The 72,089-nt window shown below is 40.6% G+C and overlaps 1 protein-coding gene across 1 annotated transcript; it reads right to left on the reverse strand.

Moving 5' to 3' along the window:
* Positions 1-11,932: 11,932 nt before the first annotated feature.
* On the reverse strand, positions 11,933-31,527 carry LOC137283784 (SPARC-like). Its single transcript, XM_067815468.1, has 10 exons — positions 30,664-31,527; positions 17,076-17,140; positions 16,833-16,883; positions 15,579-15,666; positions 14,694-14,809; positions 13,619-13,757; positions 13,344-13,426; positions 13,081-13,199; positions 12,640-12,788; positions 11,933-12,454 (listed from the first exon to the last, which is right to left on the reverse strand). Exons 2-10 carry the CDS (start codon positions 17,133-17,135, stop codon positions 12,402-12,404), a joined length of 858 nt encoding a protein of 285 aa, XP_067671569.1. The 5' UTR covers positions 17,136-17,140; positions 30,664-31,527; the 3' UTR covers positions 11,933-12,401.
* Positions 31,528-72,089: the final 40,562 nt, after the last annotated feature.

Below are 72,089 nucleotides of genomic sequence, written 5' to 3' on the forward strand. Positions count from 1 at the left end.
CAAGTGTTCAATGTACTGCAGGAATCAAGTGTCCAATGTGCTGAAGGAATCAAGTGTTCAATGTACTGAAGGAATCAAGTGTTCAGTGAACTGAAGGAATCAAGTGTTCAATGCACTGAAGGAATCAAGTATCCAATGTACTGAAGGAATCAAGTGTTCAGTGTACTGCAGGAATCAAGTGTCCAATGTGCTCAAGGAATCAAGTGTTCAATGTGCTGAAGGAATCAAGTATCCAATGCACTAAAGGAATCAAGTGTTCAATGCACTCAAGGAATGAAGTGTTCAATGTGCTGAAGGAATCAAGTGTCCAATGTACTGAAGGAATCAAGCATCCAATGCACTGAAGGAATCAAGTATCCAATGCACTGAAGGAATCAAGTGTTCAATGTACTGAAGGAATCAAGTGTTCAATGTACTGAAGGAATCAAGTGTTCAATGTACTGAAGGAATCAAGTATCCAATGCACTGAAGGAATCAAGTGTCCAATGTGCTGAAGGAATCATGTGTTCAATGTACTGAAGGAATCAAGTATCCAATGCACTGAAGGAATCAAGTGTTCAATGTACTGAAGGAATCAAGTATCCAATGCACTGAAGGAATCAAGTGTTCAATGTACTGAAGGAATCAAGTATCCAATGCACTGAAGGAATCAAGTGTTCAATGTACTGAAGGAATCAATTGTCCAATGTGCTGAAGGAATCAAGTGTTCAATGTACTGAAGGAATCAAGTATCCAATGCACTGAAGGAATCAAGTATCCAATGCACTGAAGGAATCAAGTGTTCAGTGTGCTGAAGGAATGAAGTGTTCAATGTACTGCAGGAATCAAGTATCCAATGCACTGAAGGAATCAAGTGTTCAATGTACTGAAGGAATAAAGTGTCCAATCCACTGAAGGAATCAAGTATCCAATGCACTGCAGGAATCAAGTGTTCATTGTACTGAAGGAATCAAGTGTTCAATGTACTGAAGGAATCAAGTGTTCAATGTACTGAAGGAATCAAGTATCCAATGCACTGAAGGAATCAAGTGTCCAATGTGCTGAAGGAATCAAGTGTTCAATGTACTGAAGGAATCAAGTATCCAATGCACTGAAGGAATCGAGTGTTCAATGTACTGAAGGAATCAAGTGTTCAGTGTACTGAAGGAATCAAGTGTTCAATGTACTGCAGGAATCAAGTGTCCAATGTACTGAAGGACTCAAGTATCCAATGCACTGAAGGAATCAAGTGTTCAATGTACTGCAGGAATCAAGTGTCCAATGTGCTGAAGGAATCAAGTGTTCAATGTACTGAAGGAATCAAGTGTCCAATGCACTGAAGGAATCAAGTGTTCAATGTACTGAAGGAATCAAGTGTTCAATGTACTGCAGGAATCAAGTGTCCAATGTGCTGAAAGAATCAAGTGTTCAATGTACTGAAGGAATCAAGTATCCAATGCACTGAAGGAATCAAGTATCCAATGCACTGAAGGAATCAAGTGTTCAGTGTGCTGAAGGAATCAAGTGTTCAATGTACTGAAGGAATCAAGTATCCAATGCACTGAAGGAATCAAGTGTCCAATGTACTGAAGGAATCAAGTGTTCAATGTACTGAAGGAATCAAGTGTCCAATGCACTGAAGGAATCAAGTATCCAATGCACTGAAGGAATCACGTATCCAATGTACTGAAGGAATCAAGTGTTCAATGTACTGAAGGAATCAAGTGTTCAATGTACTGAAGGAATCAAGTATCCAATGCACTGAAGGAATCAAGTGTCCAATGTGCTGAAGGAATCAAGTGTTCAATGTACTGAAGGAATCAAGTATCCAATGCACTGAAGGAATCAAGTGTTCAATGTACTGAAGGAATCAAGTGTTCAATGTAGTGCAGGAATCAAGTGTCCAATGTGCTGAAGGAATCAAATGTTCAATGTACTGAAGGAATCAAGCATCCAATGCACTGAAGGAATCAAGTATCCAATGCACTGAAGGAATCAAGTGTTCAGTGTGCTGAAGGAATCAAGTATCCAATGTACTGAAGGAATCAAGTGTCCAATGTGCTGAAGGAATCAAGTGTTCAATGTACTGAAGGAATCAAGTGTCCAATGCACTGAAGGAATCAAGTGTTCAATGTACTGAAGGAATCAAGTGTTCAATGTACTGCAGGAATCAAGTGTCCAATGTGCTGAAAGAATCAAGTGTTCAATGTACTGAAGGAATCAAGTATCCAATGCACTGAAGGAATCAAGTATCCAATGCACTGAAGGAATCAAGTGTTCAGTGTGCTGAAGGAATCAAGTGTTCAATGTACTGAAGGAATCAAGTATCCAATGCACTGAAGGAATCAAGTGTTCAATGTACTGAAGGAATCAAGTGTTCAATGTACTGAAGGAATCAAGTGTCCAATGCACTGAAGGAATCAAGTATCCAATGCACTGAAGGAATCAAGTATCCAATGTACTGAAGGAATCAAGTGTTCAATGTACTGAAGGAATCAAGTGTTCAATGTACTGAAGGAATCAAGTATCCAATGCACTGAAGGAATCAAGTGTCCAATGTGCTGAAGGAATCAAGTGTTCAATGTACTGAAGGAATCAAGTATCCAATGCACTGAAGGAATCAAGTGTTCAATGTACTGAAGGAATCAAGTGTTCAATGTAGTGCAGGAATCAAGTGTCCAATGTGCTGAAGGAATCAAATGTTCAATGTACTGAAGGAATCAAGTATCCAATGCACTGAAGGAATCAAGTGTTCAGTGTGCTGAAGGAATCAAGTGTTCAATGTACTGAAGGAATCAAGTATCCAATGCACTGAAGGAATCAAGTGTTCAATGTACTGAAGGAATCAAGTGTTCAATGTACTGAAGGAATCAAGTGTCCAATGCACTGAAGGAATCAAGTGTTCAATGTACTGAAGGAATCAAGTGTTCAGTGTACTGAAGGAATCAAGTGTTCAATGTGCTGAAGGAATCAAGTGTTCAATGTACTAAAGGAATCAAGTGTTCAATGTACTGAAGAAATCAAGTGTTCAATGTGCTGAAGGAATCAAGTATCCAATGTACTGAAGGAATCAAGCATCCAATGCACTGAAGGAATCAAGTGTTCAATGTACTGCAGGAATCAAGTGTCCAATGTGCTGAAGGAATCAAGTGTTCAATGTGCTGAAGGAATCAAGTGTTCAGTGAACTGAAGGAATCAAGTGTTCAATGCACTGAAGGAATCAAGTATCCAATGTACTGAAGGAATCAAGTGTTCAGTGTACTGCAGGAATCAAGTGTCCAATGTGCTGAAGGAATCAAGTGTTCAATGTGCTGAAGGAATCAAGTATCCAATGCACTAAAGGAATCAAGTGTTCAATGCACTGAAGGAATGAAGTGTTCAATGTGCTGAAGGAATCAAGTATCCAATGTACTGAAGGAATCAAGCATCCAATGCACTGAAGGAATCAAGTATCCAATGCACTGAAGGAATCAAGTGTTCAATGTACTGAAGGAATCAAGTGTTCAATGTACTGAAGGAATCAAGTGTTCAATGTACTGAAGGAATCAAGTATCCAATGCACTGAAGGAATCAAGTGTCCAATGTGCTGAAGGAATCATGTGTTCAATGTACTGAAGGAATCAAGTATCCAATGCACTGAAGGAATCAAGTGTTCAATGTACTGAAGGAATCAAGTCTCCAATGCACTGAAGGAATCAAGTGTTCAATGTACTGAAGGAATCAAGTATCCAATGCACTGAAGGAATCAAGTGTTCAATGTACTGAAGGAATCAATTGTCCAATGTGCTGAAGGAATCAAGTGTTCAATGTACTGAAGGAATCAAGTATCCAATGCACTGAAGGAATCAAGTATCCAATGCACTGAAGGAATCAAGTGTTCAGTGTGCTGAAGGAATCAAGTGTTCAATGTACTGAAGGAATCAAGTATCCAATGCACTGAAGGAATCAAGTGTTCAATGTACTGAAGGAATAAAGTGTCCAATCCACTGAAGGAATCAAGTATCCAATGCACTGAAGGAATCAAGTGTTCATTGTACTGAAGGAATCAAGTGTTCAATGTACTGAAGGAATCAAGTGTTCAATGTACTGAAGGAATCAAGTATCCAATGCACTGAAGGAATCAAGTGTCCAATGTGCTGAAGGAATGAAGTGTTCAATGTACTGAAGGAATCAAGTATCCAATGCACTGAAGGAATCAAGTGTTCAATGTACTGAAGGAATCAAGTGTTCAGTGTACTGAAGGAATCAAGTGTTCAATGTACTGCAGGAATCAAGTGTCCAATGTACTGAAGGAATCAAGTATCCAATGCACTGAAGGAATCAAGTGTTCAATGTACTGCAGGAATCAAGTGTCCAATGTGCTGAAGGAATCAAGTGTTCAATGTACTGAAGGAATCAAGTGTCCAATGCACTGAAGGAATCAAGTGTTCAATGTACTGAAGGAATCAAGTGTTCAATGTACTGCAGGAATCAAGTGTCCAATGTGCTGAAAGAATCAAGTGTTCAATGTACTGAAGGAATCAAGTATCCAATGCACTGAAGGAATCAAGTATCCAATGCACTGAAGGAATCAAGTGTTCAGTGTGCTGAAGGAATCAAGTGTTCAATGTACTGAAGGAATCAAGTATCCAATGCACTGAAGGAATCAAGTGTTCAATGTACTGAAGGAATCAAGTGTTCAATGTACTGAAGGAATCAAGTGTCCAATGCACTGAAGGAATCAAGTATCCAATGCACTGAAGGAATCAAGTATCCAATGTACTGAAGGAATCAAGTGTTCAATGTACTGAAGGAATCAAGTGTTCAATGTACTGAAGGAATCAAGTATCCAATGCACTGAAGGAATCAAGTGTCCAATGTGCTGAAGGAATCAAGTGTTCAATGTACTGAAGGAATCAAGTATCCAATGTGCTGAAGGAATCAAGTGTTCAATGTACTGAAGGAATCAAGTGTTCAATGTAGTGCAGGAATCAAGTGTCCAATGTGCTGAAGGAATCAAATGTTCAATGTACTGAAGGAATCAAGCATCCAATGCACTGAAGGAATCAAGTATCCAATGCACTGAAGGAATCAAGTGTTCAGTGTGCTGAAGGAATCAAGTGTTCAGTGTGCTGAAGGAATCAAGTGTTCAATGTACTGAAGGAATCAAGTATCCAATGCACTGAAGGAATCAAGTATCCAATGTACTGAAGGAATCAAGTATCCAATGCACTGAAGTAATCAAGTGTTCAATGTACTGCAGGAATCAAGTGTCCAATGTGCTGAAGGAATCAAGTGTTCAATGTACTGAAGGAATCAAGTGTTCAGTGAACTGAAGGAATCAAGTGTTCAATGCACTGAAGGAATCAAGTATCCAATGTACTGAAGGAATCAAGTGTTCAGTGTACTGCAGGAATCAAGTGTCCAATGTGCTGAAGGAATCAAGTGTTCAATGTGCTGAAGGAATCAAGTATCCAATGCACTAAAGGAATCAAGTGTTCAATGCACTGAAGGACTGAAGTGTTCAATGTGCTGAAGGAATCAAGTATCCAATGTACTGAAGGAATCAAGCATCCAATGCACTGAAGGAATCAAGTATCCAATGCACGGAAGGAATCAAGTGTTCAATGTACTGAAGGAATCATGTGTTCAATGTACTGAAGGAATCAAGTATCCAATGCACTGAAGGAATCAAGTGTTCAATGTACTGAAGGAATCAAGTATTCAATGTACTGCAGGAATCAAGTGTCCAATGTGCTGAAGGAATCAAATGTTCAATGTACTGAAGGAATCAAGTATCCAATGCACTGAAGGAATCAAGTATCCAATGCACTGAAGGAATCAAGTGTTCAGTGTGCTGAAGGAATCAAGTGTTCAATGTACTGAAGGAATCAAGTATCCAATGCACTGAAGGAATCAAGTGTTCAATGTACTGAAGGAATCAAGTGTTCAATGTACTGAAGGAATCAAGTGTCCAATGCACTGAAGGAATCAAGTGTTCAATGTACTGAAGGAATCAAGTGTTCAGTGTACTGAAGGAATCAAGTGTTCAATGTGCTGAAGGAATCAAGTGTTCAATGTACTAAAGGAATCAAGTGTTCAATGTACTGAAGAAATCAAGTGTTCAATGTGCTGAAGGAATCAAGTATCCAATGTACTGAAGGAATCAAGTATCCAATGCACTGAAGGAATCAAGTGTTCAATGTACTGCAGGAATCAAGTGTCCAATGTGCTGAAGGAATCAAGTGTTCAATGTACTGAAGGAATCAAGTGTTCAGTGTACTGAAGGAATCAAGTGTTCAGTGTACTGAAGGAATCAAGTGTTCAATGCACTGAAGGAATCAAGTATCCAATGTACTGAAGGAATCAAGTGTTCAGTGTACTGAAGGAATCAAGTGTCCAATGTGCTGAAGGAATCAAGTGTTCAATGTACTGCAGGAATCAAGTGTCCAATGTGCTGAAGGAATCAAGTGTTCAATGTGCTGAAGGAATCAAGTATCCAATGCACTAAAGGAATCAAGTGTTCAATGCACTGAAGGAATGAAGTGTTCAATGTACTGAAGGAATCAAGTATCCAATGTACTGAAGGAACCAAGTGTTCAATGTACTGAAGGAATCAAGTGTTCAATGTACTGAAGGAATCAAGTGTCCAATGTGCTGAAGGAATCAAGTATCCAATGCACTGAAGGAATCAAGTGTTCACTGTACTGAAGAAATCAAGTGTTCAATGTGCTGAAGGAATCAAGTATCCAATGTACTGAAGGAATCAAGTATCCAATGCACTGAAGGAATCAAGTGTTCAATGTACTGAAGGAATCAAGTGTCCAATGTGCTGAAGGAATCAAGTGTTCAATGTACTGAAGGAATCAAGTATCCAATGCACTGAAGGAATCAAGTGTTCAATGTACTGAAGGAATCAAGTATCCAATGCACTGAAGGAATCAAGTGTTCAATGTACTGAAGGAATCAAGTATCCAATGCACTGAAGGAATCAAGTGTTCAATGTACTGAAGGAATCAAGTGTTCAATGTACTGCAGGAATCAAGTGTCCAATGTGCTGAAGGAATCAAGTATCCAATGCACTGAAGGAATCAAGTGTTCAATGTACTGAAGGAATCAAGTGTTCAATGTACTGAAGGAATCAAGTGTTCAATGTACTGAAGGAATCAAGTATCCAATGCACTGAAGGAATCAAGTGTTCAATGTACTGCAGGAATCAAGTGTCCAATGTACTGAAGGAATCAAGTATCCAATGCACTGAAGGAATCAAGTGTTCAATGTACTGAAGGAATCAAGTGTTCAATGTACTGAAGGAATCAAGTATCCAATGCACTGAAGGAATCAAGTGTTCAATGTACTGAAGGAATCAAGTATTCAATGTACTGCAGGAATCAAGTGTCCAATGTGCTGAAGGAATCAAATGTTCAATGTACTGAAGGAATCAAGTATCCAATGCACTGAAGGAATCAAGTATCCAATGCACTGAAGGAATCAAGTGTTCAGTGTGCTGAAGGAATCAAGTGTTCAATGTACTGAAGGAATCAAGTATCCAATGCACTGAAGGAATCAAGTGTTCAATGTACTGAAGGAATCAAGTGTTCAATGTACTGAAGGAATCAAGTGTCCAATGCACTGAAGGAATCAAGTGTTCAATGTACTGAAGGAATCAAGTGTTCAGTGTACTGAAGGAATCAAGTGTTCAATGTGCTGAAGGAATCAAGTGTTCAATGTACTAAAGGAATCAAGTGTTCAATGTACTGAAGAAATCAAGTGTTCAATGTGCTGAAGGAATCAAGTATCCAATGTACTGAAGGAATCAAGTATCCAATGCACTGAAGGAATCAAGTGTTCAATGTACTGCAGGAATCAAGTGTCCAATGTGCTGAAGGAATCAAGTGTTCAATGTACTGAAGGAATCAAGTGTTCAGTGTACTGAAGGAATCAAGTGTTCAGTGTACTGAAGGAATCAAGTGTTCAATGCACTGAAGGAATCAAGTATCCAATGTACTGAAGGAATCAAGTGTTCAGTGTACTGAAGGAATCAAGTGTCCAATGTGCTGAAGGAATCAAGTGTTCAATGTACTGCAGGAATCAAGTGTCCAATGTGCTGAAGGAATCAAGTGTTCAATGTGCTGAAGGAATCAAGTATCCAATGCACTAAAGGAATCAAGTGTTCAATGCACTGAAGGAATGAAGTGTTCAATGTACTGAAGGAATCAAGTATCCAATGTACTGAAGGAACCAAGTGTTCAATGTACTGAAGGAATCAAGTGTTCAATGTACTGAAGGAATCAAGTGTCCAATGTGCTGAAGGAATCAAGTATCCAATGCACTGAAGGAATCAAGTGTTCACTGTACTGAAGAAATCAAGTGTTCAATGTGCTGAAGGAATCAAGTATCCAATGTACTGAAGGAATCAAGTATCCAATGCACTGAAGGAATCAAGTGTTCAATGTACTGAAGGAATCAAGTGTCCAATGTGCTGAAGGAATCAAGTGTTCAATGTACTGAAGGAATCAAGTATCCAATGCACTGAAGGAATCAAGTGTTCAATGTACTGAAGGAATCAAGTATCCAATGCACTGAAGGAATCAAGTATCCAATGCACTGAAGGAATCAAGTGTTCAATGTACTGAAGGAATCAAGTGTTCAATGTACTGCAGGAATCAAGTGTCCAATGTGCTGAAGGAATCAAGTGTTCAATGTACTGAAGGAATCAAGTATCCAATGCACTGAAGGAATCAAGTGTTCAATGTACTGAAGGAATCAAGTGTTCAATGTACTGAAGGAATCAAGTGTTCAATGTACTGAAGGAATCAAGTATCCAATGCACTGAAGGAATCAAGTGTTCAATGTACTGCAGGAATCAAGTGTCCAATGTACTGAAGGAATCAAGTATCCAATGCACTGAAGGAATCAAGTGTTCAATGTACTGAAGGAATCAAGTGTCCAATGTGCTGAAGGAATCAAGTGTTCAATGTACTGAAGGAATCAAGTATCCAATGCACTGAAGGAATCAAGTGTTCAATGTACTGAAGGAATCAAGTGTTCAATGTCCTGCAGGAATCAAGTGTCTAATGTGCTGAAGGAATCAAGTGTTCAATGTACTGAAGGAATCAAGTATCCAATGCACTGAAGGAATCAAGTGTCCAATGCACTGAAGGAATCAAGTGTTCAGTGTGCTGAAGGAATCAAGTGTTCAATGTACTGAAGGAATCAAGTATCCAATGCACTGAAGGAATCAAGTGTTCAATGTACTGAAGGAATCAAGTGTCCAATGCACTGAAGGAATCAAGTATCCAATGCACTGAAGGAATCAAGTGTTCATTGTACTGAAGGAATCATGTGTTCAATGTACTGAAGGAATCAAGTGTTCAATGTACTGAAGGAATCAAGTATCCAATGCACTGAAGGAATCAAGTGTCCAATGTGCTGAAGGAATCAAGTGTTCAATGTACTGAAGGAATCAAGTATCCAATGCACTGAAGGAATCAAGTGTTCAATGTACTGCAGGAATCAAGTGTTCAGTGTACTGAAGGAATCAAGTGTTCAATGTACTGCAGGAATCAAGTGTCCAATGTACTGAAGGAATCAAGTATCCAATGCACTGAAGGAATCAATTGTTCAATGTACTGAAGGAATCAAGTGTCCAATGTGCTGAAGGAATCAAGTGTTCAATGTACTGAAGGAATCAAGTATCCAATGCACTGAAGGAATCAAGTGTTCAATGTACTGAAGGAATCAAGTGTTCAATGTACTGCAGGAATCAAGTGTCCAATGTGCTGAAGGAATCAAGTGTTCAATGTACTGAAGGAATCAAGTATCCAATGCACTGAAAGAATCAAGTATCCAATGCACTGAAGGAATCAAGTGTTCAGTGTGCTGAAGGAATCAAGTGTTCAATGTACTGAAGGAATCAAGTGTTCAATGTACTGAAGGAATCAAGTGTCCAATGCACTGAAGGAATCAAGTGTTCAATGTACTGAAGGAATCAAGTGTTCAATGTACTGAAGGAATCAAGTGTCCAATGCACTGAAGGAATCAAGTATCCAATGCACTGAAGGAATCAAGTGTTCAATGTGCTGAAGGAATCAAATGTTCAATGTACTGAAGGAATCAAGTATCCAATGCACTGAAGGAATCAAGTATCCAATGCACTGAAGGAATCAAGTGTTCAGTGTGCTGAAGGAATCAAGTGTTCAATGTACTGAAGGAATCAAGTATCCAATGCACTGAAGGAATCAAGTGTTCAATGTACTGCAGGAATCAAGTGTTCAATGTACTGAAGGAATCAAGTGTCCAATGCACTGAAGGAATCAAGTATCCAATGCACTGAAGGAATCAAGTGTTCAATGTACTGAAGGAATCAAGTGTTCAATGTACTGAAGGAATCAAGTGTTCAATGTACTGAAGGAATCAAGTATCCAATGCACTGAAGGAATCAAGTGTCCAATGTGCTGAAGGAATCAAGTGTTCAATGTACTGAAGGAATCAAGTATCCAATGCACTGAAGGAATCAAGTGTCCAATGTGCTGAAGGAATCAAGTGTTCAATGTACTGAAGGAATCAAGTATCCAATGCACTGAAGGAATCAAGTGTTCAATGTACTGCAGGAATCAAGTGTTCAGTGTACTGAAGGAATCAAGTGTTCAATGTACTGCAGGAATCAAGTGTCCAATGTACTGAAGGAATCAAGTATCCAATGCACTGAAGGAATCAAGTGTTCAATGTACTGAAGGAATCAAGTGTCCAATGTGCTGAAGGAATCAAGTGTTCAATGTACTGAAGGAATCAAGTATCCAATGCACTGAAGGAATCAAGTGTTCAATGTACTGAAGGAATCAAGTGTTCAATGTACTGCAGGAATCAAGTATCCAATGCACTGAAGGAATCAAGTGTTCAATGCACTGAAGGAATCAAGTGTTCAATGTACTGAAGGAATCAAGTGTTCAGTGTGCTGAAAGAATCAAGTGTTCAATGTATTGCAGGAATCAAGTGTTTAATGTACTGAAGGAATCAAGTGTTCAATGTAGTGCAGAAATCAAGTGTCCAATTCACTGAAGGAATCAAGTGTTCAATGTACAGCAGGAATCAAGTATTTAATGTACAATAGGAATCAAGTGTTCAATGTGCTGAAAGAATCAAGTGTTCAATGTACTGCAGGAATCAAGTGTTTAATGTACTGAAGGAATCAAGTGTTCAATGTACTGCAAGAATCAAGTGTCCAATTCACTGAAAGAATCAAGTGTTCAATGTACAGTAGGAATCAATTGTTTAATGTACAATAGGAATCAAGTGTTCAATATGATGAAAGAATCAAGTGTTCAATGTACTGCAGGAATCAAGTGTTCAATGTACAGTGGGAATCCTGTGATTCCTTATACTGCAGGGATCATGTGGGTGTCTCAGTCGGTGAATTTACCTTTTGACGCAACACTTTGAGGTGAGGTGAGGTGAAGTGCATGCGTGTGTATGTGTGGCTGCTTGTACTAGCCCAAACTAAGTAGACTTTATAGTACCACCTCACCTAGATACCATGCCTCAGTTACGCATAAATACCCCACTCAGACACAAAACAGTGACTCCGAACAGACCGGTCCTTGATTGTACCCAGTAATGCTGAGTTCCAGACAGGGATCAAGAAGTTCCATGTTTTAACGTTTCTCGATATGAAGCGGCCGGGGTCGAACTCGCGCCCTTCAGCTCTCCGGGTGGACGCTCTAACCAACGGGAGAGGTCGTACGCAAAGCTTTGAAACATATTTGCTCTGCATAAATAAAGGCTTTCATACCATGTACATTTACTGCAAATGGCAGCATGCATGCACATGCAGCAATCACACACAATGCCCCCAAACGCTATGACGATTGAAGGGGAGAGGCAATGGTGGAATATATAGTGTGCATATTCATATTCCATTGCACTGTTCACGTGCAAGGTCAGTGGGGCTCGACTCCAATAACTAATCCAAACGTATGTTATCTTGTGGTTTATTGCAGTTCAACAAAAATCTGTTTGGCAGTGATTACAGTCTTCTCCGAAGTAGCACCAACGATGTGAAAGCAGACCATCTCCTGTTATATATTTCGTAAGTAAATTAAGGTTATTGATCTCTTATTTAAAATGTTAACAGATTCATGAAAATAACTTCGATGTATGTATCTCAACTAATTACACTGGATATTCTGTTTAAATATGTCCACGTCACTCAGATACTAATATTTGTATTATTTCATTATCGCTGATGCAATGTTAAACTTTAAAAAACATTTAATTATTATTATGCATAAACTGTGATTTGTTTTCCTTTCTTTTTTCTATAGTGCCTGAAATTATTGTATGTTGCTAGAGTATTACAACTATTTTAAAACGTATGTTCATTAAAGGTATAGCTTTCTCCAGTGACGCAGTATGGGGGTTTGCTCAGCTGGGACTCATTCCATCTAGTGTCTCTTGGCCCGTGCCCGGATGTCAATACATCTGTCCGAGATATTCTCTGAAAGTACAACCAATATATGTTAATCTCCTTACTATCAACCAGTCAGTAATCATATTATCTACTAACTGCACCGAAACAGTGCAGATCTACACATCCGCCATTGATGGAACAAACTTTATATATACTTGAACCGCGAACCGATTATGTACTACACGCTTCTGTTGGGTATACAAATCACTTACTTGAGTCGACGCCGAGGCAGGATCCCCATTCTGTAAGCGTGATCTTGCGATTGCTGTCTTGATCGCACATGGCCAGGAAGGGAACAAGGCAGTGCTCCCACGCCTTCAAAGACTGGACAATGTATTGCAGTTCCCTCCGAGACACTTGTCTAAAGAATAAATTGTACACCGGGTAACTAATCACGTGCCACTAATTATGTCTATTTACATTTATTTAGTTAATAAGTTCGTCTTTCTCACTTAGGTAAGGATTTTGGATGAACAATATTTCACCAGGATATTTTCCCATGTTGACTGGATGCATGAGCCTCTACCGATGACAAAGTTTTGGCGATTTTACGTGTGCTTTCCGACATGATGCGCATTTCGTCCCCCGGTTCATTAGCTATTTCCAGGTAACAACCCCTAGTTGAACTTGGACCATACCCAGTATGTTCTAACCTGTCTTGCGGACTGGAGTCCAGGTCACAGAACTTCCAGAGCACGGCCTCTGTGTGGTTGGCATCATTCTTGGCCTTGTCGAGGAGGTCTATATAATCGCCGAGCTCATCCCGAGAAGCCTTAAAGAAAATAAACTTCGTTCAGTTCTTGGAATTTTTTTTAAAAACAGTATTAAAAAAAACGCTTATTCTCATGACATGAAGCATGTTGAAAATGATAGAAATTCTACACCTAAAATGAAGACGACCGACTCAATGTCTTACCAGCTGTTTCATAACGAGGAACAACCATTCCTTCATCCTGATTGGGAATTCCTCAAATTCATTGTCGGGACACTTTGTGAGTTCTGCAATATAATGGAATACGCCGGTTAAAGTAGAAACTTTTGTACGTCCTACCAGGAGAAGTCTTTGGAAAGAGGTCTCTGTCTGGAATTCACATGGCACATGCGTCGGTTGTGATGACGATTCAATTAAAATAGCATATAATCAAACACAAATTATCTATTGCTGTCACGATGATATGTAGTTAAACTTACTTCGGCAGGCTCCAAAGTAATCAAGCTGTATTTTGTTGAGCCTTGCGTTGCTGCAACCGGGCTGCTTCGTCTTGCACAGACAGTGATCGCGATCCAGCTCGCACTCGCTGGGGTAGGTCTGGTTTTTTGTGCTACAAACCTGCAATGGTAGCTAACGATCAATAACTTCGTAGACATGTTTCCATTTGTTGTATAGTCTTACAGTTCTAACTGGTTATAGCTCTGGCATCAAACAGAAAAAGTCAAGCAAACAATCAAAGTGTAGAACAAGGACGAGAATGTTTTTAAAATATACTCTTCAAAAAATGTAGGGGAACTTCATTTTTTTATTTACGATTAAAATATTTAGGAGATTTATCGGAGTCAATTAATGATATGATAATATTGGATGTTTTGAGAGTGCATCACCATTTGAGCTTCTTTACAACCATAGCTATATGGAATGTAGTCTCTTTTGAAAGATGATTGGTGTATGGCACGTAATTTATATGTGTATGGTTTTCATTTTAAAACAATTAACTAGAAACACACAATAACAAATGTGTGATGCAAGATGAGTGTCAAAATTAATATTTTAAGTGATTTCTCGACCTTCTTGAAAACCGTCAAAATCAAGAATGAGACCCCATGCGCGTGTATGGGGCTACGGAGTTGTGCACCTGTATATCATGTATTGTGTTTAGCAGTGTAATAGAGGGAATTGGTTTGCGTTCATAAGATGTCTGTCCTTGAAACGTTTACACTTCCTATCCAAATTGAAAGTTCAGGTTCCCCTACTTTTTTGAAAAGTATGTACATGCATTTTCATTGTCCACTTTGAAAACTGCTCCACATTTTGTAATGATTTTACGAGTTTTTTCCTTTCGTGATTCAGTATTTCATTATATGTTGTTTGAACAGTATCTGTTGTTGCTCTTGTAGCAATACCCCCAAAATTTGTTGTTTTGCCAGGGGTACTCCAACATGTTTCTGTAAACATCATAATCTCGCCCTTCTTCTACCAGTTGCGGAATATTTAAATAGATTATATATGAAATATATTTCCCTAATCTCTTCCGATTTGCAGGTAACATACGTGATAACGGGGGTCAAACTCGGGCTCGCAATCGGTGAGACACACACATTCAGCCTGCTGCCACTTGTTGAGGCGACACACTTCACCACGGTAACACTTCTTCTTTTTGCATAAGTCTGAAAATAAGTTAGTTAACATGTAATATGTGGGCAGTGTAGCATGATCGCTGGCTGGAGAGTGTGCTTTGTGTACAGAGAGTGTAATGTGTTGAGCGTGACACCGATGCTGTGGAATGTACAGGGATGTATGGAAAGACAGACTGATGTATGGACAGAGACGGAGATGTATTGAGAGTAATTGTAATGTATGGACGGATGCAGTGATGCATGGGCAAAGACTAGATAGGTACGTTAAGGTGCAAGGCTGCCGGGATAGAGCCCACCTGTGGCAGGGTGTGAAACATTGGCAACTGGGGTAGATATTGGCCCTGTGGTGTATGGACTGTGACAGTGATGTATGGATAGTGATAGTGGTGTAAGGACAGTGACAGTGATATATGAACAGTTACAGTGATGTGTAGACAGTGACAGGGATGTATGGACAGTGACAGTGATGTATGGACAGTGACAGTTGTGTATGGACAGTGACAGTGATGCATGGACAGTGACAGTTGTGTATGGACAGTGACAGTGATGCATGGACAGTGACAGTGATGCATGGGCAGTGAGAGTGGTGTATGGACAGTGACAGTGATGTATAATCAGTGACAGTGATGTATGGACAGAAACTAGATGGAGACCATAACGTATGGACAGAGACTAGATGGAGACTAGAATGTATGGACTGATACTGTAATGGAGGCACGGCGACACAGGCGTGTGCATTTAGTTTAACTGTGCAGCTAGTTGCATATGATGTATGGGCAGGGACTATGATAGAACACACCAATTCGCATTCGTAGCCTCTTTTCTTCGGCATATGGATCAATTTCCTCTTCTTCATCTTCACTCTCCTCCTCACCACCCTCTTCTATCTGGAAAAGGGTATACACATACATATATAAATGCAATGCATCTGTAAGTACAACTTACTCCAATGTTCAAATTAACAATGTTCAGAATAACAAAGATGAACCATCCAAGAAGGAAAGGTGTCGACCCTTATCATAAATACCCCGATCTGTCAGAATTGGATACATTTTAACAACCTATCCCTGATACATGTTTTAAACATTTTGAAAAGGATCGGGCGAATCTGCAAAAGGTCAGAATCAGAAAAGTTACAGTATGAAATAAAAAAAAGAGGATTATCTAGAATTAACAATAAACTAATCACTCATCTCCATTTTGTTTGCGTATTAGATACAAGCACTTCTTAAATTTTGTTCCTAATGTTTATGAGAAACTATTACCCTATTCAAATTGCTTTTGACGACGTAAAACATAGTGTAATGCCGCCAGCAGCTTGAAATCTACATACCACGACCGTTGGCCACTACCCACATCCTCCCAATTGCATATCATGACTGTTGGCCACTCTCTACATCCTGCAATCTCCATACCACAACCGTTGACCACAATCCTTATCCTGCCATCCACATACCACGACCGTTGGCCACAACCCACATCCTTCCAACTACATACTACGGCCGACGGCCATAACCCATATCTTCCCATCTGCATACCGTGACTGTTGGCCACAACCCACATCCTGCCACCTGCATACCACGACCATTGGCCACAACCCACATCCTTCCAACTGCATATTATGACTGTGGGTCACTATCCACATCTTCCCATCTACATACCACATCCGTTGGCAACAATCCACATCCTGCCATCCCACCACGACCATTGGCCACAACCACACCTTGCCTGCCATCTGCATACCACAAATACAACATCCATACCCATGCACAGACACCCGTCAATAAAACACAACAACACATATGTAACACCAAACATTTTACATATCTGTTATCATTTTCCCCAGATTTTTATAATCTACTGTCAATCGTCCATACCCCGCCTTTGACACAGTCGACAATAAATACCAGCCTGCACGTCACACACAACAGTCACCACAACTCAGCCTGTAGATTTGACATATATCAGCTACAGCTATCCCTTGGCTTGATCCTAATGTTTTCGACCGAAGTCATTCACAGAAGTTATTACAACATACTATGTTGAAACTCACATCATCAGCTACATCATTCTGCACATCTTGTCTCTGCTGTCTCCTCCCGCCCTGTTAAGCAGAATGAAACATGTTTTAATCCCGTACTGAACACAAGTACATTCATTCTAAACATCCTTCGTGTGTTTATATCCATAGAAAAAAATCACTTTTCTCTTTCTTTTGTGTAAATGTACTCGCAACAAACCTCACATACTAGATATGTGTGACATAATCTTTTCCGTACATAACTACTCTTCTCACCTTTGCAAAGACAGCTGAGAACAAAACAGCAAGCAGGGCGAGCAGCAATATCTGTCTCATTGTACCTGTAACGGTAAACCGCTCTGGTTAGAAAGGATAACCCTTCAGATCACCAGCGCCCCGCCTCCTTCCGATGGCAGTGGCAGTTACTCATTCTCGGCATGAGATTTTGCGTCTAAGGTGCATATGAGCTGCGTATGTGAGTAAATTAGGCAAATATGTATGTAAAAAATAAATTCGTATATTAAGTCTGCTGCGAACAAGTAGGTTTGAATTTCTTTTAATACTCCATACATTTGAACTTAAAATGTCAGCAGCTTGTAGTCTTTCTTACCGTTTCTCACTATTCCGAACAAGTATAAATAACAAACACGTAAACCAACATTTAAACTTTTTTATATGTTAACAAATAATGGAAAGTGGCAAAATACTCAAGTGAGTGAGGTAGGTACAATTTTTTTTGGTTACTGAAAGAAAAATCTGGATACCCAGTGGTCTTGTCGGATAACTTGGGACTCGGTCATCTTGGCCACTGGACTCTTCGCCGATCTTCATAATCCTTGACTTCACCGATGGCCATAAGTCGAGCAATAATGTTCTAATTAACACTGATGTTGCAACATCACATCCCTAGGGGAGATATTGTGAGAAGTATTCTAGTATGCTATGATTACCTATTTGGACATCAATCAGAAAAGTTGTCCTTGGATTCGGGTAGTGTTCACAATTAATGGTCATATGTGAAAGTACAATTCATGTACCTAATAATTATAGTTTCCATTCAAAGTATTATTCTATTTGAAGATATTGCTCAGCCTGCCTCATCTTGATTTAAAATATGGATCTCGATTATTCACTCCTGCCTCCAATCTGAGTAAACTTATCCTCAATACTTTTCGTTACACTCCACCACTGAGTCTAACAAAACCTTATGAGAAGTCGCGTGAGGTAACCTTTGAGATTGACAAGTCATGATATGATACAATTTGAAGTACACTTCCTTTCCATGACAATTCCGTACATTCTCACAAGAATTACAAAGTTAAAAGTGTAAAACTGAACTACAACGGTTCCTATACGAGTTAAACTGCATTTTTTATTTCTATGTGTCTTCATGAACACAGGGGACAGTGCTGATAAAATACAGTGCATACCCACTGGCGTAGAACTAGTTCATTATTTTTCATTGATTGTAAGCGCATTGATTTTATACTACACCCCTATGCACGTAGTTCGTTTTCTGTTTGGGATGCCGTCTGGCAGCACAGTTGCTATCAAAACAGTTAACAACTGTTGACACCCACATGGGTGACAGGCCGGGAAAGCCACATTTTAAAAATGACTATTGCCGGAAAGGCCACATTTCAGTTTCATGACTGTAGCCGGGAAAACCACATTTCCACAGTGTAAGTAAACTTATCCTCGGTACTTTTCGTTACACTCCACTACCGAGTCTAACAAAACCTTATGGGAGGTCGTGTCAGGTAACCTTTGAGATTGACCAGTCAGAACACAGCTTACCAAATCGCGAAAGTGGACATTCGCACATACCTTTTGAACTTTTTATCTCGAAAAGGTTCGTACCCGAACAATTCCGAATGCTATTTAGAGTACACTTGCCTCCGGGTGATACACACGGCGTACGTATAACCATGACAACGGTGAGTAAACAATCGCTGAAAGTAGTGTTTTAGGCAATATGCAAGGATGTCATCTTGCGGAAATATTAGCTAATGGTAACCATGTCATGTCAACAGAAACCCCAAATTGTACATGCTGCAGGTCAAATAACTGTGTTATATGCCGATTTTTGTTTGTGGACAGATCTGTGTCAGTGACCTGAATATTTTGAAAGTCCCTCCGATCCCTAAGTAGTAGCCGTTGTCTGATTAGTTAAGTCTATTTAAGCGTCTCGCGTTTGATTGGACGGTCATTGGTCGCTCAAACGTTACCTGACGCGACCTTCTACTAGGTTTGGTTAGACTCAGTGGTGGGGTGTAACGAAATACACTGTGACTAAGCTTACTTAGACTGCTCCTGCCTCCACCTTGGGTGTAACGATTGCAATGCTGACACATTAGCGAGATTTATAACGAACAGTCCTTTATGTAATTGCGGTTATTATACTAATGCCAGCACGCCATATTTCCTTTCATTTTAGTCTGTTCTCCATTCAGTTAGAAATTCCCTTTAAGCCATTTTTGAGACAAACTGAGATGTACTGTCGTTGATACATACGACATACATCTGTATGAGTGTCAGATTTGGAACCCTGCACAACATGTAATCTTTAATTCGATACTTTTGTTGTTTAATGAGCAACCAAATAATGTCAAACTTTATCGAAAGTTTATTAATGAGACAGAATACGGCCCAGCATCCTTCCCATAATCAAAGGCATTGGCAAAAGTGTTGAACAGATATGCGGTAGGATCGCTGAGCGTTAACTTCACTCACATTCTCAGTCAAAAAGTCACGATGTGTTCCTTCGTCGTCAGTCAGCTGTTTTTTTCCATGTGATTCTCCAAAAAGCACATGTGGGTCCAAGGGAGATAACCCTTTTTTAAATGATCATAGGGTACCACCACAAAAAAAAAAAATAAACAATGCATGTCTCTTCACAACCTGGCAAAATTATTCACAAAATACTGCAAGTTAGTTAAAACATCATTGCCTCAAATTGGCCTGATTATACTTTTATACTTTTTATAGAAACTACAGACCAATAATTGGTGCCGTCATTTTTATTTCCCTTAATGGTATTAATGTGGCTTCTTTCCATATGGAGGGCATATACGTACGTACAAAAGGGTGTGTTCGCAGTTTCCATGTTGAAGTGGGGTGGCATTGCCTAACAAACTTTGGAAAGATAATGATAGAATTCCTTGATATTTAATAACGTTATTACCATTTAAAACATCTGGAAGTGACAAATATTAATATCTCACAGGCCTTTGTTTAGAGAGTTTGATTAACAATCAATAATGGACTGTTAAGACTTTCAATATATGTACTTTATGCTAAACTGGTGTTTGCAGCATAAAAACAAATGGGACCGTTTTCCGACTGAAGCTTGCGGAATTTGTGTCAAACTGTTAGGTTTTAAAACGTCATTGTATCTATTTTATGTCAAATGTACAAAAATGATATTGTTGACATGAATTTCTTCAACGGACTGAACTTTGCTTTACTGTATTTGCTTAACAGAAAGATTTTATCTCCATATACGTTCAGAATGTTGCTATGGACAGATTTGCCCTCAACCAAGTAGAACGCCTTTGCGACAATGATGATTCTTAGCATGCCACGAAGCCTGTCTGCATTATGTGGACGCTAGTGCGTGTCATTACTGTGTTTCACAGGCAGCAGGACTTGAAATCTGCTCTCTTCTTTTGAGATCTTACATGGATCTGAATATTGTACAACGGTGAGAATTTGCATATGACCCAAAGTCATCATCGTCATATCATTTTTGATAAGAATGAGACACTTAACAACTCCTGGAAGTACATACATTGTAGCAAATGTATTTTGGATTCTGTACAAGTTTAGATGTGTACAATAGAAGCTTGAAAGCCTATTGCATACCTGTGATTGCCACAAGCGCCTCTATGTGCAGACTTGCTTACAGTAGACAAAGACTTGGTCAAACTACTGGACATGTTGACAGTGATCAGTTTGGAGGTATAAGGCATAAACAAAGGCATCAATCAGGGCAAAAGCACGAAACATCAAACCTTCACTAGGCGAGGCAAGACGTCAGGTAGGCGTAAACAAAGACACATAAAAGTCATCACTGGCATTAGAGGACCGTCCCCTAATCAACCCACAACCAATCAACCTCCTCAATCAACTACAGCAATCTTGTTTACCTCCTTCAGCACGCCCCATGATATTTACAAAGAGGCATGGCGAATATGCACCACCTGCAGGTACTGGCTCAGCTGAATCAGTACATACCTGAGAGGCAACTTTCTGTCCAGCGTATTTGCTGCGACAGAATAACTATCAATAACTAAATTGAGAGTGCGCACACATATCTGATTATTAAATTGTGATGAAAGGCTGAGGTCCACGGCGTACTTCGAAGGATTGGTCCGGGAACCCGCCGATAAGTCAGGAGATCAGTAACCTCGTGCAGATGTATCTGGAGCTTGAGATAACTCATCAAAAACACGTATAAAGCCATACCGAAGATGTATCTGGAGTTTGAGATAACTCATCAAACATACGTATAAAGTCATAAAGAAGATGTATCTGGAGCTTGAGATAACTCATCAAAAACACGTAGAAAGTCATACCGGAGATGTATCTGGAGTTTGAGATAACACATCAATAACACGTATAATGCCACACTGAAGATGTGCAACGAATTACAAGCAACTGATCAACGACTTGGTATTCCAAACATACTAGCTAGCGCATCTCAAACGAACTGACATTACCAAGGAGTGTGAAGCACCAAAAGACACTGTAAGCAAAGCTACTGTGGATCACTTCCAACGAAACCATCGAAGTTCGCTGAACGTTCATCTTTTCAAAAGCCTTTTGCGTTGTTCCCACCTTTGTTGTTCCCACCTTTGTGCTTGTCTTTACTAGTTATCTTGTTCATTTCCTATAAGTCCAAAGGTCTTTTATGTTTGCAGTGAGCAATGAATGATTCCTAAAGCTGGTTCTTCAACTGAAAATAACAATTTGAACCAAACAAGCTGAACGTCTTATTGAAATGTCTTACACCTTCATCTGCGTGTTGTCCAAGAGCGTCAGTCGTGGTTGCTGTCGTGGGTAGTTCAGGATGGTGGCCAAGAGACAGGGTAGACAGCAGCAGCCATATTTTATTATTGTTTGGTTGAGTGATGGTCGAAATGGTATACACAGTGGTAAACATGTGACAGAACGCACATCGGGACTGAGTGGCCAATGATCCCAATGTGGAGATCTGCTCTGTCACTTACACACATACAGATGTCCGACAGCGATTCTTCATCGTCGACGTAGTCGTGGGTGGGGCGACGGCCTTGGTCTCCCTGGTTGGTCTCCCAGGCCGACCGTATGAGTCAGGTTTTTATACACAAGGCTATTATGCCACTTTGTGCAAGGTCACTGACCCATGCACATGTGCATACGTACAATTCGCCGATATAGGGAGGTGTTAATTGACATGTATTGATAGCGTTTGAGAATTAAGGGTCCTGCCCGGAGGGAGGTTTATGATCAGAGGGGATACACCGACTGTTTGCTGAATACATGAATTATATAGACAAGGGGATAGAATTTCGGTGCACTTTGGACTTATATTTAAACATATTGAAACTTATTCAAATGATTTAGTCTACGACAGTATCTTCAAGGCAATATGTGTGAAATGAGAAAGAGAAACACATCAGCGGTACCCCAAATGAATTGTTTTACGCCACTACAGACGACAAAAGAAAACCAAGACTGACAGAAGCTGTTTGGCCGTTTACAAGGAAGAACATCGGAGCAGTAGGTGGCAAGGCCCTTCGGCGTGTCCATATAGACCATTTCAAACCTACAACTACGCCATACAACTTGCTGAAAGTGTTAATGATAGACACAGGTCAGTTCGACAGTTCGTTACCAACACCGTCAAGGATCGCTACATCCGGCTGAGACGTCTTCGTTCACGTACGACCACAATCGCAACATCCGCAACAGCACAAATCCCTGGCCTGCGTCGAATCTCTGACAAGATAATCTTCTGCGGGAAACCGGACTTTTTGCAAGAAGACCAGTTCGATGTAACGTCTTGACACAACGTCACCGGCCTGACCGTATGCAGTGGTGGAGAAAACGAGTGAGATAGCCGCGAGAAAGATGGAGGACAATCTTGTTTTCAGATGAATCTCGGTTTCTTCTCAGGCGTGCTGATGGACGTCCACATGTATACAGACGTCAGAACGAAAGTTACGCTGATAGGTTTGGTGGAGGGAGTGTCATGGTGTGGACAGGTATCCATCATAATGGCCGGAAAGCTCTTGTGCACGTGGCAGGTGCACTGAATGGGATTCATTATTGAGATGAGATTTTTGCAACGTAACGTTGTTCCCTTCATCAACGTCAACGGTGGGTATTTGCACCTTTCCTCCAGCAAACCAATGTTCAGGTGTTACCACATGGCCCTCATCTGTCCCGTCTCTGCCACTATCGACCCCCAGAAAATGCTGACTGTCAGTGGTGCTAGTCCAGGTCCCTTCTAAGTAGACAGATGCTGTCTTGAAGAAGAGCAGGTGTTGTCTTCCGTCAGTGGCGTTACAGGCCAGACTTCAGAGAGTATAGAGTTGAGGCAACAGCGTCAGCTTCTCCCGCGAAAGTTTTTGATCTCGCCATTGTAGATCTGCTGAATGGCAGTCGTTTCCTGACAGTTACGCTTGCGAAGGTTGCTCATTAGGCGTAATGATGAAGACTTCAACTGCTTTCCTCCACATCCAGTCTCCACACACCTTCAGTAGACAGCAGCATTTCCAGTCTGGTTCAGCGTGTGTTGGTAACCCTAGTGGATGACCTGCTGTGTTCCTTTCTCTCTGCCATACCACAAACTTCGCTGTGTGAACACTGGGCATAGTTGTGCCAGGAAATTTCCATTCGTAAAGTTACATAAAATTGAGAAATGGAGTCATTTAATTTCCCTCTACCCCGCACTACTACTCACTTACTGTTTGTAGACATTATTTTATAAAATGAAATTCTGTTAACACAATAATAGCATGTTTGATGCACAGGAGCATCATGAACCACACGTTTCTGCCATCAGCAGATTACAGTAATCCTAGTATAAACATACGCCTATTCAATGTAACTGAAGCCAAATATTCACTAATTGGGCAATTACGGCACAAGGTACCTAATCAGGATGTGTATTTCTGCAGTAGTCAAAGGATGTAATCATAATGGGATAGGACCCTGTTTACAATCATTTATCTCACCAGCCTATCAGTTATATATGAGATAACTGTCATAGATCAGAGCCAGTTACTGTATGAACTTCACTTTGAAGCTTTAAGAACAATTTGCGGGGTCCCCGAGGCAATAGTCTTTACGAAATATACAACGAAACAATTTCAAATCTCGGGGAAGGGCAAAAACACTTAAAATCGTAGATGCATTTTCCACAGATTTTTAAACGCTTATCAATAACAATGATGATTGTAGACATCAGTTTGGCCTGGACTACCTGGGATACTATCAAGGAAAGATTTGTCTGTATGCACAGAAACGTTTTGGGACAGGTAGAATCAATGCCATGAGGGTTTTTAAAAACTCAAAGGATTTGCTTACATTTTTACAATCTGAGATGGACTGGGTTCCGGCCTGTCAAAACCCTTGTTTTTTAACCCCTGTATGCCATCATGCCACATGGCATGTTTAAAGGAAAACTCCATTCTTTGATCCACGGGGCATCTCTAAACCACGTGGTGCGCACATATATACATATATATCTATTGCAGAGCTTCGGGACATTTTGTCAAATATGAAAGAAAATGTCCTTTGAAGGTTATCGGGGCAACAATGTGAAATGCTGCACTTTCTCACTGATAATACCTTGTAATATCTGGTGGTAAACCATTTCAGCAAGAAGGACGCATCCTCATGGGTGCCAATAAAGCTCCCCCCCTTCTTCTTTCTTTATACATACCAATTAGAATTCCTGCTTGGGTTGCCAAAATCAACAGATGGTCCCGGGGTAGAATAGGCCTTCAGCAACCCATGCTTGCCATAAAAGGCAACTATGCTTGTCGTAAGAGGCGACTAACGGGGTCGGGTGGTCAGGCTCGCTGACTTGATTGACACATTTCACCGGTTCCCAATTGCGCAGATCGATGCTCATGTTGTTGGTCACTGGATTGTCTGGTCCAAACTCGCTTATTTACAGACCGACTCCATATAGATGGAAAATTGCTGGAATATTGTGAGGCGTAAGACTAAACTCACTCACTCAATTTTCGTGGGTCTATATAAACAGGTACTAGCGGAATTCACAAGTCTATAATTGTATAATAACCATCAAATAGCCAATTCCCTTCCACTGATGTACCCACCTGAACATGGAATTAAAGAGACCGCCTCCATTGTTTTACATACTACAAACAAAAAGTATAAGATAGGCATGTGTAGACGTAACAGTGATGAGATTATTTATACTCTAAGTTACACATGTGGTTAATTGGCACTTTAAAGGACATATTGGAACACACAGTGAAGAAACTGAATCAATATTCGTTGAGTGAAGTGAAACATTGTCCAAACATCGAGAATCGAGGGTGGTGAAAAACACTAACAGCGTGTTTGAATCAAACACCTAAACATGTGCATGTGGAGTTGGTAAAGGGCGCAGACAATAGTGGAATTTGGTATAAGCTGTTTAACAGAGCTATCGGAAAATGTGTATATTAACATGTTCCCAATTTTCTTGACAATTGCTTAATATCATCATTACAATCAGAACTTTAGACCAGAGTTTCTACCGTGTTTCACTTAACTCGCTTACATGATCATATTGCAAAAGCGTTGGATACTGGTAAGGAGATTAGAGTGATATTTTGCTACATCAGCAAAGTCGTCAGTGGAGTCTGGCATCCAGGCGTCTTACACGTGTTATATTTAGATAGAACATGAACATAACTCATGGTCTTGTTTTAAAGTAATCGAAAAGTACTGATTTAAATTTATCCCCCATACGTCCCAAAGAGCTCTGGCTCAGGTACATGGATTTTTACCACATTGACAAAAATTAGTTTTTATGTCAATGGTTCGGACATGTAATTTCAATCTATGGTTAACAATGGCTCGTTTACAATGGCAAGCACGCGGGTGATGTAAAGAGGCAACCGCCAACACATGGCGTAGTGGTCCCCTTTACCATCAACATTTCAAGTTTCACGTGTAGGCATAGAAACTCACGACTAAATCGACGCACTACATTGATCTGATATCAGTTTTTAACTTAAAGATGAGATAATGCTATAAGTATTTGATATGGAATGATTGCATTAATAATTAATCTGACTGGAAATAGTAAACTTGCTGTTACATTCCCATACATGTATATGTCCAGGTGGGGTATATTTGGAGCCATTTCATAAACAATCGATTAACTGTGCAGTTGCATTGTGAACAAATGTGATTGTTTTAAAGAAATTCACATTAGTTTTCGTTAATATATAAACATCGTCCCCACGTTACATGCATATATACATAATATAGAAAGATTTCATTAAATTACGATAAGAGGCAGTGCTTTGCAACTGGGATCGGCAGTTTCTACGTTACTCTGCCAGTCAATACTGTTAATATGCTTTAAAGGCACTGGTCATTGGTAAGCATACAAAATGTAAGTTGCATCAATACGTATGTCGCTACTGGCAAATCAACAACGCGAGCTTACCATAAAGATGTTTGATACTGGACAACGCGTTGCAGCAGCGGCATGAGCAGTACCCTGTACTCGTCAGACAACACACAGTCTAAGGACTCGAGAGTAGGCTGTACTCGTCAGACAACACACAGTCTAAGGACTCGAGAGTAGGCTGTACTCGTCAGACAACACACAGTCTAAGGACTGGAGAGTAGGCTGTAGTCGTCAGACAACACACAGTCTAAGGACTGGAGAGTAGGCTGTAGTCGTCAGACAACACACAGTCTAAGGACTGGAGAGTAGGCTGTAGTCGTCAGACAACACACAGTCTAAGGACTGGAGAGTAGGCTGTAGTCGTCAGACAACACACAGTCTAAGGACTGGAGAGTAGGCTGTAGTCGTCAGACAACACACAGTCTAAGGACTGGAGAGCAACAGATGGAGACCGTTGCAGATCTCACACCAAGATGACGTACAAATCGGGTAACTAAATAATTGAGTAGATGTATTCTGTGTAAACTAACACAATGGGTGAGGGAGATACTTATCAGACTAATTATTATGTTATCAAAAGTCGTCCACGTACCACGATGCCACTGTGCCACCATGCAAACCACACCTCAGTGACGTTCAGGTTTCGGGTTCTTGTCACTGCCAATAATAGCACATAGGGATCAACTGTATATTAACACCTTGATATGCCCTCTCTCCGCAGTAGAAAACAGATAAGAGCCTCCGCTTCCACGCTAGCCTTCACTCCAAAACATCTATACATACTAGTTTCCACCCCACTGATTATCGAATCTTAACAGAGATAAAGAAATGTAGTTACACCAGTATTTGACAATGAACTATACCCCTATGTAGCACACAACGTGTACAGCCAATATAGGAAAAACTGCGGTTGTTAATAATTTGGTATCGGCAAGGATTTCACCACTTCCACTGAACCAATCAGATCATTTTGTATATACTGTGTGAACTGGGGTTTGAGAGTGGTGGGATTCTTCAAAAATGTTTCACACTGTTTTTTTTCAATTTTCACACAAGACATAGAGCCATAACTTTAACTGCCTACGGGTTCTTAAGTATTCCGTCTGTCGGGTGTCCTCATACCAGAATTAAAGTGAATTCATTATTTAACCAAAACACACCTGATGTGCATTTTATCTGCCATATAGCAAGATATGGGTCTGCTACATTCCGCCATTCCATTTGAAAAACTGAACAAACAAGTTTTAAGTTCAATCACAAGCATAACATCCCAGTGGCATGCACGCACGCATTTCTGTGTACCAGATAATTTTGGAAAACTGCCCAGAACAGAAACACATCAGGTGAAGATGCCCCACCTACGGTAGTGTAGAGAAATACTCTTCTCAACAGACGAAAATACTTCCAGGGCAGAAAAATATAAAGCCCCGTTTATGTAACATAACTGGTAATTCTCAATTCTGGTTTTATGATGACAATTCCAGATTAGAGATACCTACTATAGAACTTAAGTGCGGATTGTAATTATGACTCACCCGAAGCACTTCCGAAACGATGTTGCCACTTCCTGTTCTGACGTACATACTCTACGGGTGAATCATAAAATTAGTTTATTCTGGTCACAAAACTGTGTGTGAGTCGAGAAAAAAGTGTATGTATAATACAATTGTTGTCAAGCCAGAATCGGGGACCCCAGCAGAACTTCCATGTCAAGCACTTGGGTCGTTGCGTGGCTTACGGTTGCGGAAATTTACCCGCCCAGTTTGAAACAATGGCACACAAACCTGACCGACACAGGTTCACCATATTGCAGTGCTCTGACGCTACTTTATCTGTTAGGTGAATGTCGAGCCAGTGTAACAGGTATCAGCAGATGACTCGCATGGTAGTCATATCGTCACTTCTTCCCAAACAGCCTCAGCTTCAGTTTCTTATTTTTGTGTGATTACATATCAGGTCACAAGTCCAACTTATTTACAAATTAACTAACTATCACAAATGATTGAAACAGCACCAGCCACTTTTAACATTTTGTAAATGCAATTAGCCTGTTAATAACCAGCATGTGTGAAACAAATTGCAAATTTCTCTTGCCACAATGTTTTGCTGCTAGAGAGACACCAACCTGTGATCGCAAGCCACAGGTCCATCAATGGTAGAATTGTTATATCACAGACGACCAGCAATTCGAACATGATATTTATAAAGAGGGCGGACGTTTGAATGTAAGGCCATGATGTTGGTTTGATTTGGCTCTTGTTACTCAGTAATATTCTACATTTGGTCAGTAAATAATCGTGTATGGACGAGAGAATCCAGTGGTCAACATCCTGAAGATCTGTCAACGCAACAGGAATATGATGACACGTGTCATCTAAGTCAGCGAGAATACCAACCCGATCCCGTTAGCCCCCTCTTACAACAAGATCAATTCTAACCCGATCCCGTTAGATCCCTCTTACGACAAGATCAATTCTAACCCAATCCCGTTAGCCCACTCTTACGACAAGATCAATTCTAACCCGATCCCGTTAGCCCCCTCTTACGACAAGATCAATTCAACCCGATCTCGTTAGCTCCCTCTCACGACAAGATCAATTCTAACCCGATCCCGTTAGCCCCTCTTACGACAAGATCAATTCTAACCCGATCCCGTTAACCCCCGCTTACAACAAGATCAATTCTAACTCGATCCCGTTAGCCCCGTCTTACTTCAAGATCAATTCTAACCCGATATCGTTAGCTCCCTCTCACGACAAGATCAATTCTAACCCAATCCCGTTAGCTCCCTCTTACTTCAAGATCAATTCTAACCCGATCCGGTTAGCTCCCTCTCACGACAAGATCAATTCTAACCCGATCCCGTTAGCTCCCTCTCACGACAAGATCAATTCTAACCCGATCCCGTTAACCCCCTCTTACGACAAGATCAATTCTAACCCGATCCCGTTAGCTGCCTCTCACGACAAGATCAATTCTAATCCGGATCTTCAGGGGTCTGTGATTTTATCTGGCACCATGGATTTAAACTCAATTAAAACAGTTTAAACATCACACAGAACTTATACACTCCCTACTGATTAAGCTTAATTTTCTGTGGACTGTAAAACATTCCTTAATTCAGTAAAAATGCAAACATATTAACGCCCCCACTATTAATGCCAAAAGCGAAGCTAATACATGGAAACCACCAAGAAAATAACTATACTATGAAACAAATGAGGCTACTAAGAAATAACTGAAAGTTTCTACAGTTATAGCCGTATGCTAATAACGGACGACTTTGGAACATTTCACAAACGGTAGCGAAATATGATCTTGGTGTTTTGACCACTAACAGGACGACAGGAGCAGGATGGGAAAGTTGGCAATTTAGATCACTTAGCTCTAATACCGTCACGATTCGACATTCAGTAGTTCACTCGATGGGTAGTCTACCTGTTTTGTCCAACACATGTTTCTCGAGGAGGACATTTCGCGAGTCACTGTTGGCATTCTATGAACGGCGTCTTGCCCGTTGTGAGTTATTGACATATTGTGTCCTCAACAAGGTACAACATTGGTGTCAGTATGTTCCTCCGACAGGAACCCTTCCTTCTGTTGGCACCAGTATGCAGTAATCTGTCACAACTTCACAGGTTGACACTGGCATGGCGTTCATTTCCACGTCACCAGACATGACCACGGTTATCAAAGAAGTGCAACATAAATCAGGAATCGACGGCAACAGTGGCGATCAGCCTAAGTTAGACGTTGTGAACATTATAAAAGTCTAAATCGCAGTTTGAGATTTAGAGAGGCGGCACTGCACAGTGGCAATGGAACATGCTAGAGAGCTGCATGTTGACGATTTCAAATCGACTAACTTGTGAGTTGTACTTCAGGAGTCGATGATAGTTTGTAGCAGTATGTTTCGCCTTTGGAACTCAATTTCTTAGGACTTGTTCGGATCATGTGGCCATTAACATCGGACACTCATATACTGGACTGTCTAAAACCCGACAGGTCACTCATTACCCATGGCCGTCAGCCTTATCCCATCATAGTCAACACTGTCATACTAATATGACTTGCACATTGACCAGAAAATGCAACAATGTATCAACTCATATGTGACTAAATGTCTATCCAACATCACTACATAAACATAACGTTTGTTGTAAAATGTGTTCAGCTCCTGTTATCTTCTTTAGAATAATAAGAAGAACCAGGCCTTACCTGACTGTGGACTAGTCCGACTACGTCTGAGGTATGTTCCTGCACCGCACTTCCCCGTTGATAGCTAACACTGGCGCTCTCGGTCGCCTCAAACTTCAACTCGTCTTGCCGCTTCTTACCAAGGGGGCGGAGTAACATGGCTAGTTCCTCATTTCACATTTGTGATTACTGGGCGTCAAGACCAGCTGGGAAACTTTGAAAATAGCGATGACGGTTGCAACACCTCTTTTCACTATCAGACATTCGAGCAGTCACACGTCTTGCTTAACTTAGTAGCTGGCAGGCCCGTGGTTACCATGGCAACAAACTCACATAACATGGCATAATTATTTCCATCATTTCTTTGTTTTCGCAGGTTGCTACCAAACGGAAGAAGTATTCATTGACGTGGGAATGTATGTGAGAGTGTTAACTGTAACACATTTAGGAAACTGGGTCGGAAATACACAGCTACATAAGAGTAAAGTTGTTGGAGATTTCGAAGTATTCGCCTGACATATTTGGAGAAACACTTTCCAAACACAGTGAAATGCGTAATCGTCGGACTGCAGTGACCATTGCAGGTTGTCAGTATAATATGCCCATTAAGAAAGTGGTAAAATGAAACACGTTAAATCTGGAAGTACATTTTGTCAGTAGAATACAGCTTCTGGCGCGTTTGGAGCTTGCGACCCATCCGGGATTCAGATCCACTGTCAGAATCAGGCACCTAACCAACTGTCAAATCAGCGATCTAACCCCCAATACTGCAATTCTGACACCAGATTAGATTGCTGGTTGTGTGTTGGCGATTACGAGCCTGATTCTGGGAGTAATGGTTCGAATCCCGGATAGGATGCAACACCAAAATGTACGAAAATCTGTGCATCTCAGAAAAAGTGTAAATTCAAATATACCATATGTCGCATGCATAGCATGTGACTAACACCCAAGCGTGAAGACTTCAACCAATGCTGAACACGATGAATCATAGCTTTCCTTCAAAACAGGGAAACAGTGGCATACAGACCAACAGCCATGTCTCATATTTTATCACAGATATTTTCCCCTGACATTTCTTTACTTACGAAGATGAAACAGGTTAATTGCATCTTTTGACATACACAACAACCGTTTGACATGTCGGAATCAGGGGATCGACACTAAAGAGGATTCAGTCCCATTGTCATAAATTCCGATTTTAGTCTGGACAAGCACCTCTCTAAAGCACAATTAAAGAACATCGGCAAGATTAGACCCTGTCTCACTGAAGAAGCTACGAAAACACTGACTCTCTCCCTTATCATTTTTAGCCTTGACTATTGTAATAGTCCTGTGGCCAACTCTTCAAATATTAACCTAAACAGACTCAAAAGGATTTAAAAGTTGCTCGCCTTATCTCTTGGTCACCCATGTCGAACCACATCACACCCATCCTCCATGACCTCCCCTGGCTCCCGGTAAAACAACGGATCCAATTTAAACTTCTTTGGTATTCCAATACTACACTCAAACACCATCACAGTACCTCTGGGACTTACTTCCATTGCCCCGTCCCAGCAGATTCCTTCGGTTTGAATCAACACATCTGTTTACTGTGAAGAAACGTTAAACTCTCCAGTTACGGGAAGAAATCATTCGCTTGCTCGGAGGCCACTGTATGAAACAATCTTCCCCTTTATGTCAGCCAATACCAAACCTGTTTTTCCTTCAAAACAATTTATCAAAACCCATCTTTTCCGCCAAGCTTTCTTCTGATTAACCCGTCATTGTTCTTTGAGCATAACATCCGAGTGTGGAAAAAGCGCACGACAAATTCACAATGCAATGCAATATCCATCAAATACAATTATCGGTTGTATACAACCACATTACAAACCAACAGGTAATACAAGCATACCCATGACAAACATTGACGTACAGATGAATTTCGATTTAAGCATAAAAGTAAATCAAATAAAGTGAAATTAAGAATTAAATAAATCGTTTTTGTCGGTTTTGTATTTCAAGGAGTAAGCCCAGCAGGTGGAACAGTGAAACAAATGAACGCGCGGTAGGTGTTAAGAGTCAACTTAAACCAACCCTACTTGTTCTCGGTGTTTCATTTAATGTGCATACCCCATATATAATAACAAAATAATACCATGATGTACTAAAACTACACCAGGGCGCTAAAATGGCCTTAACCCACCTATATGCTGATAGAAAGCATTTAACATTATTTCAGAACCAATCTCCCCAAAGTCGATACACTTCTGCCATCTCAACAATCTTGTCAAGAAGCCTTCCTTTCGAGGTGTAGAAAGTAAAACAACCTAGAAACCTTCCTTTGGTGGTGTAGAAAGTAAAACAACCTAGAAACCCTCCCCCGGTGGTGTAGAAAGTAAAACAACCTAGAAACCTTCCTTTGGTGGTGTAGAAAGTAAATCATCAGTTTGCAAAAAGGCTTGACAGATAGATAGTGGACAACACAATTTTCTATGACGTTTGCCATGATAGCGTCAAGTTGTTTCCAAAAAGATTATCACTATCGCCATTACGTCCAGAACGTTTGGCTACACTCTTTGTCCGAGACTGGTTGATCGAGAGTGGAAGTATGTCATTACCAATGCGGGCTAGGATACACAGGTGATTATTTTTGTGATACTCACACATGTGCTTTTCAGTGATTCTCGACGTTGATTGGTCACCTAAGCAGAGAAGAAATATGATTGAAACATAATCTCATCATAATAGTGTTACGGTTAAGAATTTGCCGTGACAAACGATGTAAGAAACAAACCACCTGTGAACCAGCAAAACAACAAAGACAAGTCTAAAATACTCATATATTATATTGTATTCATGCGGAATGTAACACGGCGAGCGGTCTGACAGCAGTTACAGGGGTTGACAGATGTAGAAAGATATTACTCCAATAATGTGTCCCCGTCTCAACACGGCAACTAACCGATTACCCGAAAGTTTGGGCACATATGACCTTCGCAGTCTAAGTAAACATATCCTCAGTACTTTTCGTTACACTCCACCACTGAGTCTAACAAAACCTTATGGGAGGTCGCGTCAGGTAACCTTTAAGATTGACCAATCACAACACAGCTTACCAAATCGCGAAAGTGCACATTCGGACATTCCTTATGAACTTTTCATCCTGAAAAGGTTCGTACCCGAACGATTCCGAATGTTATTTAGCGTACGATTGCTTCCGGGTGATGCACACGGCGCAAGTACAGCCATGACAACAGTGAGTAAACAGTCGCTGAAAGTAGTGTTTTTGACAATATTCAAGGATGTTATCTTGCGGAAAGATTAGCTAATGGTAACCATGTCATCGGACACCCCAAAGCGTATATACCACAGGTCAAATAACTGTGTTATATGCGGATTTTGTTTGTGGAGAGATCTGTGTAGGTGACCTGAATATTTTGAAAGTGACTCCGATCGTTAAAAATAACAGCGGTTGTCTGATTGGTTAAATCCATTTAACCGTCTCGCATTTGATTGGACTGTCATTGGCTGCTCAAAGGTTACCTGACGCGACTTTCTACTAGGTTTTGTTAGACTTAGAGGTGGAGTGTAACGAAATACACTGAGACGGAGTTTACTTAGACTGACGAACTTCGCCAACACCGTAGAAATCTCTAGCAGTCTCCCGGAAGTAACCAAGGGCAAATAATTTCCGGAAAGCCTGCTACCGAAATCTTAAAAATGCTGACGACCTATTGCATGAAATGTGATCCATCATAATTATTATTCAAAACACTAAACGTTGTAACCCAGTAATAATTATTACTTAATTAACAAAATATACAGAAAATACACACTCGTAACAATAGTGACATAGAACTAATCCTGCAGTGGCGTCTCGTCATAATAGTGACACAGAAGTAAACCTGCGCGTCATAATAGTGATGTCTCGACATAATGGTGACATAGAAGTAAACCGACACGTTGTAATAGTGACATAGCAGTGGACCGTCTCGACATAATGGTGACATAGAAGTAAACCGTCTTGTCATAATGGTGACATAGCAGTTGACCGTCTCGACATAATGGTGACATAGAAGTAAACCGTCTTGTCATAATAGTGACATAGCAGTTGACCGTCTCGACATAATGGTGACATAGAAGTAAACCGTCTTGTCATAATAGTGACATAGCAGTTGACCGTCTCGACATAATGGTGACATAGAAGTAAACCGGCATATCATTATAGTGACATAGAAGTAAACCTGCACGTAATAACAGCGATATCTCGTCATAATGGTCACATAGAAGTAAACTGTCTCATCCTTATGGTGACATAGAAGTAAACCGTAAGTATACAGAAAATACAAACTCGTAACAATAGTGACATAGAACTAATCATGCACGTCATAATAGTGGCGTCTCGTCATAACAGTGACACAGAAGTAGATGTCTCGTCATAATGGTGACATAGCAGTGAACCGTCTCGTCACAATAGTGACATAGAAGTAAACCATCTCGTCATAATAATGACATAGAAGAAAACCGGCACGTCATAACAGTGATGTCTCGTGATAATGTGGAAGTGGTAGTGGTAGTGGTAGTGGTAGTGGTAGTGGTAGTGGTAGTGGTAGTGGTAGTGGTAGTAGTAGTAGTAGTAGTAGTAGTAGGTTTGTTCGTTTGGTTTATGTTGGTTTATGATGTCAGTCTGTAAATAATCGGGTCTGACACGAATTGAGTTGTAAAACAGCCGCCCTCTTGCAATATTCTGGGGTAATGATTTACATTGATGATGATATGAGATTTCCTTCTGTGTGGTGGATAAAGGGGGAACCACTTTCCAATTGTTTTGTTTATGCAAGTCTCGCCATAAAGTGCTGCAAACGTCTGTAAATGCCAGTTGTTTTATCAGCGCAATACCTGCAAACACACAAGTGTTGGCCATCTGCAGTTCTTAGAAGTATGTCTGGCGCCACATATGCGCATGTGTCTGGTTAGTGATCCTTGTCACTTATTCAAATCTGACGTAGCCGATCTCACAAGGAGATGCTGAGTGCGAACCGCCCAGTAGAAGGTCAGTGGTCCTACTGGGCTCCGACAAAGGTAGGCGGTATATACCAGGACCCAACATGTACCACCATCATATCTGAAATGGGACATGGGTTGCTGACGAGCAAGTCATACTGACCCCGCTGTGTGTCAAGATATAGTTAAAATGTGTTCCCTCAACCTACTGACAATGGGTTCCACATGCTGGCTTTGTTCTAAATAATATGTCCCATCCGGACGTGTGACGTCATGGCCATAACCGCCCAATATAGCTAACGTGTTCTTGGAAGAATAGGTCAATGTGTTGTTAGCATATAGGTCAAATTCCAGTCTGCCTCTCGCTTCATGCGTTTTCCTCTTCCCAACCCTACCTGTAAAACAATAGCCCTAAATGTAGCAAGTCTAAATTTCTGGCCCTTTTTCAATTTATATGTGTACATATTTTTCAGAGACTAACCTTTTATCTAGATTAAACCGTATCTCAATTAGATGGTAATAATATCTTAGCGATCACGAATGAGCTATCCTTTGGGGGGTTCGAGGGGGTGACATGGAGTGATACTGCATGGTGAATAACCCCGGCTATCCTGTATCATGGATGGTTATTGTGACATACATACATTATCATCGTTAGTTGTATATCCATCATCACATCATCCCACCATGGTCACGTGACTATTACGACTAACAGCGGAAACCTATCTCAGTCCGTGGGAATGGGCATACGGTGTCATGTTGTGTTGGGTAACCAGATGTGCATGGATTGATGCAGCAGGTCTGTAAACCCCGCAGCTTGTTTCCGGAACATCTGACATCGGGATTGAGAGTGCAGCAAAGCAGCTGTTTGATCAGAGAGACGCTAAGGTTATATAATTACGCCTGTCTAGTCAGTAAATTTAAAACCCAGGATAGATTTGACAAAGACCAAGCTAACAATTGTGTAATTCGATTCACACTTTATGGTAAGTCATACTGTCATTAGTAATCCCATCCATCGTTTCGTTTGCCTTTATCAATCCCCTACACACGTTATGCAGGCGTAGTGCGAATGACCTCGGGTAGTTACCCAGATATATGCCTTGATTTGTCAGAAGTATACACCACTTTAGATAAGCAAGACATACAACACGTGCACTGTTAACGTTTCAGTTAAAAAACACGAATCTAGTAAGAACACGTAACAAAATAAGTACTCGAGACTAATTTTGGTCAGGGCCGCAGGTAGGGCAGCTGCCCCCAACCCCTAGAAATCTTTCAGAGATTATTTCTGAGTACATCTTGAAGTATTCATATAACGCTCGTTTGAGAGTCATATAGATATCCTCACCGTAGCTCTGATATCCACACCTCAGTTAACGACGAAAAGATTGCGAGCAGCCCACCAGAATACTACACCTGATTACATATGACTAAAACAACCTTTGGTAACCATTAAAGAGGTTGCATTCAATCCACATGACTCCAAAAATCATGATAGACAAATTAAAGAATGACGTAGAAAGCAATGACTACACAATACATAGACATCGATTAGTAAAATAAAAGGTGAAAATTATTATATTAACTGTTGGTCTTGTTATATTTTGGAACTATGAATCGATGTTATTCTCTCATCCATGTGATCAAATAGATCACATGTCTTGGATCTTGACCTGTCATCAGGGTGCATATCTGTTCCATCTATCAGGAACTGTCCCAAAACTGACTTGGTTTCTCAGTAGCAGGGTTATTAGAAAGGCCAAATTTTCAAAAACAGATAAAAGTGTATAATGGAGTCAAAGTCCTTTTTGATATTCCCTTGGAGCTGTAAATATGTTAATTTCATGTTTTATCATAAATAAAGTATACTTTGTGTCTGACGTACCTTGTTTAGGTACAATGTGTAAACTAACTGACTGAATAATATTGAACAAACCTGAAGATATCGTGCGCATGATGTAATTATTCCCACATGTTGTCAAACACATCAGGGTTAGGTTGCCGGACTTGTATATGTTCAGTGTTGTATGTCATTAACATTCTGGGTTTTCAGTTTTCAATCCACGTTAGTTTTTCAATGCAAGTTGTTCTTGACTCAGACTTGTTCATTCCCGGGAACTCAAAGAAACTGAGTGACCTCAGTCACGACCTTTATATCCAGAGGACCGAAAACAAGTTTCACAAGTACTGCGTGTCGCATGCGCTGCTCCGTATTTATCAGTGTCATTTTCCGGTTACATGATCTTTTTTCCTTTGCCACTTGCAAACACTGCACCAAGCTTACAAGCTGTTAGAAGTACACACGTCTTTAAGAAATGAAAAGACGCTACAGCGCTGTAGCTGAACGTGTACTACAGCTGTGTGTGCGTGAGATAACAACTACTAGTTACAGTGGGATACAGCACTGTGCAGTATCATATCAGCGTGGTATGAAGGTTTACATGACACGCATATGTATTGGCTCTGGCCTTTCAGTCCAAGATATACTTAAACCACGGACATTTTAAGACCTGTTTTACATGTACTTATATAAAACTTAGCGTACATCCCATTTCCTTTTGTAATACCACCCCTTTCAGACTGATCTATTTACCAGTGAGAAACAGACACGAGACAAAGAGTTTTCTGTGCAGACTCTGAGCTAGGCGGCTCATCTATGCCAACAGTCAGGACATAACTCTGTCGGGAAAGTCAAGGGTAGTTTAATTTTTCCCCTACAGCGTAGCCCTAGCTCCTTGCAATACTGAACATGAAATATGCAATGAAGCACGTCTATATTTCCCTAGGTTCAAGGATCTTCCGTCACACGGGGGCTCATTTTCAATTTAAATGGGCTTATTTGTTGATAACAAAATGATATATATTCAGAGACATTTGTCTATGTCAAGCAAACAAATAAGTACTAATAAGAATATTTAAAATGACCATCTGAGCCAGCTGAGGAAGCTGAACAGACTAACTCTAATGTTAACTACATACATAAATACCTGTGGTCACAGTCAGCACAAGTTATCAGGTCAAACAATAGACCGCACTAAATAATAAATAATATGGCCAGTTTTAAATACTGGATGGGTGTACATCTAAAATAGTTTAAATCCTTAAAGCACTTTTGTTTTGTACCATCCAAAGTATAGTGGCTTAATTAAACACTTTATGTGAACAAGCCAGAAGATTTGAACGGCACGCTGAGAACATGCTGTTTATGGGTCTTTATGGGTCTCTCAGTTCCAGTGTCATTTTTGTTTCTCTTCCGCCAATCACATTCTTATCCACAAGAGAAATAAAACAAGCAATTAACACTCTATTTCCACGGGAACCTACACTTTCACCGGGGCCCCTTTTCATGTTAAGTTAGTTTAGTGTTTCCACGGAAATTATGTTAAGCCTAGGAGCCAGGCATTTGCCGTTGTTTGTGCGAGTGAAGTGGGGAACAACTCCTGAATACATTTAAGGTAGTATATTTGACGAACTAGGCCAAAACACGGCAGACTAGGTCGTTTTGAAGCAAACATTACACTCTGACAACATACACATACACCGCTACTCAGCAAGCGAAATACTGGTGTTAGAAAAGATTGGTGTGTGCATGACATGGCAAATGAAAATATTTCGGTAAACATTTGCTTTTCTTAGAATTAGTCCACTTATATTGCCGTTTTAATCACCATGACGATTAGTATGCTGTAGCTGAAGGTGTCCTACAGGCGTGTATCCCAGGTATGTAGACAACCACCTTCAACTATTGTATATATCCTATACTTCATTATCAGTGAGTGAGTGAGTGAGTACGTTTAGTTTTAGTCGTCACTCAGCAATATGTCAGCTATAGGACGGCTGTCTGTAAATAATTGAGTTTCGACTTCAGCATATATAGCCATGGAGGACCTACCAGTGGATATATTACATACATGTAAACGAGCATCTTGTTACATGTCTTGGTGTTTGAGTACTTAGCTCTTATATATTTCAGTGTTTCAAATTCTCCCAGTTGCCACTGCACAGACCCGAACTTCCTGTTTTCTTCCTCGACTCCATCCTCAGCACATTCCTGGGAGCTGTGTCACTCCCATCGCCACGTCCAAACGATTCAAAACATAAACGAACCCGTGCCACTTCGAATCAAGCAGAATTAAATATCTAACAGCTGTTTATTCACGAAGTAGAGTTCATAGACTTAGCGTTTACTTCCCTTCAGACGCAGGAGCCGATCGAGTTCATTCAGCAATGTCAGCCTGATTTACATTTTGTCCAAGTAAAGTATGTGGTTTTCGCAGAACGTTGCCCTTTGAAAAACCCAATGTGATTGTATCTTATGATAGTGACCACCCTCCTGTCCTCTGCTGATGCGAACCAGTTGGTTAGGGAGGCTCACGTTAAATTGTGCACAGAGAAAGGTTGATATATATTTCTACCAAAGCATGCATCTTTATGATCTATTAGTTTTCTTGCACACGCATGTATCCGTCAAATATGGTATACCAGCCAGTTGTTCGTAGGCGTCGCGTAGCACGTTGATAAACACGTACAAGACGTCAGTCGGAGGGATTAATGTCATAAAGACTTCAGTTATGCACTACACTGGGCGCTGGGGGAAGCCTTGCATCTAAACGGTTCGATTCCCCAACAACATAAGCCATTTTACGGTGTCCACTGCCGCGATATTGACACCTCATGTAGACTGAGCAGCAGGTTGTCATTGACATAGCACCCTTAACCACACTGACATTAACAAATTATGGTGGAGCACACTGTCATTGGTATGTCTCTAATATATATGTAGCACACCGTCGCTGATGTGTCTCTCATGCAGCACACTTTCACTGACGTGTGTCTCTCATGTAACACACTGTCATTAATGTGTCTCTCGTGTAGCACACTGTCAGCAATGTATGTTTCTCATGTAACCCACTGCCACTAATGTGTGTCTCTCATGCAGCACACTTTCACTGACGTGTATCTCTCATGTAACGAACGCTTACTGATGTGTCTCACATACAGCACACGTCACTGACGCGTGTTTCTCATGTAGCACACTGTGATTAATGTGTCTCACGTGTAGCACACTGTCAGCAATGTGTGTCTCTCATGTGTGTGTGTGTGTGGAATGTCCTTCCTTGGCTTATATCTGTGTGAGGAATTGCCTTCCTTGGGATATATGTGTGTGTGGAATGCCCTTCCTTGGGATATAAGAGTGTGAGGAAAGCCCTTCCTTCAGACGTATGTGTGTGAGGAATGCCCTTCCTTGGTTTATCTGTGTGAGAGGAATGTCCTTCCTTGGGACAAAAGTGTGTGAGGAATGCCCTTCCTAGGGATATATGTGTGAGAGGAATGCACTTCCTTGGCTTATATTTGTGTGAGGAATGCCCTTCCTTGGCTTATATGTGTGTGAGGAATGTCCTTCTTTGGGATGTATGTGTGAGAGGTATGAGCTTCCCTGACTTATATGTGTGTGACGAAAGCCCTTACTTGGTTTATATGTGTGAGAGGAACATCCTTCCTTGGGATATATGTGTTTGGGGAATGCCCTTAATTGAGATTTTTGTGTGGGAGGAATGTCCTTCCTTGGCTTATATGTGTGTAAGCAATGCCATTTTTGGGATATGTGTTTATAAGGAATGCCCTTACATGGGATATATGTGTGTGAGGAATCAGATTTCTTGCGATATATGTGTGAGGAATGCCCTTCCTTTGAATATATGTGTGTGTGTGTGTGTGTGAGGAATGCCCTTCCTTGGGATATATGTGTGAGAGGAATGTCCTTTCTTGGCTTATATATGCATGAGGAATGCCCCTCCTTGGGAAATATGTGTGTGAGGAATCAGATTTCTTGCGATATATGTGTGTGTGTGGAATGCACTTCCTTGGGATATATGTCTGAGAAGAATCCCTTCTTTGGGATATATGTGTGAGGGGAATGTCCTTTCTTGGGATGTATGTGTGTGGGGAATGACCTTCCTTGGGATACGTGTTAGTGAGAAATGCACTTCCTAGGGATATATGTGTGAGACGAATTTCCTTCTTGCGATAAATGTGTGTAAGGAATGCCCTTCTTTGGGATATATGTGTGTCAGGAATGCACTTCCTAGGAATATATATGTGTGGGGGAAATGTCCTTGCTTGGGATATATGTGTGATGAATGCCCTTCCTTGGAATATATGTGTGTGGGAAATTCCCTTTTTTGGAATATGTGTTTGTAAGAAATGCACTTCCTAGGGATATATGTGTGAGGCGAATGCCCTTCCTTGGCTTATATGTGTGTGATGTCTGAGGAATGCACTTCCTTAGGACATGTGTGTAGGGGGACTGCCCTTCCTTGGGATATAGGCGTGTGAGTGATGCCATTCATTGGGATATATATGTGTGTGTGGAATGCCCTTCCTTAGGATATGTGCTTGTGAGAAATGCACTTGCAAGGGATATATGTGTTTGAGGAATGCACTTCATTTTTGATATATGTGTGTGAGGAATGCCGTTCTTTGAGATATATGTGTGTCAGGAATGCCCTTCTTTGGGATATGTGTTTGTGAGGAATGCCCTTCAGTGAGATATCTGTGTGTAAGCAATGCCCTTTTTTGGATATGTGTTTATAAGGAATGCCCTTACTTGGGATATATGTGTGTGAGGAAGCAGCTTTCTTGGGATATATGTGTGTGAGGAATGAACTTTCCTTGGAATATGTGTGTGTGTGTGTGTGTGTGTGTGTGTGTGTGTGTGTGTGTGTGTGTGTGTGTGTGTGTGTGTGTGTGTGTGTGTGTGTGTGTGTGTGTGTGTGTGTGTGTGTGTGTGTGTAATGCCCTTCCTTTGGCATATATGTATGAGAGGAATGTAGTTCTTTGGGATGTATATGTGTGAGTGGAATGTCCTTCCTTGGCTTATATGTTCATGAGGTATGCCCTTCCTTGGGATATATGTGTGTCAGGAATGGTTTTATACTTTCATGTATGTGTGTGTGTGTGGAATGCCCTTCTTTGGGATATATGTGTGTGTGGAATGATCTTCCTACGGATATATGTGTGAGTCAGGAATGCCCTTCCTTCGGATATATGTGTGTAAGGAATGCACTTCCTAGCAATATATCTGGGTGAGGAATGCACTTCTTTGGGATATATGTATGTGGAGAGTGCCCTTCCTTGGGATATATATGAGTGGGAAATGCCCTTCCTTGGAATATATGTGTGTGTGTGTGGAATGCCCATCCCTAGGATATGTGTTTGTAAGGAATGCCCATCCCTGGGATATGTGTTTGTGAGGAGTGCCCTTTCTTGGGATATGTGTTTGTGAGATATGCACTTCCTAGGGATATATGTGTGAGAGGAAGGTCCTTCTTGGGATATACGTGTGTGAGGAATGAACTTCCTTGGCTTATGTGTGTGTGATAGATGCCGTTCCTTGGGATATATGTGTGTGAGGAATTTACGTCCTTGGGATATATGTGTGTGAGGAATTTCCGTCCTTGGGATATATCTGTGTGGGGAATGCCCTTCTTTGAGATATGTGTTTGTGAGAAATGCACTTCCTACGGATATATCTGTTTGTGAGACGAATGCCCTTCCTTGGCTTATATGTGTGTGATAAATACCGTTCCTTGGGATATATGAGTGTGAGGAATACGCTTTCTTGGGATATCTGTGTGAGAGGAATGTCCTTCCTTGGCTTATATCTGTGTGAGGAATGCACTTCCTTGGAAACATGTGTCTGGCTGGACTACCCTTCCTTGGGATATATGTGTGTGAGTGATGCCATTCATTGGGATATATGTGTGTGTGGAATTAACTTCCTAGGGATATGTGCATGTGAGAAACGCACTTCCTAGGGATATATCTGTTTGAGGAATGCCCTTCCTTTTTTATATATCTCTGTGAGGAATGCCGTTTTTTGAGATATATGTGTGTGAGGAATGCTCTTCTTTGGGATATCTGTTTGAGAGGAATGCCCTTTAATGAAATATCTGTGTGAGACGAATGTCCTTAATTGGCTTATCTGTGTGCAAGCACTGCCATTTTTTGGGATATGTGTTTATAAGGAATGCCCTTCATTGGGATATATGTGTGTGAGGAAGCAGCTTTCCTGGGATATATTTGTGTGAGGAATGCCCTTCTTTGGAACATATGTGTGTGTGTCTATCTGTCAAATGCGCTTCCTTGGGATATATCTATGTGAGGAATGTATTTCTTTGCGATATATCTGTATGAGGAATGCCCTTCATTGGAATATATGTGTGAGAGGAATGTCCTTTCTTGGCTTATATATGCATGAGGAATGACCTTCCTTGAGAGATATGTGTGTCAGGAATGGTCTTATTCTTTTGATATATATGTGTGTGTGGAATGCCCTCCCCTGGGATGTATGTCTGCGAGGAATGCACTTCTTTGAGATATAAGTGTTTGAGGAATGCCCTTAATATTGATATATGTGTAAGAGGAATGTCCTCTCTTGGAATATATGTGTGTCAGGAATGTAATTCCTTCGGATATATGCGTCTGAGGAATGCACTTCCTAGGGATATGTGTGTGTATGTGAGGAATGTAGTTCTTTGCTGATATGTGTGTGAGTAATGTCCTTCTTTGGGATATATGTGTGAGAGGAATGTCCTTCCTTGGGATATATGTGTATGATCAATGAACTTAGTGGGATATATGAGTGTGAAGAATCTCCTTGTTTGTGATACATGTGTGTGAGGAGTGCCCATCCACGAGATATATGTGTGTGAGGAATGCATTTCCTAGGGATCTATGTGTGTGAGGAATGCACTTCCTTTTGATATAAGTGTGAAGGGAATGCCCTTCCTTGAGACATATGTGTGTCGGGAATGCCCTTCCATCGGATATCTGTGTGTGAGGAAGGTCCTTCCTTGGGATGTCTGTGAGTGAGGAATGTCCCTCCTGGGGATATATGTGCGAGAGGAATGCACTTAATAGTGATATATGTGAGTGAGGAATGCACTTCCTTAGGATGTAAAAGTGTGGGGAATGCCCTTCCTTGGAATATACATGTGTGTGTGGAATGCCCTTCCTTGGGATGTGTGTTTGTGGGGAATGCCCTTCTTTTGTGTGTGAGGAATCAGCTTTCTTGGGATATATGTGTGAGCAATGCCCTTCTTTAGAATATATGTGTGTGTTTGTGTGGAATGCCCTTCCTTGGGATATATGTACGTGAGGAATATAGTTCTGTGGGATGTATATGTGTGAGGAATGCCCTAAATTGGGATATGTGTGTGAGAGGAATGTCCTTCCTCCGCTTGTATGTGCATGATTAATCCCCTTTCTTGGGATATACGTGTGTCAGGAATGGCCTTCTTTTTTGTATATGTCTGTGTGGAATGCCCTTCCAAGGAATATATGTCTTTGAGGAATACCCTTCTTTGGGATATATATGTGTGAGGAATGTCCTTCCTTGGGATATATGTGTGTGAGGAATGCACTTCTTTGAGATATATGTGTGTCTGGAATTCGATTCCTTGGGATGTAGGTGTGTGTGGAATGTCGTTCTTGGAATATATGTGTGTGGGGAATGCCCTTCCTAGGGATATATATGTGTGTGTGGAATGGCCTTTCTTGGGATGTTTATTTGTAGGGAATGCCCTCCTTTGGATGTCCGTTTGTGAGGAACGCCCTTCTTTGGGATATATATGTGTGTGTGGAATACCCTTTCTTAGGATATGTGCTTGTAAGGAATGCCCTTCCTTGGGATATATGTGTGTGTTGAATTCCCTTCCTTGTGATATATGTGTGTGTGTGGAATGTCCATCCTTAGGATATGTGTTCGTAAGGAATGCCCTTCTTTGGAATATGTGTTTGTGAGGAATGCATTTCTTTGGGATATATGTCTGTGAGAAATGAACTTCCTTGGCTTATGTTTGTGAGGAATGTCTTTCCATCGGACATATGTGTGTGAGGAATGCACTTCATACGTATATATATGAGTGAGGAATGCACTTCCTTGGGATATAAGTGTGTGGAGAATGCCCTTCTTTGAGATATATGTGTGTCTGGAATTCGATTCCTTGGGATGTAGGTGTGTGTGGAATGTCGTTCTTGGAATATATGTGTGTGGGGAATGCCCTTCCTAGGGATATATATGTGTGTGTGGAATGGCCTTTCTTGGGATGTTTATTTGTAGGGAATGCCCTCCTTTGGATGTCCGTTTGTGAGGAACGCCCTTCTTTGGGATATATATATGTGTGTGTGTGTGTGGAATGCCCTTCCTTGGGATATATCTGTGTGTGTGGAATGCCCATCCATAGGATAGGTGTTTGAAAGGAATGCCTTTCCTTTGGATATGTGTTTGTGAAAAGTGCCCTTCCTTGGGATATGTGTTTGTGAGAATTGCAGTTGCTATGGATATATGCGTGAGAGGAATGCATTTCTATGGGATATATTTGTGTCAGGAATGAATTTCCTTGGCTTATGTGTGTGAGAGGTATGTCTTTCCTTGGGATATATGTGTGTGAGGAATTTCCTTCCTTGATATATATGTGTGAGGGGAATGCCCTTCCTAGGAATTTACGTGTGTGAGGAATGAGTTTCTTTGGGATATCTGTGTGAGACCAATGCCTTTCCTTGGCTTATATGTGTGTGAGGAAAGTACCTCTTTGGGATATATGTGTGAGGAATGCCCTTCCTTGGGATATGTTTTTGTTAGGGATCCCATTCACTTGGATATATGTGTGAGAAGAATGCCTTTCCTTGGGATATGTGTTTGTGAGAAATGCACTTCCTAGTGATATATGTGTGTGAGGAATGCCCTCCTTGGAATATATGTGTGTGTTGAATGTCCTCCTTTCGGATGTGCGTGTGTGAGGAATGTCCTCGTTTAGGATATGTGTTTGTGAGGAATGCCCTTCCTTTGGATATATATGTGTTTGGAATGCCCTTCCTTGGGATATATGTGTGTGGGGAATGCCCTTCCTTCGAAAATGTGTTTGTGAGAAATACAAATCCTAGGGATATCATTATGTGTGAAAGGAAGGTCCTTATTTGGGATATACGTGTGTGAGGAATGCCCTTCCTTGACTTATATGTGTGAGGAATGCACTTCCTTGGTGTGTATGTGTGTGAAGAATACCCTTTCTTGGGATATGTGTATGAGAGTAATGCCGTTATTTGACTTATATGTGTTTGATAAATGTCCTTCCTTGGCTTATGTGTGTATGAGGAGTGCATTTCCTTTGGGTATAAGTGTGAGAGGAATGCCTTTCATAGGCTTATGTATGTGAGAGGAATATCCTTTCTTGGGATATGTACGGGAGAGGGGGCAATTTCCTTTCTTGGGATGTATGTGTTTCAGGAATGCCAATCCTTGGGATACATGCGTGTGTCTAATGCAATTCCTTGGGATATGTCTTTGTGAGGAATACCGTTCCTTGGGATGTGTTTGTGAGGAATTACCTTCGTTGAGATGTATGTGTGTGAGGAATGAACTTCTTTGGGATATATGTGTGTCGGGAATTCCCTTCCTTGGGATATATGTGTGTTAGGAATACCCTTCCTTACGATATTTGTGTGTGAGGAATGCCCTTCCTTGGGATATGTGTTTGTGGGGGATGCCCTTCCTTCGCATATGTGTTTGTTAGGAATGCCCTTCCTTGGGATATATGTGTGTGGGGAATGCCCTTCCTTCGAAAATGTGTTTGTGAGAAATACAAATCCTAGGGATATCATTATGTGTGAAAGGAAGGTCCTTATTTGGGATATACGTGTGTGAGGAATGCCCTTCCTTGACTTATATGTGTGAGGAATGCACTTCCTTGGTGTGTATGTGTGTGAAGAATACCCTTTCTTGGGATATGTGTATGAGAGTAATGCCGTTATTTGACTTATATGTGTTTGATAAATGTCCTTCCTTGGCTTATGTGTGTATGAGGAGTGCATTTCCTTTGGGTATAAGTGTGAGAGGAATGCCTTTCATAGGCTTATGTATGTGAGAGGAATATCCTTTCTTGGGATATGTACGGGAGAGGGGGCAATTTCCTTTCTTGGGATGTATGTGTTTCAGGAATGCCAATCCTTGGGATACATGCGTGTGTCTAATGCAATTCCTTGGGATATGTCTTTGTGAGGAATACCGTTCCTTGGGATGTGTTTGTGAGGAATTACCTTCGTTGAGATGTATGTGTGTGAGGAATGAACTTCTTTGGGATATATGTGTGTCGGGAATTCCCTTCCTTGGGATATATGTGTGTTAGGAATACCTTTCCTTACGATATTTGTGTGTGAGGAATGCCCTTCCTTGGGATATGTGTTTGTGGGGGATGCCCTTCCTTCGCATATGTGTTTGTTAGGAATGTCCTTCCATGGGACAAATGTGTGTGAGGAATGCACTTTGTATTGATTTATGTGTGAAAGCAATGTCCGTCCTTGGCTTATGCTTGGCTTATGTGTCTGTGAGGAATGCCTTTGTTTATATTTGTGTGTGAGGACTGCCCTTCCATCGGATATATGTGTGTGGGGAATGAACTTCCTAGGGATATATGTATGTGAGGAAGTCTATTCCTTTACTTATATGTGTATGAGGAATGAGCTTCCTTGACTTATATGTGTGTTAGGAATGTCCTTTTGGGGATATATGTGTATGAGGACTACCCATCTATCGGATATATGTGTGTGAGCAATGCACTTTATAGGGATATATGTGTGTGAGGAATGCACTTCCTTCTTATATAATTGTGTGGGGAATGCCCTTCTTTCGGATATATGTGTGTCGTTAAAGCCCTTCCTTCGGATATGTGTGTGTGTGTGAGATGCACTTCCTAGGAATATATGTGTGAGAGGAATTTAGTTTTTTGGTATATATGTGTGTGAAGAATGCCCTTCCTTGGAATATATTTGTGAGGAATGCCCTTCCTTGGAATAGATGTGTGTGGCGAATGCCCTTCCCTGGTATATATGTGTGTGGGAAATGCCCATCTGTGTTTGAAAGAAATGCACTTCCTTGGGATATATGTGGGAGGAGAATGCCCTTCCTTGTCTTATATGTGTGTGATAAATTCCCTTCCTTGGAATATATGTCTTTGAGGGATATCCTTTCTTGGGATATCTGTGTGAGAAGAATGTCCTTCCTTGGCTTCTATCCGTGTGAGGAATGCACTTCCTTATGATGTGTGAGGGTGTTGAATGACCTTCCTTGGGATATATGTGTGTGAGGATGAGAATGTCCTTCCTTGGCTTCTATCCGTGTGAGGAATGCACTTCCTTATGATGTGTGAGGGTGTTGAATGACCTTCCTTGGGATATATGTGTGTGAGGAATGCCATTCATTGGGATATATGTGTGTGTGGAATGCCCCTCCCTGGGATATGTGTTTGTGAGAAATGCACTTGCTAGGGATATATGTGTGTGAGGAATGCCCTTCTTTTTTGATATATGCGTGTGAGAAATGCCCCTCTTTGAGATATATGTGTTTGTGAGCAACGACCTTCCTTGGGATATATGTTTGTGAGGAATGCCCTTCCTATGAATATATGTGTGTTTGTGGAATGCTCTTCCTTGGGATATGTGTTTCTGATTAATACCCTTAATTCGGATTTGCGTTTGTGAGAAATGCCCTTCTTTGGGATATATGTGTGTCAGCAATGCCCTTTCTAGGGTTATATATATGTGTGAGGAATGCCTTTCCTTGGGATATATGTGTTTGTGGGGAATTCCGTTCCTAGGGATATATGTGTGAGGAATGCACTTCCTTGGAATATATGTGTGTGGGGAATAAACTTTCTTGGGAAGTATGTGTGTGGGGAATGCCCTTCCGAGAGATATATGTGTGAGGAATGTCCTGCCTTTTGATATATGTGTCTGGGGAATGCCATTGCTAGGAATATGTGTGTGTGTGGAATACCCTTCCTTTCTGATATGTGTTTGTGGGGAATGTCCTTCCTCCGGATATGCGTTTGTGAGGAACCCCCTTCTTTGGGATGTATGTGTGCGAGGAATGCATTTCCTAGGGATATATGTGTGTGTGAGGAATGCACTTTCTTCTGATATATGTGTGTGAGGAATGCCGTTCCTTCGTATATGTGTGTGTGACGAATGCTCTTAATTTTGATGTATGTGTGTGGGTAATGCGACTCCTTGGGAAATATGTGTGTGTGTGGAATGCCCTTCCTTAGCATGTGTGTTTGTGAGGAATGCCCTTCCTTGGAATATGTGTTTGTGAGAAATGGGCTTCATAGGGATATATGTGTGAGAGGAAGGTCCTTTTTTATATATGTGTGTGAGGAATGCCCTTCTGTGACATATATGTGTGTGACAAATGCCCTTCCTTGGCATATATGTGTGTGAGGAATGCCCTTCTTTGGGATATATGTGTGTGATCAATGCCTTTCCTTGTGATATATGTGTGTGTCAGGAACTCACTTCCTAGAGATATATGTGTGAAGAATGCACTTCTTTGGGATATATGTGTGAGGGAAATGCCCTTGCTTGGGATATATGTGTGTGAGGAATGCCCTCCCTAGAGGTGTATGTGTGAGGAATGTCCTTCCTTGGGAGGTATGTGTGTGGGGAATTCCTTTCCTATCGATATATGTGTTTGTGTGGAATGCCCTTCCTTTCTGATATGCGTTTGTGAGGAATGCCCTTGTTTGGGATATATGTGTGTGAGGAATGCCCTTCCTTCGGTTTTATGTGTGTGTGAGGAATGCCCTTGCTAGAGATATATGTGTCAGGAATGTCCTTCCTTGTCATATAGGTGTAAGAGGAATGCCCTTCCTTGGCTTATGTGTGTGTGAGGAATGCACTTCCTAGAGATATTGGTGTGAGAGGAATACCCTTCCTCGACTCAAATGTGTTAGAATAATGTCCTGAATTGGGTTTTATGTGTTTGATTAATTTCCTTCTTTCAGATATATGTGTGAGAGAACTGCCGTTTATTATCTTGCATGTGTGTGAGGAATGCCATTCTTTGGGATATGTGTTTGTGAGGAATGCACTTCCTAGCGATATATGTGTTAGGAATTCACTTTGTTTGGATATATCAGTGGTCGGAATGTCAATCCTTGGGATATATGTGTGGGGGGAAATGCCCTTCTTTTTGATATGTGTTTGTGAGTAATCCACTTTCTAGGGATGTGTGTGAGGAGTGCCCTTGTGTTTTGATATATGTGTGTGAGGAATGCCCTTCTTTGGGATATGTGTTTGTGAGAAGCCCTTCCTTGGCTTGTGTGTGTGTGAGGAATGCCCTTCCTTTTCTTTTATGTGTGTGAGGAATGCACTTCCTTGGGATAAATGTGTGAGAGGAATGCCCTTCCTTGACTTATATGTGTGTGAGATGACTGCCCTTCCTTGGCTTATGTGTGTGTGCGGAATCCACTTTCTAGAGATATAGGTGTGAGTGGAATGCACCTACTTTGCTTATATGTGTGAGATAAATGTCCTTCCTTGGAATATATAGGTGTGGGTAGTGTCCTTCCTATTGATATATGTGTGTGACGAATGGCGGGGTTTTTTTATATCTGTGTGAGAGGAATGCCCTTCCTTGGCTTATATCGGTGTGATTACTGCACTTCCTTCGGATATGTGTGTGGGGAATCTCCTTCCTTGGGATATATGTGTGTGAGGAATGCCATTGATTGGGATAAATGTGTGGGAAAAATGTCCTTTGTTGAGATATATGCATGTGAGGAATGCCCTTCCTTGAGATATATGTGTGTGGGAAATGCCCTTCTTGGAATATGTGTTGGTGGGGAATGCCCTTCTTTGGAATATGTGTTTGTGAGGAATTCGCTTCCTTGAGATACTAGTATGTGTTTGTGAGAAATGAACTTCCTAGGGATATATGTGTGTGAGGAATGCCCTTCTCTTTCGATATATATGTGTGAGGAATGTTATTCTTTGACTTATATGTGTGTGAGGAATCCCCTTCCTAGGGATATATATGTGTGTGAGGAATGCCCTTGTTTGGGATATATGTTTGTGAGGATTGCCCTTCCTTGGTATATATGTGTGTGTGGAATGCTCTTGCTTGGGATATGTGTGTGTTAGGAATGCCCTTCCTCTTCTTATATGTGTGTGAGAAGTGTATTTCCTAGGGATATATGTGTGTGAGGAATCCCCTTTCTTGGTATATATATGTGTGTGAGGGATGCCCTTGTTTGGGATATGTGTTTGTGCTTAATGCCCTTCCTTGGGATATATGTGTGTGTGGAATGCCCTTCCTTGGGATATATGTGTGTGTGGAATTTCGAATGCTCTTCTTTGGGATATGTGTTTGTTAGGAATGTCCTTCCTTGGGATATATGTGTAAGATCAATGTCATTCCTTGGTCTGCAACCAGACCTTAAAGGACCACTAAACTCAATTTTTGGTACTCTTTTTATCACTGCATATGAAAGACTTTTGACTAGTCATAAACGAAATACCATTTTTAAAAAAAACACACACTTGTGGTTAATTAATACCAAGCGCTTAAAAGTTGCTAAAAAGCCGTCTGCTTCTCTCTCGCCCGCAAACGAAACCACAGACAGGTTACGTAACTCTGTCGCCAGAGCCCTACGGTGACGTCATAGAAGGAACGATTTCCAACTAAATGTATAGAAAATGTGTAGGAAGCTCGTCATGTTGCTGATTTCTCGCCGTCACCAAAGACATGCAGAATTGTTGTGTTGCCGTCAATTGTTATTTCGGGTCGGGTGATGGTGTCACTATGCACAGATTTCCACCAGACTCCGTAGTTTATGCTTAAATTGGTTGTTAGTGTCTGCGAAATGATCTTTGTGGAAGCCTGTGGTATATACTAAATCGGATAGTTCGCCCCCTACCACGCTTCCAGGAAAGAAAATGGAGTTCACGTTTCATCGAGTTCATAAAATCAAGACTGCTTACTACACATTGTTGACCAAAAGGATTTTGCATGGATATAACGCTTTCTTCCTCGGAAACGAGGTTCTGGTTGAAGTGACTGTCACAATATTATCGTAAGTAATATTATATTGACCCCTTATATTGACCGATTCCAAGAGTGAAATTGTTGTGTTATAAGCAATGTCATGTAAAATCCCAATGTCCATAAATAAAATACATATTTTACTACTAGTAGAAAGTAATTTTGATTTTGTAAGTGGGTGAAAACAAACTTAAATAGCATTCATCCTCAGACAGGGCGCCACCATTTTTGAAAATCGTGAAGTCACGGGCTAAACTCCTTTAGAATTATTGAGATTATGATTTGTTCTCATCAAGATAGAAAATCAAAACTACTTTTTACTGGTAGTTAAATATGCATTTGAATCATGGCCAAAAGGATTTTGCACGACACAACTTTTAACATAAGGACTTCTTCCAAGGAAGCAAGGTGGGGGTCGAAGTGACATTTATATTCCAAGCAATGTTACATTGACCTCCACCTCACTTTCAAGAGTGAAATTGTTATGTTATAAGAATGTCATGGAAAATCCTATTGTCCACCAATAAAATACATATTTTACTACCAGTAGAAAGTAATTGTCCTTTTGTAAGTCGGTGAAAACAAACCTAAATAGCATTCATCCTCAGACAAGGCGCCGCCATTTCTGAAAATCGTGAAGTCAAATCCATTTGAATTAATGAGATTATGTATGGTTTGTTCTCATCAAGTTAGAAACTCAAAACTACATAAATATGTATTTGAATCATTACCAAAAGGAGTTTGCATGACACAACCTGTAACATAACCTGAGCGAGGTCAGGATCGAAGTGAAAATACTTCGCGATAAATTTCTTCACTTGCTAAATTTACTTGGTTTGTAACGTTCACTCACCAGTATGTAGACACTTGTCAATATACGTCTTTTTACTTGGTCTCATAATCCTAATTACTTTGTAATCATACTTCTATGCATTTTGAAACGTAATAAAAAAGAAGCGATCTGTGAATGTATAAGAGGAATGTAATATGTAGACATTTCATAGTTTTCCTATATGAATCATAATTCGCACGCACGCCCTAGTGTATGTCGTCTGCATCATTACACTTAACGACGAAAACAATGATTCTGTTGAAAGCTACGACAACTTATTAAAAACAAAAATTCAAATATTAAAATTATAGGAGCAATGTCAGACTATTACCTTCTTCGAGGAATGTATCCATCAATATCAATTCAATTCAATGCTTTATTGTTTTCAAGGCCATATGACCCATAATACATCGTTACATGTTTTACACATTAATTGCTAACATGCGTATCAAAGATAGTCTCCTCTTATGCGAAACACATTATATAGATATTTTCCCAACTTAAACAAGTGGTCACAATCAGTAGAAATCAATAATGATTTTAAATTATCAGTATTTTTGCCATGAGTGGAAATGTATGGAACATCCTTACGAAAATCTTTGTACAAAGGATAATGACATATAATATGACATTCATCTTCGGTAACTTCACAAAGAGAGCACATAAAATCATTATCTTGATAATCGCTTAAGCCTTTTCTAATACGCTGTATGCCTTATCGATTAAAACAGCATCTAAATAGGAGAAGCGCTTTTCTATATTTAATATTTTTAACATTGTATATGTACAATTCTGGAGAAAATGAATGTTTTATTAAGGAATAAAATTGTAATGACGCTTTATCAGATTGTTCAGAATGCCAGTCTTGCCTGGCACAGTCAAACACTCTTTCTTTAAAGCATTTGAAAACATATCACTATCCCCTACCCCTTGTTGCATCCACACATGGCCAAACCCGTAAGTAGATAATAGTTGCATTATATTAGTTGCCCAATTAGACCGTTTTCTATTACAGGATTGTTTCATCATAAGGTACGATTGGTGAGGATATCTACACTGGCCCAAAAAAGAAACGCATAGGTGAAAATCCAATGATGATTTATTAACTTAAATTGCACAAAAAGTAATGGAACTTGAGCAATGATAATTCACACGGGTATTAACAAATGTGTGTCAAGACATATACAATCATTCACAGTGGTATTAAGCGTCTCTATTTTCCATGGCATAGTGAGAAAGTCAGTATCTGGTGTGACCACCACGGGCATCAATCACTGCTCTGCATCGCCTGGGCATTGACTGTATAAGACGTCGTATCCGCCTCTGTGGGATTCTTCTCCACTCATCTCGCAACGCATTCACCAACTGTAGACGTGTCTGTGGCTGCGGCTGTCGACGTCGTAATCGTTTACCCAATTGGTCCCATAAATGTTCAATTGGGTTCAAATCCGGCGATTTTGAGGGCCATGGAAGAACTGTAATGTTGTTGTTGGCAAGGAAATCCGTGGTAATGCGTGCTGTGTGCGGTCTTGCATTGTCGTGCTGGAAAATTTCCCTTCTAGCGTCAATTGTAGGAACAACATGACGGTTCAGAATTTCATCCCGGTAGCGTACAGCATTGAGATTCCCTTGCACATGCACCAACTGTGTCCTGCCGTTCATAGATATGCCTCCCCACATCATTACACCTCCACCACCGTGTCTGTTGACCTCACGAACGCACTGTCGAGCATATCTCTCATTTCGACGTCTGTAAACACGCATCCTTCCATCATGTCTGTACAGCAGAAAACGTGACTCATCGCTGAACCAGATCCTCCTCCAATTCAAGAGGTTCCATGCCCGAACGTTCCTGCACCACTGAAGACGTGCACGACGGTGATGGGGATGCAGAACAGGTCCTGCATGAGGTCGCATAGGTCGAATTCCATGCTCTCTTAGGCGATTCCTGATGGTTTGTGGAGAGACTCTACGCAGCCCAGGAACGTGATCAGCGGTATACGTAGCAGTGACGGCCCGATTACGCAGATGAAGCACCCGGATGTAGCGGTCTTGTGCTGGAGTTGTCACCCTTGGTCTCCCACTCCTTGGACGGTCTCTGGTCAAGTTGTGTTGCGTGTATCGTTGCCAGAGACGGGAAATCGTGCTCTGCCTCACATTCAGACGTCTGGCAACTGATGACTGACTTTCCCCAGCTTCCAGACGTCCAATGGCTCTATTTCTCTTTTCTTCATTTAACCTTGGCATTTTTCGCGTCACATAGAAAGAAATTCGAAGAATGAATCGCAACAGGACCTGTCCCCTTTTATAGCCATCATAATCAAGATTGAGATCCTGCATTTGCACGTGCATAATGCTTTCAGATTTTCCCACGTGCAGATTATACAAAGCGTTTGCAAGGTGCTGTGGTGTGGCGAATAATCACCAGAGGTTGTGTTTGTTTGTCTGTTTTGGTTGTATTGACTATAAAAACACTTAATATTTACATTAATTGTCATTCCATTCCATATTTTCCGAAAAAAATCTACTTTAAAAATGAGATTTCAGCTATGCGTTTCTTTTTTGGGTCAGTGTATATGACGGCATGGGGATTAATTTCAACCAATATCTAATACAATTCTTATCTGAGTTCAATGGATATCTCCCACATTCGCCATACAGAGCAACATTTGAAAATGAATTACTAACATTTAATAAATATCTACAAAATGATCGGTGAACAGTTTCTAATTCCTTCATTTCCTTGAATCCCCATATTTCGCTACCATACATTAAAATCGGTACAATTTTCGCATCTAACATCTTAAAGGCGTCTGTAATATCTATATTAAACTTGCGAATAAGACATTTCAAAGGGAATAAGGCTTTGTTTGCTTGTTGCGATAAAACGGTACAGGCTCTTGTCCATACAAGCTTAGGGGTCATCATAATGCCTAAATACTTGTATGCATTAACAATTTCTATTTGTTCTTTATTATAAGTCCACTTTTCATATCGTGATAATGGTCCCCCGTTTCTGAAGACAATCACTTTTGTTTTGTCGATATTGATCTCCATGCCCCATTTCAAACAATAATTATGTAGGAAATCTAGTTGTTTTTGCAACTTCAGCAACTAACACTAGATCATCTGCAAATAGTACTGATAACACATTACACATTTCCTCTGTTATAAATACACCACTGTCAAAAGCTTGACTCATAGATTCCAAGAGCTCCTTAATGAATAAACAACAGGGAGCTTAGAGCACACCCTTGTCTAACTCCTGTAGAGCAATCAAAGTAATCAGATAATTTATTACCATCAATTACAACTGCAGACTTCACCTTGTTGTACAAATCTTTGAGAATATTAAATATATTTCCATGTATACCATTTTATCTAAAAGTAGAAATAAAAGCTTTCGTCTATTAACCATATCGAAAGCCTTTTTGAAATCAACGTATGCACAGTAAAATCTCCCTTGCTTTCTTGTTGTATACTTTTGGATAATAGACTGAAGGATAAAAATATTATCTATTGTAGAATGGAATTTTCTGAAACCACCCTGATACTCTCCGATAAGGCAATTACTTTCAATGTAGTCATCTATTCGCCTGTTGATTATATTTGTAAACAGCTTGCTCATAGTATTAAGCAAGGCAATGCCTCTATAGTTGTTAGGTTCGTTAGGACTTCCCGTCTTATAAATAGGTATTATTATTGCAGCACTCCAAGATTCAGGGAACTCCCCTTTATCTAGAATGCGGTTAAAGAGAAGAGCAAGATATGGAGAAATATATTCCTTAATAATCTTGAAAAATCCTGATGGTATTCCATCATTATCCGGAGATTTATTGGGTTTCGATCTATCTATTGCTGCCTCCACTTTACATATAGTTATAACATCTGATAGACCATTGTCACCGCATTTGCTACAATTGTGACATTCATGTTCATTAACAAAAGTTTCAACATAGTCATCAAACACACTGTCGCCATTCATGTTTAATATTGGGTTCAATAAATCTTTAAAATACGAATGCCACATTTCTGCAGATACATTACAATTATTATTTGATTTAGATGAATATTTCTTAACAAGACTCCAAAAGCTTTTATAATAATTACTCATGGATGCTTCAGTTAACGTTTTGGAGACACTTTCACAAAATAACCTTTGTTTCTCTTTACACAATTGTTTAAACTCTTTTCTGCTCTGGTCATATAAACTGAAATTAGCTGTAGGTGGATATTTTCTAAGACGATCTATATATTTGTATTTGGATTTCTTAGCCAACTCACATTCTATATCAAACCACTCTGGCTGATTTCTTTTATGATTCTTATTCCTTGTAAGCATAGACGTCCCACTATAGTGTAGTATATCTACCAGACTATCTACAGCTCTCTCAATATCATCATTAGAAACATATTCCATGAACTTGCTGAAACTATTACTTGAATAATCTGATTTGAAATTATCAGTAAATTCTTCTCTATATTCATCTTTCCATCTATACACTAACCTGTCAGCATATTGAGGTACAGATGACCATACTGTCACATCTCTCTAACTGAAAAGATTAATGGTCAGTGTTAAAGGGAGATGGTCTGACTCGCTGCGTGATATAACGTTAAAATCAGTCACAGTTGGGTACAAGCAGGATGACACGCATATATAATCAGGAGTACTGAATCCATGTGGACCAATATAGGTAAAGTCACCAGATGCGGTAGACCATCTTCCATTTAATATATTGATATTAAATAGTCTGCATAAATCTAAAAACTGCTTCCCATAATTGTTAACAACATTGTCTTTGTTGACACGGGGTGGAGGGGGTGATGAGGTAGCATCGTACATCAAATCTTCAAGGGGCAGGAAGTCGATACTGTTGTCTTCGATATGGTCTAGCTCATTACCAGTTCTGGCGTTTATATCACCACATAGCAAGATGTCACTATCTGGATAGTCAGTCTTGAGGTCAGCCAGATGACCTCCTAGAGTCTCTATTCCATCGCAGTAGTCGCTCGTTTCTGGTGAAACCTAGGTGAACAACAGTATCACTACAGAGTTATTTATGTTATGTTTTTGACTGATAAAACAAACACAGTCGCCCCAGTGGCTATTAACTCTAGTAAATAGATCACTTAGTGTACTTATAAGGTATACAGCGACACCACCACTATACCTTCCAAAGTGTTTTACTTTAGGGCGTACCCACTGAAAGCATTTATATGATTTAAACGCATTTACAAAATCCTCAGTGTTCTTTGCCCATGTTTCTACTATACATGTGATATCGAATTTATTTAAGAAGGCCATGAAATCAAGGTTATTTAGCTTATTATATAATCCATTGACGTTCCAAGAAACCAGGGAAATACAGGACGCTTGGGTTGAAACGTCCGTAATATCATCTTGAGGTTCAGGGTCAAGGCCGTTGTCCTATTTGCGGGTACGGGGGTTCCGAGGGGTGGGTCTGGAGGCATCCCTATACCGTGCTATGGTACAGTTAACGTCATCGTACCTGTATGCCACCTTCTCAATGACCAGTTTATCTTCAGCTAGGTACGCAGTCTTCCCTTCCTCTCGTGCTTGTACCATGAAAGGGATTAAAAGTTTTCTTGTAGCACGAACGCGATGGCTGAGATCTTGTGAGACTTTGTGTGTTTTACTGTCTTTAAGACATGTCCTAGCTGCAACTAGAACAGTTTCTTTATCATCTCGACTTACAAACTTTGCTATGATTGGTGACGGTGCAGTTTTAGTTTTAAGTCTATGGACAGTGTCAAACATTGTAGAAGAAGCGTCTGGTATCTCGAGTGTATCCGATATAAATTCGCGAATATGGTTCTGGGAGTCAGAAGGAGACTCCTTGGCATCACCTGGAATACCAAAAAACAGAAGATTGTTTTTCGGGAATATGATTCAGACCTGTCTACCATTTCTTCTAGTGTCTGAATCCGAACGCGTTGATCCTCTACAACTTTTCTAAGATCTTCTTCTATTCTCCCTAGACGAATATCCATCATTTTAGAAAGTTCAGCCATTTCAGTCTGCATACGGGAAACATTTTTGTTTAATTCAGCAATTTGTTTTGTAAGTTCCGACAGAGCATTAGTTGTAACAGTGGTAACGTTATTTGATTCATCTGTGTCGCAGTGGGTTGGTGAGTGTAGTTTGGCGTGTTTTACGTCCGTCATTTGGACCAGGATTACTCTCGACGTCGCCGTCAATAAGTAGAGTGTAAACACAACGTCACCCAGAAAGTAGGTCACAGGGGCGATGTTCGGACAAGTCATGTCCGGCGTGCAGTGAGTGAAGCACATGGTATCCACATTGCATATTGGTGTGGAAGGTACAAAATGGCTGTGAAATCTGTATACAAACTCACCAATATGTCCTGAATAGTTATTTCCAGCAACTGCAAGCGATAATATCACCGTGAGCACCACCGAAACAGAATATATCCTGTAAGTGAAGTTCATGCCGGGAGTCCATGTTGTGGACTCACAGTAGTCCACGTTGATGTGACAAACATGTCTATGCTCAATATCCACAAAAAGAAATGATATATAATTCATTTGCAGATTTCCCAAGTGATGTGTCTTTTAACAGTCTAATATACGAAAACGTGATGTATCGTTTCAGGTTTTTCACATTGCTGTATAGTTTCATTGGTTACCCAAGATAGCACACCTGGCAACTAATTGCATAACGTGCGTCATTCTTTTTAAAAAGTTATTTACTTAGCCAATAATGAGCAATCAATCAATGTATTGGCGGTTAATCCCTTGAAAGAAGGGCGTTGTTTTACATAGATACAGACACGACAGAGTGTATTCAATATAGATTAGTAAATGTACATACATAAACACTACCTTTTGACAAATCCCCCATATAAATCCCCATAAAACTAATTAATCAATCAGCGTGTTATCGGTTAATCCTTTGATCGATCCAGACAAAGAAATGCCTAATGGGGGCCTTTGTCGGGTAATCTAAGTGGCGTTGCCACTAATTATACCTGTTATAAATTCGTTAACTGAGTATCAAGTGAATGATGACAAATAACGTGTAGGTGTATACCACCTAACACGGATTACAACCTAGCGACACCAAGTGATTTTGACAGAATCGTCTATGAAAACAAGGGTTGTAACTCGAAAACTAGATAAAGCAGGAGACAAACAAAATGATAATAGATTGTGAGAACATATAGCTTTCATTTTTCTCAACAGCTTTCGCGATTTCAGGTTTGTACAAACCTGTAAACGAAATAGTTTACCCCTGAAATGTAGATGAATACTGCACAGACCCTCATTTCTATCCCCACTATTACGTCACAGAGACAATCTACGATCATTCTGCAATTCTGAATAAAACAGATGTACAATCTACGATTACGTAAAACCAGATCTAAATCCACAACCTACAATGCACGATGACTGGAAGATGCATCCACACCATGACTTGTATCGATAAAAAACGCGCCAGATGTTTAAAGTTATATTGTTGTTGTTGTTTAGAATATCGCAAAACTGGGAGTATATCATATGTACTTTGTAAATCACCTAGGTGTCAATATTGTGGTTTCAAATGAATATTCCTTTAACTTAACATTCATCTATATCGAGAGATTTAATTCATTCAAAAGGTATGATCCTACAATGTCTTTCAAGGATGCAATTCGCATCACAACACATCTTTAGAACTAGTTTGCACAAGGAAAGGATGAACAAACAAATCCACCACTAAACATGATGGACTTAAAACACTTCAGTGTCCACCATAGCACCATATCTTGATGATGACATGCATACAGTGATAGATGTTGTTTGGGTGTTCCAGTGGTGGCGTGATGGATGTAGTTGTGTCGTAATTAGTGGTGGCTGTGTTGCATCCCATGTTGTGTCGGTGGCTGTGGTGTCTATATGTAGTGGTGGATGTAGTTGTGTCGCAGTTAGTGGTGGCTGTGTTGCATCCCATGTTGTGTCGGTGGATGTGGTGTCTGTATGTAGTGATGGATGTAGTTGTGTCGTAATTAGTGGTGGCTGTGTTGCATCCCATGTTGTGTCGGTGGCTGTGGTGTCTGTATGTAGTGATGGATGTAGTTGTGTCGTAATTAGTGGTGGCTGTGTTGCATCCCATGTTGTGTCGGTGGCTGTGGTGTCTATATGTAGTGGTGGATGTAGTTGTGTCGCAGTTAGTGGTGGCTGTGTTGCATCCCATGTTGTGTCGGTGGATGTGGTGTCTGTATGTAGTGATGGATGTAGTTGTGTCGTAATTAGTGGTGGCTGTGTTGCATCCCATGTTGTGTCGGTGGCTGTGGTGTCTGTATGTAGTGATGGATGTAGTTGTGTCGTAATTAGTGGTGGCTGTGTTGCATCCCATGTTGTGTCGGTGGCTGTGGTGTCTGTATGTAGTGATGGATGTAGTTGTGTCGCAGTTAGTGGTGGCTGTGTTGCATCCCATGTTGTGTCGGTGGATGTGGTGTCTGTATGTAGTGATGGATGTAGTTGTGTCGTAATTAGTGGTGGCTGTGTTGCATCCCATGTTGTGTCGGTGGCTGTGGTGTCTGTATGTAGTGATGGATGTAGTTGTGTCGTAATTAGTGGTGGCTGTGTTGCATCCCATGTTGTGTCGGTGGCTGTGGTGTCTGTATGTAGTGATGGATGTAGTTGTGTCGCAGTTAGTGGTGGCTGTGTTGCATCCCATGTTGTGTCGGTGGATGCGGTGTCTCTATGTAGTGGTGCATGTGGTGGTGGTGTCCCATGCATTGGTGGATGTTTTGGTGTCCCAAGTAATGCCGGTGGAGGTGCGCCATGTATTGGTGAATGGGATGGTGGTGTCTCATGTACATGTATGGTGGTGTACGATGTTGAGATGATTTCTCACTTTAAACAAAAAGTAAACCAGACATAGTGAAATTAATATTTCGAATCCACGTAATTTTATCTTGCCAATTGAAAATTTAGGTCATAGAATTGTATTTAACTCAGGATAAAAGTTGTTTAACAAACGATCATGAATTCAAATCGTCATTACTGGTTTGTATTACAAGGGAGTAAGCGCAGCAGTTAGATCAGTGAAACAAGAGCGCGTACGGTACGTGATGAGCGTTAACATAGACCAACCCAACTTCTTCTCGGCGTTTTATTTAATGTGCATACCCCCTTGTAATACAAGCAAAGAAAGTGCTTTAAAATTATGATCGTTTGTTAAACAACGTTCATCGTAAGTTGAATAAAATTCTGAGAATTAAATGTTCAATTGGCAAGGTAATATAAGAATTTGCAATCTTAATTGCACCTCATTCGATGTTTTTTTAAAGATACATTCAACAGTACGTTTTCACGGCAAACAGACTGCAATCGCAGAATAACACGAGTGAGTCACGAATGCGATGAGCAGTGATAAGCACATCACAATTTACAACATTCCCACCCACGGACGACAGTTTGTTTTAATTCATTTTATTGAATGACCCATACACCTATATCACTTTGGGTTTGACTTGCAATTTTGAATTTACAATGCGTCGTACTTGTATTCTATTAGGCGTTGATTATGCTTTAATTATATTGTCTTACATAAATAAATCTGTAATTAATGAAAGAAATTTTTGTTTCGTTTTGTTTCAATAAAGAATATTACCAGGTTTTTCTTGGCTCACGCTAAATCAGAAAACATGTCTCTGTGCAAACACATGTGATTGAGGTGTTCAATAGCTTCAACCCTTTGTTTCGGGTTCGGCGACTGGGATTAGGTTACGTAAGGTGGCTAGTTTGCCATTTGTCGTTTCCAGCTGCACACTTTAAACGAGCGGCTGAAGCCCACTTGGAGTCTGAGCACCGACTCCCAGTGATGTGAAATATTCGTCATGGGGACAGAAAGTGTTGAAATCCTGTAGAGGTAGGACGACTTCAAAGAGTCTTCGGAAGGGCGACAGAGGACCAGACAGGTAGGTGTTTCCAAATCTATTTGGAAGAAAATATGCGTCTTTATGAATGTTTGTTTAATATTCAGTGCACACTCATTCTCTCATACTATACAACCATTTAGGTATAGATGGGAAAGGTTGATACTGGTTTCTGCATGTAAATGGAGTGGTAGTGTAGCCTATTAGTTCAAGTGTTGGCACGCCATGTTCAGTGCCAGTGTTCGAGTTCCCATGTAAATACTATGCCTCTACACTTCTGAGGCCCGTCGTTTAAATATTGCCAAAGCGGCAGAAAACCACACTTACTCGCTGTTGTTAACCAATCTACACACGCGAGGAATGTGATTAGTGATGCTTATGCATGACTCGTCTCTTTCAGACGCAGGAACCCTGGCACATTCTGGATTTGGTGTTGTGTCCCTCTAAACCCTTCCACCTGGACTTTAGTGCACTGGCTTTCCGAGGGACCGATGGGATGAGCTTTTGTCTCATGGTGGCTCCATAGTACGTCTGCTCTCCGCGTAGCCCCCCACCGAGCGTGCGTGGAGTAGGTTCGGTGCTAGGGCCTGACTGTACAGTCAGGATGGTTGTTACAGCAACCCAGCTAGTTTAGGGTTGGCACACTCTGTGGCCCCAGTCTTTTCAGCATCCCCAGTAGGCCCAATGCTGACTGCACTTGACTGGTAGATTTGGGTGGTAGTGTAGACAGGGCCCCCTTCGTGCATGCCCTGTACGATGCTATCTATAGATGGCATAACTTAGTGTTAACCCACCATTCCGTCCTTCAGTAGGTAACTCGAGACAAAGCAAGTCCCGGATGGTCACTTTGAAAGTCAGTGCACTGGCCGACTGCTGGTAAAGTATTTCAATATTTCAGTTAAATATTTAGATTACATTTTGTTTTCACGTCTCGACATATTTGTTTTGCATTTAAATCTATGGGGATCGTCGAATAACCGAATGGTTAAAGTTAAATGGTCCTACATTTTGTGACAATGTACTATGCGTGTCTACTACTGTAAACCCTCCAGTAGAATAGGTAGCGTTGCATACGTTGAGGGAACACGGTTCCAGAGTGTTTTTTTTCTCAAAAATGTTTTTTATCTCTGGTTTTACGTGTCGGGCTTCAGTTACCTTTGGCCTAGTTCAAATCTCAAATTTGAACAAGGTCAATTTAGACACACATTCTGCGGCAACAATGCTGGTGTTTATGTTCCAGTATTTGGTGACATTAAAAACATAATCCGCACAGCTGGTCCAATTGTACTTGTTTGTTTTGTTTTTGAAAGTTGTGAACTCGAGAAGAACCGTTTTGTCCATGGAAATCGGATGTGGCGTATATGAGTGCTTGGATTTGCCATACACTACTAAACACTGCCAACACAGAAACACATCAAGAAACAAGTCCAACATTACAACAAAAATACATCAGTACACGGGCGTATTATAATATCCACAAACCAGAACTTACAATACACAAGCCTATCAATATTACCAGATCACATCGCACAGACTTTTAGTTCAATGTATGTAGCATACAATGCAGTGGTGCCTGTACAGGAGACACGACATTAAATGAAATGTTCCTACCAACATCCAACAGTCTAGAATATCACATTGAGCAAGTAAACTACCAAATGCATGTTTGGAAACAGTATCTACAGCCAGTCATATTCCTTCACCTGTTGGCCCTTGTTGACGTATTTGTAATGGTCAGCTTATCCTTTTTCTGATGTCGAGAGATCCTTTTCCCCTTGGATTGGTTGAACTGACGTCATGTAAATGCAAATGGACAGCGTGCCACCAGACAGATCTATGTCAATGCATGAACTGATTTATTGTGCACAGAGACATGTCTTTTTGTATGACAGGTGATTGTTTCCCGAACAGCTTTAGCTTGTAGATGACTCCAATTCTGACATGATGCAACATATGATATGAAAGAAAGTGAAGAGGAGAGTTAATTGTAAACTTCTGATTGTATCAAAAGTGATTAAGAGTTATCTGACAGAGAACTTTGAATAGCTACAAGGCCGAAGTTATCATTTCTCAATTAAGGGAGCACTATCAGCATTAAAAGAGTGTTATATCAAAACGTTTATGCATATTAAGTAACCTGTAAAACGAATTATAGGGGGCAGCTGTACCCCTGCTTCCCCGACCCTGTACAGCCAGAGCTTAGACGCAATTATCGGCCTCGAAGCATAGTTTTCTAACACTTTAGATGATGTTATTTCAACAAATATTTTAGGCAAATGACGCTTTCATAAACCATACCATTGAAATTTGTTCTTTTCGATACTGTATAAGACATGTGACATCAAATGAAGTGCTTGTTTACATATCAGTTCAAACGTAGTCCTCTGCTATGTATAAGTAGTAAAACTACAATGACGGCCATCTTGACAGCCATTTTGAATTCTGGGTAACATGAAATAATTTCATATAACATGCTGTCACTCTAGAAGTAAACAGGAAACAAAAACAACCGATTCTAGTTACAAGAATAATGTAAACTTTCAATAAATATATCACCACCACACATTTCCTTGGAAAGTCGGAGAATGTCTAAAATCCCTTGTCTCAAACAATAACCTGTATAACATTATATTACCACGACATGACCGCACGAAATTACTTGTTTTGTGCCCAAGCCACCACTCTAGAATAGACATGTGTCAAAAACATCAAAGGTATCAACATTGTCTGTAAATGGACACAAAAATCGGTGTTAATTTTTGTGTAAATTTAACTGAGTGAGGATTGCACTTTCTTGGGAAATAAGTGGGGTGGAATGTCCTTCCTTGAGGAATATGTGTGAGGAATGCCCTTCCTTGGGATATATGAGTGTTTGGAATGCCCTTGCTTGGGGTGCATGTGTGTGGGGAATGCCCTTCTTTGGGATATGTGTGTGTGAGAAATGCACTTCCTAGGGATATATCTGTCTGAGGAATGCCCTTCTTTGAGATATATGTATGTGAGAAATGCACTTCCTTGGGATATATGTGTGAGAGGAATGTCCTTCCTTAGCTTATATGTGTGTGAGGAATGACCTTCGTTGGGATATGTGTTTGTGATCAATGACCTTCTTTCAGATATATGTGTGTGAGGAATGCCGTTTGTTGGGATATATGTATATGAGGAATGCCCTTCCTTGGCTTATATGTGTGTGAAGAATGACCTTCTTTGAGATATATGTGTTTGTGAGGATTGCCCTTCCTTGGCTTATATGTGCATGAGAAATGCAATTCCTTGAGATATATGGGTGTGAGGAATGCCCTTTCTTGGGATACATGTGTGTGAGGAATGCCCTTCCTTGGGATAGATGTGTGTGAGAAATGCCCTTCCTTGGAATATATGTGTTTGAGGAATGCCCTTCCTTGTGATATATATGTGTGTTTGGAATGCCTTTCCTTGGTATATATGTGTGTGAGGAATGCCCTTTCTTGGCTTGTATGTGTATGAGGAATGTCATTCCTTGGCTTATATGTGTGTGAGCACTGCCCTTCCTTGTGATAAATATGTGTGAAGAATGCCCTTCCTTGGGATATGTGTTTGTGAGGAATGTCCTTCCTTGGGATATATGTGTGTGAGGAATATCCTCCCTTGGCTTATATGTGTGTGAGCAATGCCCTTCTTTTGGATATGTGTTTGTGACGAATGCCCTTGTTTGAGATATGTGTGTGTGACAAATGCCCTTCTTTGGGATATATGTATGTGAAGAATGCCCTTTCTTTGGATATATGTGTGTGAGGAATCCCCTTCCTTTTTGATTTATGTGTGTGAAGAATGTCCTTCTTTGGGATATATGTGTGTGAGTAATGCCCTTCCTAGAGATATACGTGTGTGAGGAATGCCATTCCTTGAGATATATGTCTGTGTGGAATGCCATTCCTTGGGATATATGTGTGTGAGGAATGTCCTCTTGACCTGGTTTCTTTCGAACTGACCTGGTATCTGGTATTGACCTGGTACCTTTTGAATTGAATTTGAATGCCAGCCACCACAGGGTCTTCCACTCTACCACTGGACCGATGACGGTCTGACGTATCTATATACTGTTACTGTCATTGAATTGATTTTACTTGCGCGTCAGTTATTGTTGTGTAGCTTCCTTAAATGATCACCCACTGTGTAATTACTCGTCACTGACGGTACATATGTTAGAGGAAACACTTCTCCTCGCTTTTGGCAGACACTGTAAAACCATCGGGCTCTGAGCCTCGAGATTTCCCCCCTCTGCTTTTACACTGTCTAACCTCGGATCGAGGCGTTTTTTCTCCTATACGAAGTAAATTATTCAACTTCAAGTAGCTGTCCTTCAAAGGAACAAGTCATTGATATATTTCGCCTGAGATGAACATGAAATTACAATCAGCTGTGCCTTTCAGGGTTGCTTAAACGATGCATACTTTCTGATAACTTCACATGTTTCACACGGAATGGATGCTGCAGGTAACAGCAACTGCTCACCGGTCATCTTATCACTGTTGCTCCATAGCGAGGATGTGTTATGCCACTTCCAGCTGTTTGTTCTCCCTTGTTGTAAACGTCGCTTTGAACGAAAACATCTCACAGTGGCTCACTAATGCTGCATGGTAATACGACCTATGGTCTTAGTCGGAAAATCACAATCGGGGTTTATTTCGGATTTCAAACCCTTGCAACGGTTTATGATGCCCCTTGGGGTACTGCGACACCTTCAAAAGCAAACCTCGTAGGGATATGAATCTTTGGTGATTATACTTACCGCATTCAAGGAAAATATATACGGTCCGCAACAGGGATTCGCAGATTGATGATAGTCACACGACTAAGTAACACACACCCTACGTGAAACGAAATATAGCAGAGTAATCATCAGTTTCAAGTATGTTGTGAAAATGGAAGAAAACACCAAGGCTATTAACATCACTTAACCCATAGATTATCCCATATACAGTATCGGACAAGTCGAAAAATCAATGTAAGACTTTAAGTGCGATGTTTTCAATTGATCACTGAGACTACAAATGTCTGTGACAGCGGCAGTATTTGAGTCTACAACAGGTGTTGTTGACCTTCACCGCTAGTCGACATTGTCTGTCCTCAAATCTCAGCCCGTGGCATGATCGTGTCACACGTGTGGCCGCTGATTGTTTGCACACAACTCACTCGGTGGTATAAAACTGTCACGGATCTTATATGGAGGGCGACGGCTGTCTCCCCAGTTCCCAAGTTCTTGTCGATAGTCTGCAACTGCGGCGGTACTCAAACTGATGAATGACCGTTTGTCGGTGCACACATCCATACAAAAGCCACAACTTTGCCACAGTTAACCCGTGCTGTTACATCCCTGCGAGACAAGATCAAACGATGTTTACTGTGTTTACCAGGACAGGTTCGCCACAACTGATTTCCATGAACATATGTACCCCTACAGTCCTCATGGCACAATGCTTTTATACCAGTATATACTAAAGACCAGAAGAAAAGTTACAGCTGGCGTTGTGATGTGTGGACGTCCACTTCTTGGTCTGTCTCCGGTGACCCCAGCCTGTCTATATAGCGCTGTCTTATGATCGTGATACGGTGGCATTCGAGGACATGACAACAGCAATGAGTATGTCGACCCCGTCTGCGCAATCCAACTTGACTCTTTCTCTCCCTCTTCAGCTGTTAATCGTGGCATATTTCCCGCACTTGTGTCATTATATCATGCACTCTAATCACTAGACTATAGAATTCTAATCACTATAGAATCTACACGGGAAACTTAAATCGATACGTTTCGGCTAATGATATTCCTATGTGTAAATAGAAAATGGAGAAAAATATTACTTTTCAAGCAAACATGTTAGCAAGGATAATTGTAGATGTTCCTAAACACTTGTTCCCAATGCCAAAGACACGTTTTACTTCTTTTCACTAAAGCAAATCAGCAGAAAATGTTTCAAGACACTGAAATCATAGAAATGTTTCTTTTACATTTTACCAACTCTACAACAGATGTTTCTTGTTTTAATGCTTGATAAATGGTGACTTTTAAGATCGTTTTATCATTATCTCAAAGCAGAGTTTTATTTCAACCTTTTTTGTACATTTAAATCACAGTTATTGTTTTATTTCGGCATGGTCGTAAATAGGACAATTTAACTCTTTTTCAGAAAGATGCATTTCACCTATATGTGAATTCATTTGAGATTTATTTTCGTGACTAGCAGAAAAAGGTTTGGTTAAGCTTTCTTGTTAATCAATAACTGCTAACGTATCTCTGATAGTTTTAAACTAATTCGTAAAGTTAGGAGGGTAATGCTTCTTTTCCCGTTTAGTATACTGACAAGGTTCGCCGTAACAGATTTCTTCAGACAAAACAGGTTCATAAAGCACTCCTACAGTCCTCATTCAACACTTCTATACCAATATATGGTACTATATACGTGTATACCTGTAAGCATGTATTCGCAGCAGGTTAACAGCAAACGACTGCTAATGGACTCATCATGTGCGACCTCCATATCTACACAGATACACTATACATACGTGGCGGATACAAAGAGATACCCTATACATACATACACAGAGGATAAACACAGATACCCTATACATACATACATGGAGGATAACCACAGAAACACCATACATACGTGGCGGATACCCACAGATACACTATACATACGTGGCGGATACAAAGAGATACCCTATACATACATACATAGAGGATAAACACAGATACCCTATACATACATACATGGAGGATAACCACAGAAACACCATACATACGTGGCGGATACCCACAGATACACTATACATACGTGGCGGATACAAAGAGATACCCTATACATACATACATAGAGGATAAACACAGATACCCTATACATACATACATGGAGGATAACCACAGAAACACCATACATACGTGGCGGATACCCACAGATACACTATACATACGTGGCGGATACAAAGAGATACCCTATACATACATACATAGAGGATAAACACAGATACCCTATACATACATACATGGAGGATAACCACAGAAACACCATACATACGTGGCGGATACCCACAGATACACTATACATACGTGGCGGATACAAAGAGATACCCTATACATACATACATAGAGGATAAACACAGATACCCTATACATACATACATGGAGGATAACCACAGAAACACCATACATACGTGGCGGATACCCACAGATACACTATACATACGTGGCGGATACAAAGAGATACCCTATACATACATACATAGAGGATAAACACAGATACCCTATACATACATACATGGAGGATAACCACAGATACACCATACATACGTGGCGAATACCCACAGATACCCTACACATACATACATGAAGGATAACCACAGATACCCTATACATACATACATGAAGGATAGCCACTGATACACTATACATACATACATTGAGGATAACCACAGATACCTTACACATACATACATGGCAGATAACCATAGATACCCTATACATGCATACATAGAGGATAACCACATATACCCTACACATACATACATGGCAGATAACCACAGATACCCTATACATACATACATGGAGGAAAACCACAGGTACCCTACACATGCATGCATGGTAGATAACCACAGATACCCTATACATACATACACGAAGGACAACCACAGATACCCTATACATACATACACACATGGGGGAGATACATACATACATGGAGGATAGCCACAGACACCCTATACATATATACATACATGCAGGATATACATACATACATGGAGGATATACATACATACATGGAGGATAACCGCAGACACCCTATACATACACACATGGAGGATACCCACAGATACCCTATACATACATGGAGGATAACGGCAGAGACCTTACACATACATACATGGCGGATAACCACAGATACCCTACACATACATACATGGCAGATAACCACAGATAGCCAATACGTACATACATGGAGGATAACAACAGAGACCATACACATGCATACATGGAGGATAACCACAGATACCTTATACATACATACATGGAGGAAAACCACAGATACCCTATACATGCATACATACATGGAGGATAACCACAGATACCCTACACATACATACATGAAGGATAACCACAGAGACCCTATACACACATACATGGAGTATAACCACATATACCCTACACATACGTACATGGGGGATAACCACAGATACTCTATACATACATGCATGGAGGATAACCACTGATACCTTACACATACATACATGGCTCAAAACCACAGACACCCGATCCGTACATACATGGAGGATAACCACAGACACCCTATACATACATACATGGAGGATAACCACATAGACCTGATACATACATACATGGAGGATAACCACAGACACCCTATACATACATACATGGAGGATAACGACAGACACCCTATACATGCATACATGGATGATAACCACAGATACCTTACACATACATACATGGAGGATAACCACAGATACCATGCACATACATACACGAAGCAAAACCACAGACACCCTATACATACATACATGGAGGATATACATACATACATGGAGGATAACAACAGACACCCTATACATACATACATGGAGGATAACCACAGACACCCGATATACACATACATGGAGGAAAACCACATAGACCCTACACATACATGCATGGAGGATAACCACATAGACCCTACACATACATGCATGGAGGATAACCACAGATACCCTACACATACATGCATGGAGGATAACCATAGATACCCTATACATGCATACATAGAGGATAACCACAGATACCCTATACATACATACATGGAGGATA

This window comes from Haliotis asinina, chromosome 5 (assembly GCF_037392515.1).
Source record: "Haliotis asinina isolate JCU_RB_2024 chromosome 5, JCU_Hal_asi_v2, whole genome shotgun sequence".
In the NCBI taxonomy this organism is placed as follows: Eukaryota; Metazoa; Mollusca; class Gastropoda; order Lepetellida; family Haliotidae; genus Haliotis; species Haliotis asinina.

Excerpts from the sequence above, each read along its gene's own strand:
- LOC137283784 (XM_067815468.1), bottom strand. The coding sequence starts at position 17,135 with ATGAGACAGATATTGCTGCTCGCCCTGCTTGCTGTTTTGTTCTCAGCT. Across the intron at positions 13,427-13,618 it reads TTACTTTGGAGCCTGCCGAA|AACTCACAAAGTGTCCCGAC; the intron begins GTAAGTTTAACT and ends ATTATATTGCAG. Across the intron at positions 13,200-13,343 it reads TCCTCGTTATGAAACAGCTG|GCTTCTCGGGATGAGCTCGG; the intron begins GTAAGACATTGA and ends ATTTTCTTTAAG.